Below are 72089 nucleotides of genomic sequence, written 5' to 3'. Positions count from 1 at the left end.
CAAGATGTACGGCACTCTGGCTGTCATTGTATAACCTGCCCAACTCCTGATTCTTACCTAATTCATCTAGAAAATTTTGTAACCAAATCATTTCTTTAGTAGCCTCTGTAGTAGCAACATACTCTGCTTCTATTGTTGAAAGTGCAACAACACTTTGGATTTTTGAAACCCAACTGACAGTTGTTCCACCTACAGTAAATACATACCCTATTGTGCTGCTCCTGTTATCTCTATCACCTGTCATATCTGCATCAACATATCCCTGTAGAGCAATGTTTGAACCACAAAGCATAGTTCTTGATTTGTGGTACCTCTCAAATACCTGAGAATCCACTTCACTACTATCCAATGTTCTTTTCCTGGATTGTTCATGTACCTTCTTACAGCTCCCACTGCATGTGCAATATTAGGCCTTGTGCAAACCATTGCATACATTAAGCTTCCAAGTGCTGATGCATATGGAACCTTAGACATATGAGCCATTTCTTCCTGAGTCTTGGGACATGCCTCCTTACTTTATTTGAAATGGCTAGCGAAAGGTATACTAACTGGTTTTGCATTCTGCATATTAAACCTTTTCAACACCTTTTCTATGTACTCACTTTGAGACAATGTTAATTTTCAATTCTGCCTATCTCTAGTTATTCTCATACCAAGGATTTGTTTTGCAACATCCAAATCCTTCATTGCAAATGAGTTTTCCAATTTTCTTTTGAGCACATTTATTTCCTAAATGTTAGAACCTGCAACAAGCATGTCATCTACATACAATAACAATATAATATAGCTGCCATCCTTTTTCCTTTTGAGATAAACACAGTGATCAGAGTGACATCTAGTATAACCTTGTTTAGACATAAACCTGTCAAATTTTAGATACCACTACCTTGGAGCCTGTTTTAAGCCATAGAAGCTCTTCTTCAACCTGCACACTAGTTTCTCCTTCCCTTTTACCTCATATCCTTGTGGTTGCTACATATATATCTCTTCCTCCAAATCCCCATGGAGAAAGGTTGTCTTTACATCTAACTGCTCAATATGAAAATCTTCAACTGCTACTATAATTAAAATAGTTCTGATTGAAGTCATTTTTACAATAGGAGAAAATATTTCATCAAAATTGATACCTTTCTTTTGTGAAAATCCCTTCACCACAAGTATAGCTTCGTACCTCTGTTTTCCTCCATCTTCTCCCTTCGGCCTGTAAACCCATTTATTCTGCAATGCTGTTTTACCTGCAGGAAACCTGACTAAGTCCCAAGTCTGGTTATGTGTTAAGGACTCCATCTATTCTTTCATGGCTTGCTCCTACTTCTTCCTAGTTTCTACCTGCACTGCTTCTTCATAACATTCTGGTTCACTAGAATCAGTCAACAATACATAATATAATGAAGGAGAGTATCGTTCAGGGGGTCTACTTATCCTAGTAGATCTTCTAACACCACTTTCAGGTGTTTGAAGTGCTTGTTGCTGTTGTGGTTGTTGTTCTGGCTATTGATCATTATGATTTTCAGGCACCATCACTTTTCCTGTCATATTGTCAAGCACTGTGTATTCTCTGTTTTCTTTTTCTTGTTTCTTTTCCTGCAACTGATTCTTATACAAGACCTTTTCATTGAATATTACATCTATGCTCCTAATGATTTTGTGATTTTCATAATCATATAAGTGATAACCAAAATCATTAACACCATATCCAATAAAGGTACATTTCTTTGATTTTGCCTCAAGCTTTGTTCTATTTTCTTTGTTAATGTGGACAAAGGCTTCACAACCAAAAGTCTTTAAAAATGAATAGTTTACCTTTTTACTTGTCCATGCCTCCTCTAGAATACCACCATCCAAGGAACTTGAAGGCCATCTATTTATTAGATAAATAGCAGTATCTACAGCATCTGCCCAAAATTGTAAAGGCAATCTTGCATGCAATCTCATGCACCTTGCACGCACGCTCCATGATTATCCTGTTATTCCTTTCTGACACACCATTTTCTTGTGGTGTTCCTGGAACTGTTTTCTCTCTATGAATTCCATTGTCCGAATAGTACCTATCAAACTCTTTGCTGCAATATTCACCTCCATTATCTGATTTGAGACACTTCAACTTTTCCCTATTTCATTTTCAACCAAAGTTTTCCATTTCTTGAAAGTATCAAATACATCAGATTTATTTCGAATACAATAAATCCAAGTTTTTCTATTTGCATCATCAATAAAAGTAACATAATAACGAGAGCCACCAAGAGATGATACCTAAGCAGGTCCCCATACATTTGTATGCACAAGCTCTAATTTTTTTCTCTTCTTTTCTTTCCCAACTCTAAGGAATCCGACTCTATTTTGTTTTCCATAAACACAATTCTCACATAATTTTAAATCAACATGCTTCAAAATTGGTAACAAATTTCTTGAGTGAAGAATCGCATCCCCTTCTCACTCATGTGCCCGAGCTTATGATGCCACAATGTTGTATCTTCTCCTGTAGAGGTTAAAGCATTAACAGAATTAGAAATACCATTGTATAAATACAATGTACCAACCTTTTCTCCTTTTGCTATTACCAAGGATCCTTTAGTGACCTTCTAGGTTTTATCTATGAAAGTAGTTACGCAACCTTCATCTCCCAACTGCCCTGTTGAAATCAAATTTTTCTTCAGATCTGGAACATGCCTTACCTTCTTCAATAGCCTCTAATTTCCATTTTGCTGTTTTATGAAAACTGTACCCATTCCAACGATTTTACAGGGTTTATCATCACCCAATCAAACTTGTCCAAAATCTCCTTGAACATAATCACGAAAATGTTTCTTATCAGGTGTGGCATGGAATGAAGCCCTTGAATCTATCACCTAGGCATAAATAATATTTTCTAATGAAAGAATCAAATCATCTTGCAACACATCACCTATTACATTCGCTTCATTATTAGTTTCTTGCTGCGTGTCTCCTTCTTTTCCTTTCTGAGACTTGCAGGCTTTCTTCAGGTGTCCTTTCTTCCCACATTTCCAGCACACTATCCCCGATCTGGACTTGGATCTACCTTTTCTTGACTTACTGCGATATCCTGGGCTCTTTCCTCTTTCCATTTTTCTTCCCCTAGTCTCCGCAGTCAAAGAATTACCTGAAGTCTCACCGGAGCTTTTCCGTCGCATTTCCTTACTAAGGATTGCACCGACTACATCATCAAATTTTAAAGTGCTAGATCCAGAGATAGAGTTACTAATGGCCATAACTAAACCATTCCAGCTTTCTGGCAATGAGCACAGAAATAACAGAGCCCTGACTTCATCATCAAAATTTACCCCTAGAGAACTTAACTGACTTGTAACTGTATTAAAATCATTTAAATGATCTACAACAGATCCACCTTCTGAAATCTTCATATTAAATAAATGCTTCATAATAAATACATTATTTGAGGCCAAGGGTTTTTCATATAGTTTGGCGAGTGCTGACATTAAACCTTGTGTTGTCGTTTCCTTTGAAATATTAAATGCTACCGATGCTGCTAGGCACAACTGTATTGTTCCAAGTGCCTTTCTATCTAGAATATCCCATTATGTGTCTGTCATACTCATTGGCTTCTTTGTCTTTCCACTCAATGGTAGGTACAGATCTCTCTGATACAGATAATCTTCTATTTGCATCTTCCACAGCTGGTAGTTTTGGCTATTGAATTTTTTGACCCTAAACCTACCATCTTCCGCCATTGCTCCCACTCAAACTAGGAACCCTTCTCTCCTGCGATTTTATTAGCCAAATAGACCTTTGGCTCTGATACCAGTTGTTAGAAAATTATATATTACAAAGCAATGCAACACATAAAATATTGTAAAAATATAAACATAGAAAATGCATAAAATAAGAGAGACATAGATATATGTGGTTCACCTAGTTTGGGCTACATCCATGAAGAAATAACAAATCCTTCTTTTATTATATTATCCAGCAAATTGAAGAGATACAACCTACAACAGATTCACTGTAACACCCTCTTCACTCTCAATCTCCTCTCGCTTTCTCACTCAGAATACAAATCTACATAGACGCAGTACAATTCCCTCATATATAGTGCGGGGTTGCCTTCTAGGGAAAAAAACCCTAAATTAAACATAACTTCTACTGTCAAATCATCCGCCTAATGAACGGCCCAGATTGAGTAGAAATTACTAGACTTTTACAAGGCAATTTTACATCTATCTTTGGCTTCGGGGGTGTTGCCCCCGAACCCCCGCCAAGGGACCGCTGGTCCTCGGACCCCCCAGCTGGGGGGGATTTACCCCCCCGAACCCCCACCGGGGGGACAAGTCCCCCCGGTGGAGGGGTGTATAGTATTCCTGGGGTATACATCCGACTGAAACCTTTGAATACAAAAGATAATCAAGCTCCACACCCAACACAATTTTGATTTCTGATGCATAAAAACAAGCAAAACTTAGTTTTTTTATGTTTAAAACATGCAATTTGTTAATGATTGATTTTACCTAACTTTCACAATCTTTTCTTCCAAATCCTTCCCAAGAATGAAGACAAATATATAAAATAAAGTGATTTATTAAGTAATGTAAGGGTACAAACATACCTTTTATGTGACCCAACATACTCCCCCACTTACCTTTTTTCATGTCCTCATGTAAGAAGATGATTAACATGAAATTGTGTTAAGGAGTAAGCAGGATAGGTCTCTTATGGATATAACCGAAAATCATTTTTCTTTTTAAGCATTGCAAATGCTCGACCTTCTTGGCATTCTACCGATCCATAGACAAAATGGTAGCCATTAGGCAGATACCAAATAATGAGGCTTCTATATCAGAAGCCTATCCATGTAGGGCCCAAACCAAACAAGCAGCAACTTTGAAATTTCTGTAACCAAATGACTCTCTGCTTTTAGTGATGTTGGAGGAAGCCATCCATCTCTCTTTTGTAGCAAGTACGCATTCTTCTTTAAGATCCTAGAAATATTCCACTCCTACTTTTATAGTGTCTTTATGGAGTGGACCTAGAGAGGCCACAACCTTTGGATGCTCCATTAACTGTTTATGTTGTACAAAAATGTGTGTGGGTTTTGTATGATCTCCCCAAACCCAAAGATCTAATTCATGCTCCCTTTTTTGGAAAATTTTATATACCTTAACCCACTTAATCTGATTATAGAAAAAAGAAATGAAGGCTTGAAATTGAACATTTTCGATGAAGGGGTTAGGGTTAACATCCCTTTCGTCCTCCAAGAAAAAGTTGTGTAAGTATAATTCATAGAGGAGACACCTCACCTTTTCATTCTACTCTTTGCAGCATTGAATAATGTCCAGGGTCAATTTACATTCGACTGGTTTCCCAACCCTGAGAGCCTTAACCTTTAATAGAAAATACCTCTCAAGAGAAAACAACACATAATTGGTAGCAGGTGACCTAGAAGACAAGGCATTTGAATAAATGAAGCAGACATTTTCAATTTGCTCCATAAATTTATGAAGCTGACTCTGTACTTATTTTACATTTTTTTGTCCAACTTTGAGACTATCATAAGCCTTATCCTATGTTGAAGTCATCTCATCAAACTTCTTCAATAAATCCTTATGAGTCTATAGGGGTACCACTTCTCTTTGATACTGTGCTAGAGTGTGTTGTAGTTCTGCTAGTTCCTTTTGCAACTTTTGAATGGTGACCTCCCTTACCAAAGGAGTATACAGGGTTGTGTCCTCAGTCTGGGCAGCCTTATCATAGGTTACCAATGAGTCAATCTAAACATTTGTTTCCATTCTATCGATTGTTTGAGAATTTTCTGGAAAATCTATTTTAACCGTAGCATCCATCAAGTTCGCAGAAAAATTTGTCTGAGTCTTCGTTGAACAAGTGAAAATGTCTTCAGTCTGGGTACCAACGATTTCTATATAATGCATTTTAGTTTGAGTTCCAATTGAATTTGTAGGGGTTTCTTCTGTTTTTGATCCAATAGGCTGAAGGAGGTTTTCACTTTGAGCACCAATAGTTTTTTATTCTACTTTGTTCCTACGAGTCTTCCTCGCTTATGTCAACCACCTTCTCAACTGTTTGATATTATTCTTCAATTTCCTATTCTATTTTCTCAATTGATTCATCCTCGCATTATCTTATTTCCTTTCCTTCTTAGTGAGGTGTTTGATTGGAGAAGAACAACCGTATTTGTTTCGAGCGAAAGAGGGGTTATATCATTACTAGCATCTTGTTCCAATAAAACAGTATCTCCTGATTGAGTTTCTGACTTAGGGCCTCTTTCTACCTGAGTTTCTAGTTTAGGAATTCTTTCTATAGAGGATATTTGTCCCCCTCATTCCTATGACTCTTCCATATCTCCAGAGGATGGTAAAATTTCTATATGACCATAATTATCGGCAGAGGCAGACTAGCTAGGGATGCGGTCCTGATCCTGTGAATGTCTAGATTGAGTTTCTTGTTTGAAGAGCATCCCCAAGTTTTCCAAAACTTGGGACACCTCTTCTTCATCACCTTGCGGAAAAAAATTCTATGGACTTTCGGGGGGTGTATGAGATGGTCCCGCTTCCTCTGTCAATTCTATAATATTTGGATGTACACTTATCCTTTTAGAATGTCTTCATTTTGTAGGCTCAGAGGCTAAAGCAGAGGTTTTCCTTTTTTTTCCCTCCCTGAGACTGTTGCCTCTAAAGTTTTCCGTACATTATCTGGTTCATCAACATTCTCTACAATTTCGTCAACAACTTCTCCTACCTGTGCATTTCTTCAGTTTTCTTCTAATGAAGGTACAACATGGTTTGCAAAATTATCTCAGGTTAATTGTTACTAGGTTGGTTCTTGAGTGAAAATTAACTTAATTATACCATGATGGCTAATTGTAGCCTACGGGTTCTTAGATTCCCTGACTCGGCTAGAAACATCATGTAGTAAAGATTCAAGAATTTAAAAAGAATGGAAAATTAACTACAATCTTTTGCCTAAGTATTGCTAAGAGCTTAAGGTATCTAGACCATACCACATCCTATCGACCATCACAAGTGATATATTTATGAACAATTGTTGCCAATTCTCACCATGGCTCCCTCAAATACACATGCTAAATGCCCTTTCCTTTGCATATTAGTTCTTCACCTGAATCTTTGAATACTTCAACAACTTCATGCAATTGTACATGCTTCTCACTCCACTTCACACCTTCTATAAAAAGTCCTGATACTTCAGCTATGACTACTTCATAGACTACTATGGCTCTTCCTTTTACGCTTGTGTTTCCATTTTGTAAGTTTTGCAAAAATTTCAGTGCAACATCACTGTGAAATCCCTGCAACCTGGCTAGGTACTATATCCATTCAGCGCATTTGAGAATTGCTTGAGCTTGTGCTGTTAATTGCAATATTGTGGGCTCGTTGCGAACGCCATTACCTCCTATGCTTGTTGTGCGCCTATAACGATTTCCCTATTCTACATGCAATAACCTTAATTCTATTGTTTTAGTGTTGAATAGAAATGAATACACTGCATGCAAGAGTCTCGATCAGAGATTTTTTTTATATAAATGTGATAATAATGATCAGACAATCGGAAAAAGATTTTTATAAATGAAGTACTAGTTAATCGGTCTAATCAGCAAGTCTTGGTGGATTTGGATAAGTATATCTTGTCAAATAGTTATAGCACATAACCTTCCCCCTCCAATAAGAAAAGGGCATCCTTGTCCTCAGAGTATGGGAAAATGAGAAGTATGCACGACAGGATTAATATGGCATGAAGTTGGTGATGGAGTCTAATTGGTGGACTAAAGTGAAGTAATTAATAGTCATACGAGTAGTTAGAGATGATCAAAAAAAATAATAAAGAATGTAAATATTTATTAGGAACATTAATTTTACCTTTCATGATTAATAAAGCGAAATATGTCATGGCACAAAATGAATAGTGATTGCTGGCATCAACTGATTGGATGGTGCTGAAGTGATTCATTGAATGGATTTTCGACAGTTATGCTAGTTTTTAGAAGTAAAAACACTCTTGGATGGTAGTTTCTCCTTCTTGATTAATTAAATAGGAAGTAGTAGCCTACTAAAGAATTGGAAATATAGAATACTACTCCAATACCGCAGGAAGAGCCACTCCTGCTAGCAGGCATCTATAGCCTCTACAGGGTTCCCACTTAAACCCAAAACATGAGCCAGTATCCTCAACTTATGACTTTTTGTTATTATTATTTACATATTTTTGCAAAGAGACCATTGTGCTAGCATGGTAACCAGATAACCACAATGCCATTCACCAGGGTAGAACAAAGTGAACAGGCCAGCTCTCGATGAGACCTCTTGTCCTTAGACGTATTTAATGTCTTAAAGTCCATTACCCTAGTCTAGTATCCTAAATGGGAATGTCACTTGTGTTAAGTCCTTATGATCATGGTAGGCTAGCTCATAATGAGACCTCCTATCCTCTTTGAGAACAATTTATCTTATTTCCACTTTTTCCATTATAAGTTGAGGGAAGCTCATTAACTCCATAGGAGTGAGGGATAGTGTAAGACATGAAAGAATGCCTACAAAAGATATGTTTTCATTCATTGTATTGTGCCAAAAGTAACTTTCCATTTGAAAGTGTAAAAGAGAGAAACAACAAGCCGTTGATATTGGTGATGAATCAAGTTAAAAATATATCCAAAGGCACGACATATAGCAAGTCATTCAATAGATAAACCATGTCAGATTTAAAATAAAGATGATCAACAAATGGTTAAAAGAAAAAATAATGTAATCAATATAAATGATTTTCTTTAAAAATATATTTCGATGCAAATCTCTAGCCAAATGGACGGCTATATAAGTGGAATAACAATTGTTCTACCCGAAAAGAACAAAAAATGTTCTATTGGGAATGGAATAGCAGGTGTACTATCGGAACAGAACAACACTTTCCTACTTTTGGAATGGCAATAGAAAAACAACCGTATGTATGGAAGTTGGTAAAAGGGAACAACAGTGGTTCTTTTGGAAAAGAACAACAGTTGTCCGAAAAATGAAACAACAGTTGTTCATCCAAAAGGAACAACAACTGTAAACAACACATATTTCTAGAAAAAAATCACTCATTCATACAACAATGTTTACTCTATTAAATCATTCAAGTAAAGAAAAGATGGAAAAATTAATAAACTATGTTCGCAAAAAATATATACATTGTTTACAATTGAAAATAAACAATTTTCATGAAAGTAAAGTTGTCGGGTCATCACCCCCTACAGCTAAAATTTTCATAGTGGTATCGTTGCATACCTATTGGAAAAATGACTCTTTCGTGAGAGGCTTGTTATAAAGCCACAACTAATTTCCGTTCACCCGGAAAGGAGAGCCAGACCCACCAATGGTAATCAGAGTTATGGTGCCATTATTTTGTACTTCATGAATCTCATACAGGACAAACAACCTTGTCTGCAATTTACTTGGAAATTCTTGAAACCTAGAATCATAGAGGAGCGTACAGTCTCCTTTCTGAGACGTTTTCTTCTTAATAAGGTTGTTGTGCCACTTAGCCCTTTGTTATTGAATAAACATTGTACATTGTAGAGAAAGTAGTCGTGTTTCATCCAATTCATTTAATTGCTAAAGTCATTTTGTTTGGGCCTCCGTCAGATCCACTCCCACTTCCTAGGCTATTCTAAGAGTCTCTATTTCAAATTCGATCAGAAAAATAGGTTCCTTACCAAACAAAAATTCGTATGGGGAATAACCAGTAGTGTTTCGCCAAGTTGTGCAATAGGCCCACAAGGCCTATGGAAGTTTAGTAGCCCAGTCCCACCGGTGTGTTGAAATTTTTTTAGTTAAGATCACCTCAAGGACCTTGTTGGTTCTTTCAACCTGCCCGTTCGCTTGCGGGTGATACAGAGAAGTGATTCTATGTGTTATATGATGGTTCTGTAGGGTGGTTGTAAGATTATGCCCTATAAACTGTGGCCCCCCATATGCTATCACTTCCTTGAGTAAACCATATCGCACAAATAACTCAAACAAAAAATTAATTATAGTTTCTTCTATAGCCCTTGGAAAAGCTATTGCTTCTACCCACTTTGTTACATAGTTTGTACCAACGAGTGTATAGGCTTTTTGGCTTGATGGTGGATTGAATGGGCCAACAAAATCCAATGTTCATTGTCCGAAAGCCTCCATTACCAACTGCAGCTACAATAGAATCTCATCGTCTTAGTCAAGATGGCCCATCCTCTGACAACTATCATAGGCTTGAACATATTTTTTTGCATCTCTGAAAATAGTGGGCCATTAATATCGCATCCGAAGTATTTTATGTCCAGTCTTGTGATCTGCAAAATTTCCGCCACAAGGCTCGTCATGGAAAGCTTTTAGGATGTTGTAGATCTCATCTTTGTGAATACATCGTCATATCTACATAGCAGACCCCATTTGAAAAAGATATCCACCAACCAAAGAAAATTGGGCACTGTGTTGGAAAATCAACTTCCTTTCTTTAGTGGATAGGTGCCATGGTAGTTTTCCTACTGCTAGATAGTTTTCCATGTTTGTGTACCAAGGTACCTTTACTGCCATGGCAAACAAATGTTCATCTAGAAACTAGTCATCCACTAGTGACCAGTCATTCATTTTAGGTACCCGAGATAGAAAATCCACAGTTGAATTTTCCTTCCCTAGTTGGTCCTTAATATTAATATCAAACTCTTGCAAAAGTAGCAACCAACAAGTCACCCACGCATTAGTAACAGGTTTATTGGCTAAATATCTAATAGAAGAATGATTAGTATACAGAAGGAATGAATAACCTATTATATGATGTCTAAACTTTTTTATGGCATAAACAATGACTAGAAACTCCTTTTCTATGACTATGTAATTGAGTTCATCAAAAGTGAGGTTTTTGTTGATATAATAAATAGCGTAGGGATTTTTGTCTTCCTCTTGAACGAGAACAACGCCTATTGATGTGTCTGTTACATTTGTGGAAGTGTGGAAAGGTAGCTCCCAATTTTGTCCTTGTAATACTGGTGCAGTTGAAATGAGCTTCTTTAGATCCTCATAGGCAGCATCGCATTTGTCAGACAAATTAAATTCAACATTACCGGTTAAGACATACAAAGGTGTGGCAATTTTTGAAAAAATTTCAGTAGACATGCAATAATACCCCACGTATCCAATGAAACTACGTACCTCAACCTGGGTGTTGGGTGTGGGTGGTGCAAGAATTACCTCTATTTTCACTGGATCTACCTATATTCCTGTCGTAGAGATGTAGTGTCCCAAAACCACACCTTTAGTCATCATCATATGACATTTTACATTGTTCAAGAATAACCTGGTGGTAATGCATCATTCAAGTACCTTTTCTAGATTTTGCAAACCCTACTCAAAATCATTCCCATAGGGGGTAAAGTCATCCATATAAATTTTGATCCCTTCGTTGATCAAATTAGAAAAAATTCTCAATATTGCCCTCTGAAATGTGGCTGGAGCATTGAATAAACCAAAGGGTAGAACTATGTATGCAAACATACCCCACGGGTAGGTAAACATGGTTTTGTCCTAATCTTCAAGGGCAATCTAGATCTGATTATAGCCACTGAAACCATCAAGGAAGGAAAAAAATTGTTTCCCTGCTAAGCTGTTGAGAACTTGATGAATGAATGGAGGAGGGAAATGGTCCTTCTAGGTGGCTTTATTCAACTCTCCATAGTCCACATAGATTCTCCATTTCCAATTTTTCTTGGGAATGGCTACCAATGAGGAGACCCACTGGCTATTCGAGATAGGATAAATAAAATTTGCATCCAACAACTTTTGCAGTTCCTCTTTCACAATATCCCTGAGATGGGGACTCAAACTTCTCTGGGGTTGCCGAATGGTGTGAGCATCCTTCTCGATGTCGATATGATGAGTACATAGCTAGGGATCTATACCTTTCATGTATGAGTATTCCTGTTATCGCTCCAAGAAACTCTCCTAGGTTGTAGCTCACAGATGCTTGGTAACATATAAATTCAACTATTTGTTGCAACGGATGAATGGAAGGAATGATGCTTGTTCAATCCAGATGACAACTTCTACTTTGTTTCACTCCAGACATACGTGAACACCCCTAAACTACAAGGCTTTAGACCACCAACTACTCACAGTTTAGATATTGGGTGAATATGGAGAATACTGACCACACCAGCAGATGCACAAGACCGTGTGATGACCGGCTGCAACCAGCAACGAAGCCTATAAATCTATTCTACTAATGCATAGACAGGATGAGAACTCTCTTGCATCAGATAGAAAGAAACCTGAGTAACTTATTCAGTGATGCATTCAACAATCTAACACAGAGATAGGATGACAGCTACCTAGTGCTAAACCTCAAAAGATCAAGAATACAGTATATCAAGCACAAGCTTAGAACAGAGGAAAATGGAAAGTGAGTAGTTAATAGCGAAATAAGCTTGTATTAGCTCAAAACGAAGATAAGACGCTGCAAGTGACAAAATATCTATAGTCTCCAGAAGTTGAACCTTATATCAAAATACCAACCACCAACCTTGATTACATCTTTCTTTGAGGTATTTATAGATTTTACATTACAGGGGCTCTCAGCCATTTAGGTATGGAGGGGTCATAATTGATCACCAACCACATTTAACTACCTGATGGAGTCTTTGAGTGTGTTTTCTTGCTTCAGTAGATGAATCTAATCTTTTCAGGTGCTGTGCTATCCTCTTAGGTGGTTGGAGTGCTCTTACTAGTGAAATTCCATAACTGATAAATGAAGCTACAGGGTCGTGCTCTATCCTTTTCACACTTGGCCATGCTATTTGTTAAATATGGTTGTTGGGGAGCAACTGCGACAGGTACTGGTAAGCTAGTCACCTTCCTCCTTCAGGAAAATGGAGTGGTCAAGGGACGTGGACTACATGGGTGAGTGGACGAGTTGGATGAGGGGGAAGGTTGGTCGTCAGATTGAAGAAATGGATGACAGAGATGGCTCGGTAGAGAATATCAGCCGAGGTGGGAGCAGGGTGAATGAGGGCCATTGGATCTTGGACGAACAAATCGAATGATGATCAAGCAATGAAGTTGCGTGGGAGTTTAATGGGCAAGCGGATAGGTTAGGCAGTAAACAGTGTTGATCGCACTGCCTTCGGGCATAATGTGGTAAAAGGACAAGACCGAGCAATTCCACTCAGTGGCTGACACGTAGCAGTGGATGAGAGAGAAAAATGGGCATCATCATGCACTAACGTTTGGGTGGGTTGCGGGTGCGATAAGCGTGAAGGCCGTCAGATCTCGGCGGAGATGATCTGATGGTGGGGATTTGATTGCGCAGGTTGCTTCATCGGGCATGACGGGAGTTGTTAGATCGGCAGGAGGAAATCAATAGTTCAAATTAAGAGAGGGATTTATGAGCGTGCGGGGTTATAAGGATGAGGTTCTATGATGGTTTTAGGCCTTTTCACTTGGGGCTTAAAGTAAAAGGGATTTATAGCAGGTTTAGAGGAAAAACAGAGGAAACAGAGGTGAAGGAGAATAAGCAGAGTGAAGGAAGGAAGGGAAAATGACTACTATGAGCTTCCTTTTAGGTTCAACCAAGCATACCAAGCTCGTATCTGACCTTGAAAAATCAGCATTGTATAGCAAAGCTAACACTGGCTCCTTCTGGGGATGAGATCCTCCCTGCAAGGTCTCAAGAACTGTAGACAACTGCCTTCCCTACAAAAACCAGATCAACAAAATTTCCTAGTGTTCCATTGGGCATGGAGTCCAATTAAGTCTACACTAAAACCTTATAAAACAACATATTTACAATATTAAGGCCTAAAGACCTTAAACAACATAAATTTTCAAAAATCGCCCATTAACTAGGCCATCAAAAACTATCTCTCCTTCCACACTTTGTAGCATGAAAGTATTGTTCCCCTAGATCTGAGTGACAATAAAAGGTCTGGTCCACAGAGCATCAAACTTCGCATGGTTGCCTTTCTTTTCTTTCAGTGCATCCCATTTAAGAACCAAGTTTCCAACTCGAAAACTGTCTATCTTTGCCTTTTTGTCAAAGGCTTCCTTGATTCTCTTTGGATGTGCTGTAGACCTCTTAACCAATTGATCTATGCTTTGATGAACTTCTGCCAAGTCACTGATCCTCCTAGCCATGTCATTTTCCTCATTCTGCTCTTACTGCAAGAATTTTGCCACAAGGAGGGTCAGCTGAATTGGGAATACAGCCTTAGTGCCATATACCATCTTGAATGGAGAATTCCCTGTCGATTTCTTGGTGGTTACCCTGTCAGCCCACAATGCATACTTCAACTTGGAATCCCAGTTCTTTTTATTTTCCTCTAGCATCTTTTTGATTATCCTTATCAGGCTCTTGTTGGATGATTCTGCTAGACCATTGCCTTGAGGGTAATATGAGGTGGAATGAACTAAATTAATTCCTATTGAGTCAGTCACACATGTTCACCAACTCTTTTGCCCTAAAGGATGCTGCATTTTCTATAATCAATTTGTGTGGACAGCTAAACCTAGTGAAAATATTCTCTGTCAAGAATTTCATGACCACATGGTGATCAACTTTCCTAGTAGGGATGGCCTCAATCCATTTAGTGAAGTAATCAGTTGCTACTAAGATCCACCTATGCTGGCCACTGGAATGTGGATTAATTTCCCCAATGAAATCTAAACCCCACTACTGAAAAGGGCCACTGGCATGTATTGGCTTCAAGGGTAAAGACTTCAATTTTTGTTTTCCTTCAAACCTCTAGCACCTGTCACAAGATTTTACGAATGAAAGGACATCAGAAAACAAGGTGGGCCAATAATACCCAGCTCTGAGGATCTTGTGGGCTGTTGTTTTCCAATAGTGATGTCCTCCACATATGCTGGAACGAAACTGATGCATGACCTCCACGTATTGCTCTTTGTCCAAACACCTTCAAAGGATTCCAAATGGATCCCTCCAATATAGCAAGCTTTCATGAATGCAATACTTGGCTGCCCTGAGCTTAATATTCCAAGCTTGGCTTGAACTTAGGTCTAGAGGAACTTCTAGCTTCAACAAAAATTGAGCTATCTCAAAATACCATTCATAAGAAGCTAGATTTTCTGCCAATGACTGGTTCTACCCTGGTTCAATTGTTTCTTCCCCTATCTATTTGTTATCTAAGCTTGTGCCTACACAATTCATGTCCAACATCCTACAATTTTCTTCACTCATAAGCCTGGCAAGGCCCTGAACTTTGACAAGCTTAGTAGGCTTCAATTCTATGTTGAATTCGATAAGTTTTTCTATCCATTTTGCCCTTCTTCCATCAACATCTGGCTACTTTAGGATGTCCTTTACTGAAGCAGAAGGAACATATGCAATTACCTTGGAGTTCAGAATTTATATTCTGAAAGCTTTCAGGGATTTGACAAGAGCAAAGGCCTGTTTTCTATGAGATCATACCTTAGATCAGCATCCCTCAATGTTTTGCTGAAGAATGCCACTAGATGTTCTGACCCCTCATCATCTTTTTGTAATAGAACTGTTGCAAGGGTGTCACCTAAGGCAAATGAGAAGATATGGAACTCCTTGCTATAATCTAGGATGATTAAAGTGGGAGCCTCCATAATGGCTCTTTTGATGGCTTCAAAAGATCTTCTTGCTGCATCAGTCCATTTTACCTCTGATTCCTTTCTTAGCATGGAGGTGATGTGTTTTACCAATTTTGCAAAATTAGGAATAAACCTCCTTACAAAATTTATTTTTCCCATAAAGGATTGGATGTCCTTTTTTGATCTTGGGATAGACAAGGTCTGTATTTCTTTAACTCTTTCTGGGTCAATTTTGACAACTGCAGCAGAAACAATGTGCCCTAGTAGCTTGCCCTCCTCTAAAGAAAATTGATATTTTTTGTGGTTGACTGATATTCCAAACTTCCTGCACTTGAGAAACACTTTCCTCAAGTGCTGCAAATGATCTTGATGGCTGTTGGAGTATACTGTTATATCATATAGGTAGACAAGGAAAAACTTATCCTTCTCTCCCACAAATGTTATATCCATAGCTCTCTGAAAGGTTGCTCCAGCATTCATCAGCCCAAAAGTCATATTGGAGTACATAAAAGTGCCCCAAGGAGTGGTGAATGTAGTCTTTTCTTGATCATCTGGATGTACAACAGCCTGGTTATACCATGAAAATCCGTCCAGGAAAGACATCACTTTGGCTCCTGAGACTTTCTGCAGCAAATGCTCCATCTTGGGCAGGGGATAGTTGTCTTTCTTAGAGCATTTGTTCAGGTTTCTGAAATCAACACACGACCTAATTTCTCCACTTTTCCTCCTCACCACTACCAAGTTGGCTACCCACTTTAAATATCTCAGAGGAACTATGATTTTGGCAGCCAACAACTTCTTGATCTCTTTTTCAATCCAAGGAAGGAGCAGGGGATTTATGGCTCTCAGCTTTTTCTTGAAAGGAATGGTGTCTTTTTCCAATGGGATTTTATGTTGGATGATCTTTTTGTCATAAGTTTTGAGGTCACTATATTCCCAGGAAAAGACATCAGCAAATTGCTTCATCATGGTGCAATATTCAGAACTTTTGGAAACAGACAACTGAGTGGACAGATTTATATATTTTGGATGATCTAGACTCCCTATGTTATGCCTATTGACTGTAGATTGATCTTCCTTTTGGGAAATCTTATAAGGCACGTTAATCTGGTCAAACAGCTTCTCTAAAGGCACTAGCCCCTTAGGTATATTATTTCTAGGCAACTAAACAATGTTGTCTCGGCTAATTTTGTTCTTTAGCTGGGGCTGGGGACTTCCCTCAAGGGTTTCATTCTCTTGATCTATTTGCATTTTAGAGAATTCATCAATGACTTGTAGAAACCTATTTACTTCATCATCATCCTCAAAGACTTTCCAGTGTTGGACATTATCAGGAAAGGATGGTCTATATTTTATCTGGACTTCATAAACCAACTTAGGGGGAATGGGAGGGATGAGCATACTAGCAGACACAGCAAGTGAATCAGCAAGCTGATTTTTGACTCTAGGGATATATGAGATACAAAAGTTATTAAAAGAATCTTTGAGTCTCCATACCTCATCTTTGTATGCTTTTAGCCTTATGTGCCTTTCTTGGAATTTATTGTTCACTTGCTGAATGATGAGATTAACATCCCTAAACACCTTTATGTCTCTGATCCCTCTGTCTTTGGCAGCATTTAAGCCTAATATCAGAGCCTCATACTCTGCTATATTGTTGGTGACCTGAAAATTCAGCTTGAAAGACAGATGTGTGCTTTCTTGTTTCAGAGACACTAGCACCACACTCGCTCCAGCAGTTTCCTTTGAACATGCTCCATCAAAGAACATATCCGAAGCTTGTGTTCCTTCCTCTTCGATGGCCTGGCATACTGTTTTCTTAATCTGCATCGAGGCCCTCTAGGATTTTTCAATTTGGAGAATACATGTTCCAAAATCAGTGTCCACCACGTAAATGGGATAATTAGAGGGATTGTTCTCATCATTGATGATATAGGCCAGCTGAGCTTCCCTTTATAGCCTTCTGCTTTCTCCTCAAAAACTAGGACAGTGGCATAAGATAAATCGTTTTGTAATGTCCCACCTAGCCTCTTAATCCACCCTCTGGACAGCAGCATGCCAAACGTAGGGGGAACATCTTCTACCACAATATCCATCATCGTGCTCTTCATGGATAGCTGAGTTAGGGTGATAGCCAAATATTTGATCAACCCCAGACATTTCACCTTCCTTGAATCAAAGGAGAATAAGTCATGATATGGTCTGGTAATGTCAAGGCCTAACTCTTCCATGATGGCTTTAGGCATCAGATTGTGACTGGCCCTTGTGTCCAGCAAACAATTGTGGAGGATTTTGTCATGAATGGTCAAGGAGTAATAAAATGATGGAGAATTATCATCAGCAAGTTCAGTCATTGGGCTAAGCACAATTGCAGGTTTATCATCTTGCAAATTCACAATCTCAGCTCAAGGGCATCTAGGATAGGCTTTCTAAAAACCTCACTCTTTACAAGTTCAATTAGAGGCATAGATATTTTAAGCTTCTCGACTTCTGATCCAAAACTGAAAGGGGAAGGGGACTTAACAAGGCCTCTTACCTCTTGAGCTGGTACTTTAACGGTGACTCGATCAAGTACAGGTCTCTTCTATTTGCTGATCTATTGTTCTGTGGGGACATCATCTCTTTGGGCAGGATTCTCTTTGACATTACTCATTCTTGACCTGAAATTATATCTTTGCTGGTCTTCAGTTAGTAGAACAACTTCTCTGTCCCACTCCTGACTGGTCTGGTCCAGGAGTAATGATTGTTCATAGGAAGCTAATGTCAAAAAGGTAGCACTGCCCTTATCTTCCATGCAGTGAATCTCATCCTCTTCGTCAAATTGGTCCTCTTCCATGACTGCGTTCTGGAAGGGAGGCTTAACCCTTTGTTCTTCACTGGCTTCTTTGCCCATCTGAATGATTTGTAATTGATCATTTGCTCTTCTGAATGGATTTGGATTTCTAGGGGCGAATGTATTTGGAAGCCTTGCTTTCCCATAATTCTGCTCAACCTTCAGTTCAGATATTTTAGCAGCCAATGACTCTATCATCTTAGTCATTTTATCCAATTTGGGTTCTAAAGATGAAGCAAAGGAAGAAGAAGCCTCACCTCTCTGCCTCCTTCTATCAGCATGACCCTTTAGCTTTTCTGCAGTCATGATATTGGATTCCACCTCTAGGGCTGCATCTTTCATTTCAGCTAGAGTGGCACATCTTCTTTCTCTTAAGAGTAGGCTGAAATTAGAGTCAAATGCATTATCATAGGTGAGTTTGGCAGAGGTGGGAGTAGGCTTCACTTCAGCTGGTATCTTGCTATACATACGATTGAATATTTTATTAAAATCAGACAATGATTCCCCATTTTCCCTCTTGAGGCTGCCAAAATTAGTATGGTAATATAGCAGGTCTTTCTTGTCTCCCCAATGCTTTAAAAACACATTATCTAAGTCTTCAATGTCTACTATAGACCTAGGGGACAACTCTCTTAACCACTTTCTAGCCTCTCCATCTAGACTTTGGACAAAAACTCTCATCCACACATCATCCTCACTAATATCCAGGTTATCATCATAACTATAAAAAGACTCAAGGTGTTCTTCAGCTGTTACTCCCTCTGTACCAGTGAGCTTAGGCATGAATTTCTAGTATTCTCCTATAGGCATGGTATTCAAAGGAACAGGCAGGACTAGGGGTCCATACCTATCAGCTATGATTCTTTCCACTTTGGTAGGTGCTTGCGGACCTGCCATGACTGGGGTAGATGGGAGAGTACTGGTTGTTTGGATGACAAAAGGCTGAGAAATGAATGATAGGGCAGAAGGAAAATGATGGACTGTAGGGGAGGTTTTCTTTGGACTGAGATCCAAAGGGGAACTTAATGGATAAGGAGTTTTATGAATCTCTAAGAATATTTTTTCACTAAAAGTGTTGGGCTCTATATGTTCAAAATGTACATGCTCAGTTACAAGCCTTTCTTGTAGAGATACATAAGATTGTTTAGGCTTACCTGATCCTGATGTTCCTTTTTGTGATGTTTTTCTCTGCTTGACAATCTTTTAAGGGTCAGGCACTAGGTCAGCTGGTGATTTATGAGGATTTCTGAGGATTTCTTCGAGTATGCCTCACAAACTAAGTCAGAACTATAATGTGGAGTCCCCAAAAGGTTGGTCCTCCAGTAGAGTCGCCAGATAGATGATTACAACCGAAAATGTGTCCAGACTTTGTCTATCATCAAAGATGGATCTATGTTGTTCTCCCAGGGAAGCTGAGCTTCAATCTCCTCTCCCCATCAATAGCGCCAATTATGTTATCACTCCAAGAAACTCTCCTAGGTTGTAGCTCGAAGATGCCTAGTAACATATAAATTCAACTATTTGTTGCAATGGATGTACGGAAGGAATGATGCTTGTTCAAGCTAGACAACCACTTCTACTTTGTTTCACTCCCGACATGCGTGAACACCCCCAGAATACAAGGCTTTAGACCACTAACTACTCATAGATTAGAGATTGGGTGAATATGGAGAATAATGACAACACCAGCAAATGCACAAGACCATGTGATGGCCGGCTGCAACCATTAAAGAAGCCTGTAAATCTATTCTGCTAATGCACAGACATGATGATAGCTCTCTTGCATCAGATAGAAAGAAGCCTGAGTAACTTATTCAGTGATGCATTCAACAATCTAACATAGAGATAGGATGATAGCTACCTAGTGCTAAACCTCAAAAGATGAAGAATACAGTATATCAAGCACAAGCTTAGAACAGAGGAAAATGGAAAGTGAGCAGTTAACAACAAAAGAAGCTTTTATTAGCTGAAAATGAAGATGAGACACTACAAGTGAAAAAATATCTACAGTCTCTAGAAGTTGAACCTTATATCAAAATACCAACCACCAACCCTGATTACATCTTTCTTTGGGGTATTTATAGATTTTACATTACAGGGGCTCTCAGCCATTTAGGTATGGAGGGGTCATAATTTATCACCAACAACATTTAACTGCCTGATGGAGTCTCTGAGTCTGTTTGCTTTCTTCAATCGATGAATTTGATCTTTTCAGGTGCTATGCTATCCTCTTAAGTGGTTGGAGTGCTTGTACTAGTGAAATTCCATAACTGATAAATGAAGCTACAGGGTCGTGCTCTGTCCTTTTCACCCTTGGCCATGCTGTTTGTTAAATATGGTTGTTGGGGAGCAACTGTGACAGGTATTGGTAAGCTGGACACCTTCCTCTTTCGGACAAACAGAGTGGTCAAGGGACGTGGATTGCATGGGTGAGAGGATGGGTTGTATGAGGGGGAAGGTTGGCCGTCGGATCAAAGAAATGGATGGCGGAGAATATCAGCCGAGGTGGGAGTGGGGTGAATGAGGGTCGTTGGATGTTGGACAAACAGATTGAATGGTGATTGGGTGATGAAGTTGTGTAGGAGTTTAACGGGCGGGTGGATAGGTTAGGCAGTAAACAGTATTGATCGCACAACCTTGAGGCATAAAGTGGTAAAAGGACAAGACCGAGTGATTCCACTCAGCAGTTGGCACGTAGCAACAGATGAGAGAGAAAAACCACTCTCATCATGCGTTAACTTTCAAGTGAGTTGTGGGTGCGATAAGTGCGAAGGCTGTGAGATCTCGCTGGAGATGATCTGACGGTGGGGATTTGATCACGCAGGTTGCTTCATCGGGCACGATGGGAGTTGTTGGATCAGCGGGAGGAAATCAATGGCTGAGATTAAGAGAGGGGTTTATGAGTGTGCAGGGTTATAAGGATGAGGTTCTATGGTGGTTTTATGCCTTTGTGCTTGGGGCTTAAAGTAAAAGGGGTTTATAGCGGGTTTAGAGGAAAACAAAGGAAATGAAGGTGAAGGAGAATAAGAGGAGTGAAGGAAGGAAGGGAGAATGACTACTATGAGCTTCCTTTTAGGCTCAATCGAGCAAACCAAGCTCGTCTCTGACCTTGAAAAATCAGCGTTGTATAGCAGAGCTAACAATTCCCAGGCAATTTTTTTTTTACATTTTCGAAGTACTTGAAAAATCCTTTGTTGTTGGTGGTTATCCAGGTTATCGTTAATTTTAAGTGTTTTAGCTTGTTTGATCTCAACCAACCTTCTATTATAAACAATGGTTGTGAGTATAGGCTGATCATATATATCCTTGGAGGGATCTCCCTATGTTAGGTCCCTATAATACTAGTGATTACCCCATTACTATTGTAGTTATATCCCTTATTAATATTGTTGTGCCCATATCGTCCCCATATTGTTATTATTGTGCCCCATAGAATCCCTCTGTTGTTATTTTTGTGCCTTTATATTATTATTGTTAGGTCGGTTGGGTTATATTGTGACTCCTTAGACTCCTATATATAGAAAGGAGGATTTGTCATTTGAATCATCAAAGAATCATTCATTTGTGTAATGTAATGGAGGTTGCCTCCTTGAAGAGGTTGAATTGTAAGGAGTTGATCTATCTTTTCTATCTTTTTGTGAGCTGGTTTCATAACATTTGGTATCAGAGCTTTGGATTCTAGGGTTTCGCTGCTCCAAATAGGTCATCATGGCATTTTCGCTATAACTTTTTTTCTGCGACATTTCAGAAGCAAAAAAAAAAAAATGATTTGAGACAAAATCACACTGAACCTTGGGTCCAAATTTCAGAGCTTTTCATGCTACGTTTGGGGAGATATGATCTGAGGAAGTTGGTCTTTTTGCAGACTCCTGAATTACATTCCAAACAGGTGACCTGGGGAAAATCATTATAGCTTTCTCTTCGAGCATCAGATTGAAGTTTCATAAGAAGGTATAGAAAGAGGACAGACTATAGTTTCTTGTATATATTTTTCAAAGTCAAAGGTTGAAATAAAGACACGTGGCATGTCATACAAGTTCACTCTACTGAACTAGTCTATAATCAGCTCACTGTGGGAGATTTTGCGTAACTTGCTTGGAGAATCCAATTTGGATCAGAATGGTGGCATTCGAAAGAGGACATAGAGGGCTACTGCAAGTTTCAATTTTAGAACTAGATGATCCGAAATTACAGAGATACATTAGAGACAATATCGAGCTCCTACAAAGTGAAAAACGGTGTGTAGATTTTTTTAAATTTTTTCTTAAGCTTGGTTTGAAAAGTTATTTTGAAGGAATTCAAAGGGCATAGTAGAGCATTATTATCGGTAACTGATGCCCCGAGGAAAGAAAAACAAAAAACTAGTAAGTGACCTGAAAGCTCTAGCATGACTCATGAAGAAGAGGAAGAAATGCTACATGATATATCAAAATTGCAAGACCAAGTGCAACAAATGTCACTGTCACAAAAGCTAATAGAAGCTAAGATAAATTGCGTGGAATCTAAGATAAAGTGTGTGGAAGCTAAGATGGATGATTTGAAGATAGATTTGAAGACAGATTTGAAGAGAGACATGGCAGATTTGAAGATAGATTTGACAAATTTTCTACAAGAAATACTTACAAATGGTGAAACGGTAGTAAAGGAAACTCATGATGCGAACACAAGAAATATTAATCATGATTTCATACACTCTAATGTTGGATTGAAGACCCACCATATTCCAAAAATAGATATGAGGAAGTTTGATGGCAAAGCTCTCGCAGCATGGATATTACAGATGGAGCAATTTTTCGATCTTAATAATGTGCAAAACACACAAAAGGTGCATATTGCAACTTTATATTCGGAACCAAATCAGTTTGTATGGTATCAATGGCTTTGCTCTCGTAACCAAATTATCACTTGGGAAATCTTTACGGACGAATTGACAACACATTATGAGGATACAAAAGGAAACACTTTTTTTAGACAATTGATAAGTCTCAAACAAAAGGGTGCAATAATGGAGCACATTGAAGAGTTCCAAAAATTGAACATAAGGGTAAAAAATATTCCAGAGGAGCTTAGGATTGATGTGTTCATAGGGACTTTAAAGGATAATATCCAACATGATGTTCACCTTTGGGAACCTGATTCATTAGAGAAGGCATTCAGGTTAGCAAGAAAGATGGAAATCAAAATTATGGCAACTAGGAAGCATACCACTCACAACTATAAAGATGGAAGTGTTGTTGCCCCTAGTCTTCCACAACCTATAAGGTTGACACCACAACAATTGGAAGGAAAAAGAGCAAAAGGGCTTTGTTACAATTGTGATAACAAATACACTAAAGGTCATAAGTGTGCTGAGAAGAAATTATTCTACATAGATTGTAAAGAGGAAGAAGAAAAGGAGCAAGAAAGGTCAAAAGAAGAGGATATACTCCACGAAGAAAGCCTAGATAAACAAGAAATGAATCTGACCATATCTTGTAATGCATTGATGGGAATTACCACTCCTCAAACCATCAAAATAGAAGGACAAATCAAGAAGAAAAAGGTAATAGTGTTGATTGATTCAGGAAGTACCCACAATTTTATTCATTGTAAGGTAGCAAAAGAAGTGAATTGCTTCCTATATCCAGCACCAGAGTGTCAAGTGATGGTTGCAAATGGTGGAACAATAAATTGCTCTGGAAAGTGCCATAATATCAAGCTATCCATGGGAGAATATGTATTGACTAGCCCAATGCTTTCCATTCCAATGGGAGGTGCTGATGTTGTACTAGGAGTCCAATGGCTACAATCCTTGGGTACAATAGCTTTTAATTTTCAAGAACTTTTCATGAAATTTTCTGCAGAAGGAAAGGAAGTTGAATTAAGGGGTATTTCAGGGAAACCGGGAAAGATAATCAGCTCTAATAGTATGACAAAGCTTCTAAAAAAGGAACAAAGAGGTGTAATTGCACAATTATGTTCGCTAGATGTTTCCACATCGAAATCATCTATTTCTCCAGATCTCCAAAACCTCTTGGACAATCATTCCAAAGTATTTGATACTCCCAAAGGTCTCCCACCTATTTGTGATCATGATCATGCTATTCATCTGATTCCAGGAAGTGTTCCTCCAAACATCAGGCTGTACAGATATCCCTATGCCCAAAAGAGTGAAATTGAATGTATGGTTGTGGAAATGCTAGAGGTTGGTATAATTCAACCTAGTCAAATTGCTTTCTCTACTCTGATAGTATTGGTGCACAAGAAGGATGGATCATGGCGCATGTGTCCGGATTATAGGGAGCTCAACAAGCTCACTAATAAAGATAAGTTTCCCATTCCTGTCATTGATGAATTACTGGATGAATTGCATGGATCAATTTACTTCACCAAGTTCGATCTTCGTTCATTATATCATCAAATCAGAATGAAGACTGAAAACATTTTGAAAACAGCATTTAGAACTCATGAGGGTCATTATGAATTTTGGTCATGCCTTTTGGCCTTACCAATGCACCTTCTACATTTCAAGGTTTGATGAATTCCATTTTCAAACCCTTCCTTAGAAAATTTGTGTTAGTATTTTTTGATGATATACTAATCTACAACAATTATTAGAAGGATCATGTTGAACATGTTGACAGGGTGCTACAACTATTGGAGGAGAAACAATTATATGAAAAATGATCCAAATGTTTCTTTGGAGTACAAGAGGTGGAATATCTGGGTCACATTGTATCTCATGAAGGAGTTAAGGTAGACTCTAGTAAAATTAAAGCTATTAAGGAATGGAAAATCCCCACATCCATAAAGCATCTGCTACGATTTCTCGAGTTGATAGGGTATTATCGCAAGTTTGTTAAGAATTATGGGAGAATAGCAGCACCTCTAACAACATTATTGAAGAAAGATGCATTTTCATGGACTCTAGAGGCAACAAAGGCCTTCAAACATCTTAAAGAGGCAATGTGCCAAGCACCGTTCTTAGCTACGCCGGACTTCACAGAAACCTTTATTGTGGAATGTGATGCTTTAGGAAATGGAATTGGTGTTGTTTTAATGCAAGATGAAAGACCCATTACTTTCGAAAGTCGTCCAATCAAGGGAAAGTTTTTACACAAAGCTATTTATGAGAAGGAAATGTTGGCAATACTAGATGCACTTAAGAAATGGTGACCCTACCTAATGGGAAGACACTTCAAGGTAAAAACAGATCATGATAGCCTTGAATACTTTTTAGAATAAAGATTATCCTCTGAAGAGCAACAAAAGTGGGTCACGGAGATGTTGGGTTATGACTTTGAAATCATCTACAAAAAAGGGAATCAAAATTTGGTGGCAGATGCACTCTTAAGAAAGGATAAGGATGTGGAAGCATTGTTGTGTGCCATTTCTATTATCTAACCAGATTGGATAAATGAAGCAAGCGAGGAATGGAAGAATGATGAAGAAGTGTGGGCACTTATTCAAAATTTACAAGAAGATTCCAATACATCTGATAGATTTAGCTGGCAAAATGATTCGTTATGGTACAAAGATCGCTTATACCTTTGTAAGAATTCCCAACTCAAAAAAATGATTCTTACGGAACTGCACACTTCTCCCTTAGGAGGGCACTCAGGATTTTTAAAAACTTACCACAGGGTTAAGAAGGATTTTTTTGGGATGGCCATAAATCGGATATTCAAAATTTTGTGGCAGAATGTTTGGTTTGCTAACAAAATAAAGTTGAAACAATTAAGACCCCGGGTCTATTACAACCTTTATCCATTCCAAGCCAACATTGGGAGGAGTTTCAATGGATTTTATCACAGGTTTACCCAAGTCTGAGGGAAAGTGTGTAATCATGGTGGTAGTTGATAGACTTACCAAGTATGCACACTTTTGTGCATTATCACATCGATTTAAAGCCAGTACAATTTCTACTGCATTTTGGAAAACAATTCAAAAGCTACATGGAAACCCAAAGATTATTGTAAGTGACAGAGATCCCATTTTCACTGGAAACTTTTTGACAAAATTATTTTCTTGTCTCGGTACTTAGTTAGCTCATAGCTCATCTTATCATCCTCAATCTGATGGGCAAAATGAGATAGTAAACAAATGTTTGGAAGGATATCTGCATTGCTTTGTATCTGATAAACAGACACAATGGGTCAAATGGTTGCCTCTGGTTGAATGGTGGTATAACACTTCCTTCCATACAACAATAAAAATGACCCCATTTATGGCACTTTATGGATATCAGAGACCATCCATCACATCATATTTAAGAGAAAATTCGAAGGTTCAAGCAGTGGAACATCACATCGAGCATCAACAACAAGTCCTCCAACTCTTAAAGGACAACCTCGTGTTGGCACAGAATAGAATGAAACAACAAGCAGATCAACATCACAGTGAAAGAAGTTTTGATGTAGGTGTTTGGGTATTCCTACAGCTACAACCATATAAACAGATGTCCCTCAAGCAAGCTAAGAGGGATAATAAATTATCACCAAAGTATTATGGTCTATACAAGGTGTTGCAAAAGATTGGTACTATGGAATACAAATTGGAGCTTCATGTAGCTTCTCGAGTGCACCTGGTTTTCCATGTTTCATGTTTAAAGAAGGTTATAGGTGACAAGCCCCCAGTTCAAACAATATTGCCAGAACTTGACGAGGAAGGAAAAATGCACAGAAGCAAGAACTCGACAACTACGAAATCAATCAATTTCAGAGTATCTCATCAAGTGGAAGACCTTATCCGCTAAAGATTCCACATGGGAGGATCAAAATTTTATACAGAAGCATCCAGAACTACTCAAGCGTTGAGGACAACACTTTTTTGAAGGAGAGGGGCATGTTAGGTCCCTATAATACTAGTGATTACCCCATTACTATTGTATTTATATCCCTTATTAATATTGTTGTGCCCATATTGTCCCCATATTGTTATTACTGTGCCCCATAGAATCCCTCTATTATTATTTTTGTGCCTTTATATTATTATTGTTAGGTCGACTGGGTTATATTGTGACTCCTTAGACTCATATATATAGAAATGAGGTTTTTTCATTTGAATCATCGAAGAATCATTCATTTGTGTAATGTAAAGGAGGTTGCCCCCTTGAAGAGGCTGAATTCTAAGGAGTTGATCTATCTTTTCTATTTTTTTATGAGCTAGTTTCATAACACCCTATTCCTCATTATCAAGAATGGATTTTAATACTTGATATGCCAGATTATTCATGAAAACTACCCTATTAATGAAATTGTTAATCACATCATCCTTTATCTGATTCTTAAATTCAAGAGCTTCTTCTAGTGTGAGAGGAAAGCAAATGTCTTCTTCCAAGTATCTAGGTGGGTGCAGCTAATTATTTACAATAGATAGACTTGGTTTAGCAGGAGGATACAAAACAATATTCTTCACAACACTTCCTTGTGTAATAGTCATGTTCCCTATAAGATATCCTATATAAGCATCTACCGTCGCTAACCAAGGTCGACCCAATATCAAAGGATATCCATCTAGCCTGCTCCTTGGGTCAATGACTAGGAAATAAATAGTATATTCCCATGAATCAACAGAAACCATTACATCCTATAAGGTCCCTTCAGGTGTGACTACTGACTTGTCAGTACCTTCTAATAAGGTTGAGGTGGGTTCCAATGTTGTAATGCCCAAAAACCTACAAGTCTTAATAGTCATAATATTAATGGTTACTCAAAGATCTACTAATGTGTTTGGAAAGGTGAAGTCTTGTATTTGAATGGTTACTATAGGATTCCCAAGGTCTTCGTATTTAATCTATTTTTGTTTACCCAGAAGCAAATCAGATAAAGTTCCTACCATGTTCACTGTTGGTGGATTTTTCAATTTCCTCCTAGGCTTCTTACCACATAACTCCTTAATTGTTTTTTCATAGATCAAGATGTCTTGTATGGCCTGGAGGAGCGGAATCTTTATACACAATTTTTTAATTCCCCTAATATACCAAAATCAGGATAGACAATAGGTTTAATTATTTCTATTCTTTCGGGGAATGGGGGAGAAGAAATTATAAAATTCTCTAAATTCTGCTTCTCAATTGTGTCTTCTCCCTGTTTTATTTCCATAGCAATCATAGTCGACGGATTTATTTCAGGTTGTTTTTCGTTTTCAATTTCTTTTTCTTCTATGGAAATAATTTGCCTTGACCTCAGTCGAAGCTCATTACATTCTACTGGTTCTGTATTATTATCCAAACTCTCAAGAATTTGTACATATTGGATTGGTCTATTGTTATTAGGATTCAGATTTGGTTGACTTGGTAGTTGGGAGCGTAATGAAGGATGAGGGTTCTGAAATGGACTAGGCAATGTGGGATGAGGTTTAGAACGTGCTCCCATGGGTAAATTTCTCATCCCCATAGGATGCTGCCATTTTTTAGGCCAATTTGGGTTATGTGAGGTGGAAGCAGCCCTCTATGAAGGGTAAGGATTACTAGATGAACTTTTCCAGAAAGGGACAGAGAATTGCGGATTTAGCCAGCTAGCTCCTGGGAAAGGTTGGTTTAGCTAGGGTGACATGGAGTACTGTTGGGATTTCCAGGTAGAGAAAGGTGGTTGACCTTGCCATGATGTTCTAGGATTTTTTTGTTGATGATATTCCATAGGAAAGATCAAGGATTTGTCTTGCGGAATACCTGAGGGTTGTGCTTGCCATTGTCGACGTTGTACCACTGAGTATGTCGACTTTGTTCCTTCTTCAACTTCCTTGAATACTTCTTTTAACCCCAGAAGCGATGGACACTGATTCATGGCATGGTACTTGGTGCATATAGAGCACGTCTAGATCATATCCAAAGGACATTCCCTTTAACTACGCTTCTTTCGGCATTGTGGGCAGATTATGGATACCGTCTATTCTGCCTCAATTTTTTTATGTCTGGCATGTAAGACATCTAAATATGTATTCAGAATGCCTAATATATCTATCTCAAAGTCTTCCAGGATGTTTCCAATCTCTATTCCCACCATGCCTCCACTAGGTAGTTTGCTTCCTCTAGTCATGGAGTCTCAGCTTCCTAACTCAGTGCGTGTGCTACCTCGCGAACATCTGATACACAATCGAACAATTTTGTCATAGTCTTATTGAAAAATGTCATGTTTCACCATCATATTTAAAGTTTCTATCCATTCTTCTTTCATCCCTTTTATTAAAATGGCTTTCAAGATTGCTTTTGGTAATGCGGAGGGAGGGGATCTCTACAAATTGTACTAAAACCGTTCGACGTATACCTCTAGAGTTTCATTATCCTTCACAGACATTTTAAATATTTCATATTTTAATTCCATAGTCCTATAGTAGTCCTGATATTTAGTGAGAAAAGAAGTTTTCATGTCATCCCAGGAGTTAATGGTGCATCCACCTAAACCCATAAACCATCACAAAGCTACTCCTTTTAGGGTAGAGGGGAACAAATACAATTTTTGAGGGTTTGTGGTGTAATCATAACCGCTGCACAGGATTCCAAACTCCAATAAGAAAGCATATAGATCCTTTGAGGTCATCACATGAAAGGCTGGGATATTTTGCAAGGGAATAGGTTTCATTGGGGTGTTGGCTACTGGGTTGATGATGGGATATTCCAATGTCAAGGTCTAACCTTGAGGTGGTCGATTCACCATTTGGTCGAAGATGTGCCAATATTCTTTAGGGATTTCCTGGTCAGGGGGTTTTATCTGAGTGAGTGGAGCACTTAAGACCCGATATGGCTTTGTTACACTGCTCAGATCTGGAATCATAGGAGGTCCTAATTCAAATAGTTGTGGATTTTTATTAGTAGCTCCATGGGTCTCTCCCTCTCCTTCTCTTAAATTAATGATTTTTCCTCTTGTGACGGACCAAAGTATTGGTGATTTGGACTTTGGAAAATTAGCTTGGACCCTTCAGCCTTGCTATGGATCTCGATGTAAGCTATAGCTGGTGACTCTACTACTTGAGGGATCGAAGTAAAGCCCTTTCCAGATACTATTTCGAGTCCTACTGGTGCCTAAGATTTAGCTTTCTAAATGATTTTGTCTATGATGTTTGGTCATCCAAGGGTCGTTGATCCCTAGGCTTTCGTGGTTTTTGGTAGTGTTTTCTGATCTATTGGTATGTTTTTCCCCTATTCATTCATTCCTATACAATGTTTGTGTATCTTTTGAGAGCGGGAACTAGCAGCAAGCTTTCTGCTTGCTATGTACACATGTTCTTACCTCCCATTTTCAATTCCCAATTCCCTTCAAAGACAGAAATTAACTATTATCTTTGACAACCTCCCCGACAATGGCACAAAAATGTTGGTGCACTAAGATGACTATTTAAATCATCCTTAATTCCTATGTTACATGATCAACTTGGGATTCGTCTATTTATTTCAAGGATGTCATCACTATATGTGCAATAGAGGTCAGAGGTTGTTACATAACTAAATGAGTCTAATACTTAATCAAGTCATTGTAAGAATGTATTAATAAATCCTTAATTCTCAAACTTCAATCATAGACAAATCAAACCATAAATCTAGATCCAATTGTAACTATTTTGCAAAGGAAATGAATTTCAAGCATATGCACTAAAAGAAACCATATCTAATGGGCTATTGTCTAATCTAGCAAATGGAAAGGAATACTACAGCAATAAACAACAGGTAACTACTTCAATCTTGAACATGAATAAGAAAGAGCATCAACTAATTGTAAGACTCGGCTTAATCTATGCAACTCATTAAAATAAAAGTATTAAATTGTTGGCTTGATGGGCCCTGATCCAGGTTCAACGTTAAGCAGCCAAGTAAATCCCTACACTACTAGCCCTTTCGGCATCAATCTACAAAGTGCGGACTAAAGTCTCACTCAAAGCAGTATGGGGGGATGTAGCAACCACATTTTCATGCCCTAAGATGGTTTTGATGTCGGTTATATGCCCTAACCCTTCTTTTGTTCAAATCGATAAGCCCTTTAGGGATTATCAAAGTATTTCACTTATTCATCCCTGAAGCCTCCACAAAATTCTCCAATCATCCTTCGTAGACCCTAAATAGATAGATCAGGCACTTACACACCTTTGTAATTACTCTTACTTCTGTATTTACTCAGATTCTCTTAGTTTCTTACTGTCTTAATAGGTAATTATAATTATCATGCATAAGAAAATATTCATACTTGCATTCATATAACAAAGAGAAAAATATAGATTCATGCATCAGAGTAGTATTAAAACATAAACCTAGCATTCAACATAACATAATCACATGCAATTAACAAAAGTAAAATACACAGGTAATTCTAGAATACTTCTCTCTACTGATAATCTAGATTTCCAGTACATACTCTGACTACCTTACGCACAAAGCTGTAGGGGTCCATGCACTCAGCTATAGACTTCTACCCTAGGCCTCTACGCACTTAGCTACATAGCATCTTCCTATGCTAAAACTCTTTGCTCTTAGCTCTCACAGACCCATCAAATTTCTCAAAACTCTACCAAAAACTTATGAACTGCCTTAGACTCTTCTAAGACTCCCTTTCTATACAATCCCATGGTCTGTGGACCAAGGGCACATCTCATCAAGCTGACACAAACTATCTAAACTAAGGGTGGAAAACCTTTTTGACTGTTTACATTTTCATGCTCCGCAAAAAACAAAATGTAGAGACTTTACATTCTTTACACAAAAATTGGTCCTTTAGCCCCAAAACTTGGGGTTTTAACCCCAAAATTGACCCCAGGGGACCCATTGCCAACAGGCCCCCAACACAAATTTGGTGACTCGCCCCTGAGTCACTCTGCTGGTGCAGAGATCTTGTTGTGAACACCTCCCAGCTCCACTTGTACCATTGCGACTTTGGCAGTACACCGTGTTGCCACTTGCTTCACCTACTCGACTAGTTGCTCCATCGCTGGCTCTGCACTGTCTACCTATATTTTCTGTTGTGTCACCTCCAGAGTGGCCAATTTCCCTTCAATAGATGCAGTGAGTACATAGGCCTCTTCTAACCAAGGCCCCAATCTGTGCTTGAGTATTATCTCCCTGCACTAAGCTACATCCACCTGTAATTTATAGGTATTTTCGAATTCAAATCTGACTATTCCCCACACAATTCATTCATAAATGCTAGATTAGCAGCAGATTTTCAAATATCTTGCCCTTAAATTATGACTTAAATGCCACCCCCCACTCCATTTAGCCATTTTCCCACTGTCAAGTCATTTACAGTGACCATAACAGTCACTTTTCGGCTTCTTTGCGTGGTCCCTTCTTCGATAGCGTAGCTCCATGCCTATTTCTGCTAACACTGTGACATTTCTTCATTTCGCGCAGTTGCCCAACCATGCAGCTTCACAACCCGGGTAGTGTATTTTATAGTCCCATGCCTCCTTTTAGCTGCCTGGAGCGCTAAGGCTGTGCTTCCATCATGTAGTCATCTAGCTAGATCATCGATGTATGGCTTCAATCAGCTACCACTCACCCTTCCTAGGAATGGCTCTCCATTCAACTTTACCAACTGAACTGCTCCACCATCGGTAATCTCCCTGATGACATAGCGCCCTACCCAATGCATCCAGAATTTTCCTGGAAATTTATCAAACTTGTTGTCATATAATAGAACTAAATCATTTAACTTAAAGGTGTGCAGTTTGATGTGCCAATTGTGCCATGCCTTTTCATGCTCCTTTTAAACTTGTTGATGGAATCCAGCTAGAAATCTATCCTCTTCAAGATCTGTTAGTTGTTTGAGTCTCTCCTCTAGGGCTCCGCGATCCGCCATTCTTGTGAATGCCTTTATGCAGAGACTAGGTACAATGTATTCCGTCGACATCGCAAATTCTACACCATAAACCAGTTTGAACGGTGTTTGTCCAGTCAACTTCTTGGAAGTCATTCTATAAGCCCATAGAACCTTGGGCATGTGCACATCCCAGTTGTTTCTTTGAGCATTGCAAAGATTTTTTAGCACACTCTTCAATATTTTATTAAATGCTTCCACTATCCCATTAGCCTGCAGATGATATGGAGTTCTCTTCTGATGGTAAACTTGGAATTCCTTCGTCATCGCGCTGATCATCTCATTAAGAAAATGCGTACTGCAATTGCTCATTACATTTTTTGGATAGCCAAACCTTGTCAGCAAATACTCAAAGATGAATTTTGTTGTTTTTTCACTTGTACAATCCTTCAGAGGCTTCACCTCCACCCATTTGGTTAACTAATCAATTGCGGTGATGATGTACTATGCACCTGTCTTCTTCCCGAGAGGCTGAATTGGTCCCACAAATTCAATCACCCACTTCTCCAAGGGTTGTAACGATATCTGTAGATTCAGTGGCAGCGCATCCCTGCGTGAGGGTCTGCTAATACTTTGGGGCATGCATTGCATGCCCTACAATACACTTTTGAATCCTTATGCAAGGTCGGCTGCCACAACCTAGCCTGTAGAATCTTTTGTGTTGTTTCTTTTCCAACATAATGACCTCCCGCGGCTCCGCCATGAGCCTTAGTGAGGATGTTGTTTCATTCAAACTCTATCACATAGCATTGCAATATTTCTAATGATCCCATTTTGTACAAGTGCCCTGCAATGACAGAAACGTCTATTGTGCGTACCACCAGTTCTTTCTTATGTTGACTTGTATATCCTTCCAGAGTTGTTCTTGTCATGAGGAAGTGTATAATATCTTCAAAGTGGCTATCCATGACACACACTGCAAAGAGTTGTGTGTCAGATAATCCTTCCTCCAGATTAGTAGGCTCTTCTCCAGTTTCAATGCACGACAGATGATCTGGTCCTACACTCTATCGTCCTGGTTTCCATATTCTTGGGCAAACAACAGCCACCTGCATATCTTCCCCCCCAACATAGGCCTGTTGACCAGGTATTTCAATGTAGAATGGTCTGTGTACATCTTAAAATTTCCGCCCAACAGATAATGCCTAAACTTCTGGAACGCGTACGCCATAGCTAATCCTTCGCGCTCTCCCATGGAATATTTTTTATCAGCTTTGGATAGGTTCCTACTTGCGAATGCTATAGGATGATCCAAGTCCCCTTCACCGGCCTATGCCAGTACTTCTCCCAGCGCAATACATGACACATCCACCTACACATGAAATTCCTTCTTCTAATCCGAGAAGAGTAGGATCAGTGCGGTGACCATTTTCTCCTTTAGCACATCCAAAATCTTCTGGCATTCTTTATTCCAACAAAATGTAACATCCTTCTCTAACATTTTTTCCATCGGCATGATGATCTGGGCATAGCTCTTGATGAATTTCCTATAGTATCTCGTATGCCCCAACGTTGCGCACAACTGTTTCACACTCCTTGGTGCTTCTAAATTGATTATGATCACGATCTTCGTAGCATCTACCATCAAGCCTTGTTTGCATACCACATGACCCAACAAGATCCCAAAAGAGACACAAAACAACCATTTCTTTAGATTGAGCGCGATCTGGTACCTCCAGCATGTATCTAGTATTAAGCGCAGACTTGCCACATGGCACTTTACCAAGCCAAACACTGTCCAATCGTCAAAGTATACCTCCAGAAATTCGTGAATGAAATCCTTGAACGCTGTGATGACTATGCGCGAAAAGATCATAGGCGCATTCTTCAACCCAAAAGGAAACACCATATGCTAGAATCATCCCCATTCAGTCGCGAAGGTCATCTTACTTCTATCCTCTAGAGTGATCTTAATCTAATGGTACTCAGAGAACCCATCATTGAATGAATATGCTTCTTAGCCGCCAACATTATCCAGGACCTCATCGGTGAATGGAGTTGGGAAGGGATCATGCATGCAGGCATCATTCAACTTCCTAATATCTACGCATATCCTTATTTCTTCCTTCTACTTCTTTTCTTAAACTACTATCGGGCTCACCCAATCAGATTCTTCCACTGGTTCAATGATACCTGCCGCGAGCATCTTATCTAACTTTAAGCAGACCCTTTCTTTATTCTTCGGATTAAGGTGGTAAGGTCTTTGCTTCACAGGTTTCGCATCTGGTTTTAGGGTGATATACATGACACTTAGATCTCCTATTATCTTTTTCAGAACTTTGTGGGGAACGAATCTTGATATTTGTGGAGTAATTCAACGACCTTATCTACCATCGCGTCATCCTAGTAGCCCCCAATATTTGTAAACTTCGGCTCTACCTCCATGCTAATGTTCACCTGTCTAGTTTTGAGTAGCTTGGTTATGCCGAGGTTCTGTAGTTGTGGTCCTTCAACTTGGCGATGGCCTTCAGTGTCTGGAATATTAATCTTCCTCGGGTCTTCATCTTCTTCTTTCATTGTTACATTGTAGCACTCAAGCAAGTGGCTCAGTTGGGTAGTCCAATAAGGTTGAATCAAATCTAGAGGATCCTGCGGTATCATGAAAATTGTTGCCTTAACCTCCTGCAATGCTTCATTGATACTTTCAAACCCATTCTCAAAGCTAAATGTCATAAAAATTCCTTGGCACAAAACATCCCATTCTTTAGTGCCATGGTGGAGTTCTGTCTCCAAGTACCAATTCATCGGCATAACATCCAAGGTATGACAAAACAGATGTACCCACTCTAGTTGAGGCTTCGCTCCATATTTTTCAATCAATTTGGCCAAATGGTCAAATCAATCATTTCTCCCATCATATTTTTCTGTTAGTCGTACTTGTGGGTGACCCAATCACACTCTCATCTTTTTTTTGTATACACACCAATCATCAAAACTGTCCTTGTGAGTGCCCCACCATCTCGCAGATGTAGTGCGGAGTGCCTAGTCTAGGGTCTGGAAGTGATGTTTCTCTGGCACTTCTCTCTCAAATGCATCCAAAAAGTGATCAACATCAGTTAAACCATCATAGTAAGGTAGATTTCTTACCTCTAATGATACATAACACAATGACTTGGTCATCATATTACAACACAGTGTAGATACTTCATGTAGTCGATTTTGCCAGTGCTCCAGTTCTTCATCTGAATCTGATGTGCAGGAACTTTCGCGGTCCCATGCAATACATCCATCTACTGTCGGATTCACCCAATCCTGATCTCGCACCATTATGTTGTAAATTTGGTCCAAATCGTTATCACTTTCATAATCGTGGACTAGTTCAATATAGCGCGGTCCTTTTGCAGGGTCTAGTGGCACCACTACGTGGAGTGATTGTTTGTCAAATATCATCTTCCGAGTCTTCATATTGATTACCCCTTCATGTCAGTGGCTCAATCAATCCCAAGGAGCGCAGGGTAGGGATTTCTGTCATTTGCAATCTCTATCACTTCAAAATTTGGTAGTGCACTTGTGCCTTCGATATGAGCAGTTACCCCCTACAACCCTCCCCATTGGGATGATTTTATGTTGATTTCCCATCCTTAACTGAATCAGAGACCACTGTAGCACAGGTCTCCCCATTCTCTCCTATGTCTGTTTCGGAAAAATGTTTGCATTCGACCCAAAATCTACAATAACCTGATCCATCTCATATTCTCCTATCTACGTGGTGAGTCTCATCTCATGTCCAGTTCTTGCCTTATGCTTACCAAGCTTTCTAACTACGCATGGTCTGTCAGTGCCCTTTTCCTTGCTAGTGCACCTATTGATTAGCTCCTGTAGTCCCTTCACAGCCTTACTATCACGTTGTAGTTTCATGACTCCCTGAGGTAGAGGACTTACTGAAACTTTTCTTTGCTTCCATAAATGTTTCTTTTGCGCATTCTAGAACAAACTTGGTCTCCCTTTCTGGTGCTTTGCGAACCCACTCACCTTCTTGAGGCCGCTTCCACTTATCCTCGCCAGTTCCTGCTCCACTTTGTAGCACAATATGTACCTTAGGGTCTTCCTTGCAAGGCTCATCCCTCATCATCTGCAGGTCCTGACTCGGTTGCTGAGGTTGTGCTCCCTTCTCGTGTATCTTAGCCAACAATATAGGACAATCCTTCATTACATGGTCAAACTGAGTATGATAACGACATGAAAGTCACATCGGATTTGGGCAATCTCGTGCGTAATGTCATGGTCCTCCACAATTGTAACAAATAGCCTGCCCTCGACCTCTACCAAGTCCTCCACCTCGGCCCCATCCACACCCCTGATACTAGCGTCACACTCCTCCAGTGCCTTGGTCTGAAGGTCGTGTTTTCTACCCACACCCTGTATGCAGGTGTCCTATCCATCATTAATTTGTAACTCCAAAAATTGTGCTCATCATGACCCACTGATTGATAGAAGTTGTAGAATAGTTGTTGCGATTCCTGTACGAATTTTTGTAGCAAATGGAAATTGTCTATCATATGTTTCCTAGCTACCTCACAGATAGCACACCATAGCACAGGTCCTGTACTTGGCCCTACTGCAACTTCCAGCCTTAAAGGCATTGGTATCCCTGCTGCAACATAATTTTTGAAAACTGGACAGTGATATTTGTCATGCCCCTAGCTTTTTCACTTTAGGCACCACACTTCTTCGCGTGCCTCTGGCCGAGCTGTTTTGTCTTTTTTCAGACTCTGCATTTCGAGGCAAAGGTTCTACAACTATGCTTGAATCTGTTGAACTCCTAGATTAGCATCTTGCATTGGTGTCTTGTCTAATCTCATCCTGATTTCCAAAGCTTCTGCTTAGGTCCCAATCTTCTGTTGTGATAGTGCAATCCTTAGATGAGGTAAGAGCGAGGCCACAAACCATTCATGATGCTACTTGTTTGTCAGATTCATGTTAGCCTTGTGGATTGTACACTTTAATCTCTGATCTAAATCCTAGGGTGTCTCACCAGGCTTCATCATTATCTCTTTGAATCCCACAATTGATTGCGCTTCAGACTTAGGTCTACTGAACTCCTTATTCTAGGTAATTTGGATATCTGCCAACACAAACATCGGGTTATCCGTGTAGTACTTAATGTACCAAGTTAGTTCGCGATCCTAAAAAGAACTAACCAATGTCACTTTTCTCATTTGATAATCCGTGATACCTTGAGCTTCCCATACAGCCTTTGCGACAAACTAGAATTGGTTTGGATCTTCATTTCCCATGCCCTTGAACACAAGTAGCTTTATGGAGTTCACCATATTGAATGGTGGCGAAGGTGGCGGTGGTGTGAGTGAGGGTGTAAGCAGTGGAGGTGAAGATGGAGGTGGTGTGGATGGATGAGGTATTCACATGAACCCTTGGTTTATCAACTAAATAATGCTCTGCGGAGAAGCTCGTGCTTCTCCCTCGTTGTCACTCAGAGGAGGCTCAATCAGCGAGTTATATTCAGGGCCTTTTCTTTGTCCATCCCTGAAATTCCTTCCACTTTGTGTAGCCCTAAACATCAAGGTAACTGCATAACCCACTTTTCAGATAATAACATCTTAATCCAAGTATTTAATGATTTTAAATACTTACCTTACAACCTTTTGAAGAAGCGGCGATATGCTTCACTGTAACTGACTGAAGTATCGACCGTGAACTTTGTCACAAATCCACCTATGATATGATCGAGCCAATGATCGATAGCATGCATAATCTTATCTTCAGAGGCTTCCAATCTGTGCACTAACTCCAAGTTCCAGACAATCGGACTATCAAGCCTCCACCTTCCTTGGTTGTCTGCCAACTTTGCGATCAACTCATACAATTCAACTGGGAAGGAACATAAGAATATTTCATGTATATCTTTGTACAAATATCTTTCCAACCACTGTTCTTTCGTCAATCGCAAATTCCTATTTTCCTGTGCCATGAATTCGTGGATATTTCTATCCAACTAGTCTTTGATCTCTTTCTTAGTTGGATTCCAATGATGCGACATCACACATCTCATTATGCAGATCCCAGTATTGGTAGTGGAACCATTTTTTGGCTTGTTGGGCCCTGACTCAGGTTCAACGTTAAGCAGGCAAGCAAATCCCTACACTATTTGGCCCTTCCAGCATCGATCTACAAAACGCGGACTGAAGTCTCACTCGAAGCAGTATGGGGGGATGCAAGAACCAAGTTTCTGCACCCTGAGATGGTTGTGATGTCAGTTATATGCCATACCCCTTCCTTCGCGCACACCGATAAGCACTTTAGGGCTTATCAAATTATTTCTCTTATTCGTCCTTGAAGCCTCCGCGAAAGTCTCTAATCATCCTTCGCGGACCCTAAATAGATAGATCAGTCACTTACACACCTCCGTAATTACTCTTACTTCTGTATTTACTCAGATTCTCTTAGTTTTGTATTGTCTTAACAGGTAATTATAATTATCATGTGTAAACAGATATTCTTACTTGCATTCATATAACAAAGAGAAACATATATATTCGCGCATCAGACTAGTATTAAAACATAAACCCAATATTCAACATAACATAATCGCATGCAACTAACAGAAGTAAAATACACAGATAATTCTAGAATACTTCTCTTTATTAATAATACATATTTCTAGTACAGACTCTAACTACCTTGTGCACACAACTGCACGGGTTTGTGCATAGCTTCAGATTTCTACCCTAGGCCTCTATGCACTCAACTACAGAGCCTCTTCCTACACTAAGACTCTTCGCTCTTAGCTCTCATCGACCCATCAACTTACTTAGAACTCTACCAAAAACTTATGAACTACCCTATACTCTTCTAAGACTCCCTTTTTATACAATCCCATAGTACGCAGACCAAGGATAGATCTCATCAAGTCGGCACAAACTATCTAGACTAAGGGCAGAAACCCTTTTTGACTGTTTACATCTTCATGCTTCACGACCACAAAATGCGGAGACTTTACATTCTTTACACAAAAGTTGGGCTTTTAGCCCCAACACTTGGGTTTTTAACCCTAAAATTGACCCCAAGGGACCCGTTCCCAACATAAAGCAATAGTATTAAAGATATATTTCAAATGCAAATATAAGGAATATCTTGATTCTATAAAAGAACAGTAATAAAGAGTTGCAGAAAATAAGGAAATAATTATGACACAAAGGAGTAGTGAATCTTCTAGTGACCAGGCCCAAAGCCTCCAGAAGTTACTACTAATAAAGCTTGGAATGTGATTAAGAGAGAATCTTTATATTTCTCAATAATTGAAATAATAAAAGCACAAAATTATTGTAATGTCAAAATATGTTATGTTCAATACAAAGATACAATAATGGGTAAGAGTCAATTCATCCCCAATCCTTTTCACCCATCGACATCATATAGTCTAATGGAAAACTAATGGATGAAAGCGAATCCTGAGGATCGAGAGATCCTTGCAATTTCATGGCTAAATGATGGGATTTATGTTTGCCGAATTAGCATTTTATTTCATATCTTTTGCTAGCTTGCACAGCCAAGGAATGATCTTCTCCTGGTTTACTGCTATCATTCTATCAATTGAACATCAATCATCCAATTCTAATTTGTTGTGCATAAAAACAAGCAAAAGTTAGTATTTTCATGCTAAAAACATGGAATCTGTTAATGATTGATTTTACCTAACTTTCACAATTTTTTCTTCCAAGTCCTTTCCAAGAATGAAGACAAATATATAAAAGAAAGTGATTTATTAAGTAATGTAAGGGTGCGAACATACATTTTCTGTGACCCACAAGGACGAGGCATTGTAGCTAGAAGCAAAGGACAATGCCAACAACGAGTGAGAGTTCCATGACGAACAAAGCAAGCATAGGGGTAAATCGTCACCCCTTAAAAGCAACCTAAACATGACCAAATTTTCCCCCCAAAATTCCACACTCCGGGCCTAAATTCAAGGGAGCCTTGAAATTCACTACATGCTAAAGGCATAAAATTTGGAAAACCCTACTTGCAAGACACTATTTGAAGACTTGAAAGACTCAAACAACCCTCCAAATCATGCCCAAAGATAAATACCAATAACAACTTAGACACAATGGCTCCAATTGTAAAGGTACAAAGGATGTTCCCAATTGAGTATACAAATTCCCAATTCACAAGAACAAAAGTCGGCAAGGGCTTATAGGAGATAAAACTATGAAACACCAAAAATATATATTGCACCCCCAAAAAGAAAGAGAAAATTGTTGTCCTAGAACCACACAAAATAATGACTAGGATACAAACAATCACAAACCAGTATTGGATAGGGGTACAAAATACCTGCAAAGCTACTATCCTCGAGGGTTGAATTTTTATCGACAACTAGCAATTCGAAGACAGGCCCATGCATTGTGACATGCAGAAATAGAACGAGAGACATTGCCCCAAACCTCTCATCAGCATAAAGAAAACCACAGATAAGGATGCCTCTTTACCACCAGAGCCAAACACTCCAACAGGCACACCAAAGAAGATAAAAGAGACTCCCAAGCTTATAAATGCACTCCATCGAAATACCAGAAGGAGCAGGGTGAGGATTTTAGCTCTCCACCAGTGCGTTGCACAACATACCTTTGTCACCCTAACACTTCACCCATGCATATATAATGAAAGGATATGAGGTTCCAAACCCAAGCTCATTTACCTATTTTGTGTCACGCCACGAGAAAACATTGACAAGTGTGAGACCATCACTCCATTCAAAAAACATTCCATCCATGGAGCACACCCCCATTGAGGAACATGTAATAAAATCCTTAATTGTTAATATATATTCTCTTAACTCTAGATAATTTAAAATTGTTAATAGAGTTTTACAATACCATGGGCTAATATTATGCCTTATTAATACCACATGTCCTAAAAATTGTAATTCATTTCATATGAAACTTGTTCATATGGTATTTTTTTTAATTAATGAATTTAAGTAAAAGGACATAAATGGCATAACTACTTTGGAGATAAGTATTAACCTTTGTTCTATGAGTACCACTAAGAATATTCTACAATATTTTATAGAAATTAAATCTCGAATATTTAATTAATAATTATTCATAATTAAATTAGAACACTAATATTTAGGTCGAAGATCATTTTAACCAGTGTACAAAAACTTAACTCTGGATGCAGACAACGCTAGGGTTCGATCGTTAATCACTGAACAACTTTCTCAGTGCGTTCAGCGCCCCTACCTCACTGCTCCTTCTGAGCGCTTCAAAAAGGCATCTCCCTTGGGAGGGGCGGGCTCATCCCACCCTCCACCCTCCAGTACTTCCTATGACAAAGCAGGCTGTGCAAACTCTCTGAACAATACAGGAGTCCCCCCACGGACCGATCAAGACCCTGGACCGAATATAGATGCCGCTGCGAACTTTGCTGCAGGATCTGTGGCTATCAATGGAAAAGGAACAGATCAAAAAGTTGCAACATCATAGCCAAAGGCGCCTTCTATGACCTGCATCCCAAAGATTGCAGAACAAATCAAAGTAGATCTCCCTAGTCAAAGAATCAACAACCAAATCCAATTCATGAAGGATCATGTGCTCATAGGCAAATTTCTCGGATTCTGGCGAACTAAAAAGGCCTTGCATGGATGGATAGCTTCCAAATGGAAGCCCAAAGGGCAAGTCATGCTATAGCTTGCCCCCAAGGGCTTCTTTATTGCCACATTCAACTGTTTGGAGGACAAATCGCATATTTTCAAGGGAGGACCATACTTTTTCAACTCTTCAGGCCTGTACCTTTGAGAATGGAGAGAGAAGTTTGACCCAGACAAAGAAGACTTTAGTTGGGCTCCAGTATGGATACACATGTACTCTCTTCCTCTGGAATATTGGAACGAGGAGACCTTAAAAGACATCAGTGACAGCCTAGGGGTATTCATAAAAGCTGCTAAGGAAACCAAAACTCGAAGATATAGCTCCTATGCGAAGATCTGTGTTCTCATGCATCTAACCAAAGAACTCTCCGACTTGGTAAGTCTATTTCATGATGATTTTGAATGGATCCAAATGATAGACTATGAGCACATCCCTTTTCGTTGTAGAAAATGCCATGAACATGGCCATCTTTTCAAGGATTGTCCTTTGAATCTGCAGGCCACTGCCCTAGGCAATGAGCCCAACAAAGATAAAGAAGGTTTCACAAAGGTTCCTAATCGCCGGCAACATGCCAAGAAAAACCCTGCACCCCCAGCCAGCTCCGGCAAGCCCAACACCCAGAACAGATTTGCTATTCTAACCTCTCGAAATACCTTGGAGGATCACCCAGAACCACCTTTGGTAGATCCCTCTCCTTCCTCTCCCCCCTAGGTCCCAAAACACCCATCTACAATCCCAGCCCCCACTCATACCAGCTTACCCGCCTCAACCTCAACTGAGAAAGCAGAAGTCGAAAACGCCGTGCAAGCCTTAGCCATGGAATTAGATGTTGCTCTTGCTCTTAGTATTCATCAAAAGATATTCGAGGAAGATCAAAACACTCCATCACATATGGATGAGGAAACAGAAAGCATGAATCTGGAAGGTCTAGACATTCTCACGTTGGAAACTGCATGCAAATAGAAAGATTTTAATAAAATACCCATCCAGGAGATTGAAAAGTTGGAAGGTGTTCTAACCAAACCGCAGCACAAAAAAAGTTTGGGAATTCAGGCTAGAAGTCCTTGGGACAGCAAGAAAATCTTGAAAGAGATGAAAAAATGAGGGGGCAAAACAGATCTGCAAAGGACCATAATCATCAGAGACATGCTGGTGGAATTTAATAGATTCCCTAAGCTGACAAAGTTCTTCAAAACCCTGCCCAATAGTTCTCCATGAAGCTAATTTCATGGAATGTGAGAGGACTGAATAGCCCCTCAAAACACAACATGTTAAAAAATTTGATTCAGAAAGAAAAGCCTTCAATCGTTTTTCTTCAAGAAACCAAAAGTAACAGCACTACTCTGGAAAGGATTCTAAATAAGGTTTGGATAGGTTGCCGCTCAGTTTCAGTAGACGCTTCAGGTGCCTCAGGGGGATTGGCGATCCTGTGGAACCCGCAGCTACTTTCCCTTCACGACTTTCATGCCTCACACTTCTTCATCCAGTCCACATTTCATCTCATTGGAACGAATATCCATGGCCATCTTTCTAATGTTTATTTTCCACAAGATGCACAAAAAGAACTGAATCTAGTGGATACACTCACATCGCTCAATTCCAATAGACAGTTTCCCCTATGGCTTGGCGGAGGTGACTTCAATATCATAACAGCTTTAAAGGAAAAAACAGGGGGCAGATCAAAGCTAGAAGGGGATAGTATAAGCTTCAAGGAATTTATACACAACAATCAGTTAATGGATTTCCAAACTTCAAATGGTATGTACACCTGGACTAACAAAAGGAGGGGATCGCAGCATATAGCCTCCAGGTTGGACCGCTTCCTCATATCAGATAATGCCATACATTTAGGAGGGGACTTTCATGCCTCCATTATGCCTCATGCGGGCTCGGATCAGTGGCCAATAATGCTACAGTGGTCTCGTCCAGGCATAAAGAGAAATAGACCCTTTCGCATTGAAGCCTTCTGGTTCTCTCATCCCAACTTCAAAGCAGTTGTGAAGGAGGCCTGGAACTCCTTCATTCCCCTTGAAGGAGCCAAGATGTTCCAATTCCAACAAAAATTAAAATACCTCAACCAGATTCTCAAATCATGGAATAGGACGCAATTTGGAAATATCCTCGAACATCGGAAAAAACTGGAGCAGCAGATGGAATCACTACAACAGAGAATCATTTTAGAGGGTCGAACGGAAGAATATGAACAACAGGAGCAGACCCTCTTAACAGAGATAGAAGCACGAAGGAAGCAAGAAGAAATTCTCTGGCGACAAAAGTCTAGAATCAGATGGCTTAAGGAAGGGGAGAAAAATACAAAAATTTTCCACAGATCCACGCTTCAAAGGAGAATGCATAACAATATTGCCTTTATCAATAACCCACAAGGGGACATACTAGAAGTGCATGAAGAAGTGGAATGGGAATTCACAAAACACTTTCAGGATATTCTTCGGGAGCCACCAGGAAGCAGGGATCAAGCCATTCAAGCACTGACACAACACATTCTGAAAATCATCATGGAGAACCAAAATAATATGCTGCTCCAGCCCATCACCTTGCAGGAAGTGGAGGAAGGGATGGCCCAGTTCAAAGATGGTAAAGCGTCGGGTCCTGATGGCTTCACGACCAACTTATTTCATGAGTTTTGGGAGCTCATTAAAATTGAGGTATGGGAGATAGTGGAGGAATCAAGATCCATGCAGTGGATCCTTCCTTCTCTAAATTCGAATTTCATAGCGCTAATACCCAAAATAGAGGAACCAAACACGCCAGACAAATACAGGCCCATAGCACTGTGTAATGTTATTTACAAACTCATCTCCAAAGTCTTGGTGAACAGGCTCAAACCACTTCTTCCCCTCCTCATCTCGCCAGAACAAACCGGATATGTGGAAGGGCCAGATAATGGATGGTATCATTCACTCAAACGAAGTGATCAACTCTCTCAAGATTCTAAAAAAGCCATGTATGATTCTCAAGCTTGATCTTTCCAAAGCTTTTGATAAACTCAATTGGAATTATATACATCAAATGTTATTGGCATTTGGCTTCAACGTAACTTGGACCCGATGGATTATGAGTCTCATCTCTTCTCCCAGCTTCTTGATCATGCTAACTGGCTCACCCTCTGAGCCCTTTCGTCCTTCAAGAGGCATCAGACAGGGTGATCCTCTTTCCCCTTTCCTCTTTGTTCTCATGGCAGAAGGTCTTAGCCATCTTCTTCATCATGTCATTTCCTCTCACTCCCTTAAAGGCATCTCTCTTCATGGTCTTCCCCATACTTCCCATCAACATTTTGTTGACGACACCGTGCTCTTTGGCCACCCATCTGTTCAAGAAGCCTCCGCATTCAAAGCCTTACTCAATCTCTTCTCGGAAGCCTCGGGAACATCCATCAACGCTGCTAAATCCCAGCTTTTCTTCTTTAACACCCCTTCAGTGACTCAGAGGAACATTGCCAGGATACTGGGTTATCCCATAGCAGTACTCCCTTCGAATTATCTGGGAGCCCCTCTGTTGGACACAGCCATTAAGAACACATCATGGAGAACCCTCCTCGACAAACTTGAACTAAGGCTACCATCCTGGACCTTCCGCATGCTTAATATTGCTGGTAGGCTCATCCTTCTCAAATCTGTTCTCCAAACTATGCCTCTCTATCCTTTTTCCATTTTAGCTGCATCAAAATGGGTCTTGAAAAATATTCGCAATCTACAAAGAAACTTCCTCTGGGGTTCCTATGGTCTCAACAGGAAATGGGATCTTGTCAAATGGAAGGAGGTATGTCAACCAAAATCAGTTGGTGGGCTCGGTTTGTGGGATCCCCTCCACAACAATAACATAATGGGAGCCCGAATTTGTTGGAATTGGATCACCAAACCAAATACACCTTGGGCATGCCTATGGCAAGCAAAATATGTGCCAGGTAGTTAGTTGGAAGAGCTCATAAGAATTAGCACTTCTACTCCAGGCTCGTTGGTATGGAATGCTGCAAAGCATCATAGTGCTTTTATCCAAGCGCATAGTTTCTGGGAGATCCATTCAGGCACTACTGCTAGATTTTGGGAGGACTCATGGCAACAACTCCCAAAAATAGCCTCACTCTTCAATAAACCTAAATGGCAAGCTTCAATGTAGCAAGCTAACCAAATCTATGTTCATCAGTACTCGCATCAGCAATCCCCTGATGATTTCCAACTCTGGAGACAAGCGAGCACTTGGCAGGCAGATTGGCAAGGGGAGACCCATGAAGAGATAGATCAGGAGCTAACATTCCGGAAAATCAAGCACTCAGATCAAAAGGACAAACTGCACTGGGGTCACACACCAAAAGGAATTTTCACAACCAAGTAAGCACACCAGATTCTCTATCAACCAATGCAGGCAGCAAAGGATCAACTTTGGGATCAACTATGGCAACCAAGCATATGGCCCAAGGTTTCCACTTTTCTTTGGCTTCTGAGCAAGCAACGCATACACACATGGGACAATCTTCAAAAGAGAGGTATTATAGGTCCATCCAGATGCCCAAACTGTAATCTTCATTCCGAAACCATCTCGCATCTACTGGATACATGTCCTTTAGCAGTTAAATTATAGGAAAAAACTGAGCAATGCAATAGAAGATGAGGCAGACAGGTGGGCAGCATCACGGAAACCATCAGAAACTGGTCCAAACATCCTTTTCAAAGCCTTCTTTTAAATTCCCTCTGGAGCCTTCTCCTAGGCTTTGTCTACTGGATCCTATGGAAGGAGAGGAACAATAGAATATTCAATAACCTCAGCAAGTCTCCAGATGCTCTTTGGATGCTTCTCAAACATAATCTGCAAGAAACTCTTTCTCTAAAACAATGGAAAGAATCAGACTTGCCAGAATCTCGTTAGGAACGCCTAATCCTAAAAGAATGGAATTTGAACCTCACATTTTCATCTCAAAATAAGAATAAATCCCCCAACAGTATTGATTCTCCCCACACATGGTCCCCTCCGGCAACTCACTCCTTCAAATTGAATTTCGATGGGGCTGCCAAAGGCAATCCCGGGCCGGCACGTTATGGCAGTGTCTTCAGGAATGAAGTAGGTACAGTCTTGCACATATATCATGGTTCAATCAGCAAAGACACTAACAACGCAGCAGAACTGGAGGGTCTATGGAAAGGCACATGCATAGCAGTACAAGAAATTTTTTTCCCTCCAAAGGGAGAAGGGGATTTGCAAATTTTAATAGCAGCCGCCACAAGGATTCAAGCAGGCTCCCCAGTAGCAAAGATAGCCTCAAGTTGGAGGCTTCTCAGTAGACTAGAACAGATTAAAGAAAGGCTAAGGACAACCAGCAGCATCACTTTCAAGCATATCAGGCGCACCGCCAACAGGGTAGCAGATAGACTGGCCAATCAGGGGGTCAATCAGCCACACCTACTCTTCTCAGGTCCTCTATGTGATACAAATGATGAACACGTCAGAAAAGAGTGCATTTCTCTGGTGCAAAAGGATCTCCTTCTCCCGGATGCAGGTGATCTTTCCAGCACCTAATACGAGGATGGTCTTGTGGGGGGGCGCATGGACGCTCACCGCAGCTAGAAGGAGCTGCAGGACACAGCATTTAATGATTCACACATTAAACATCATTATAGCATTAATAACCGGATTGTATTGTAATAATCGATCTGCAATGAAGCGCGGCATAATCTGCATTATCGCTCTTCTCATCAACATTTTCGGGCAAAGCAAGGGTGAAGGTTCAGGAGCCAGAGATAGTTCAGAACACTGTCTGGCTCTGGTGCGGAAAGTTAACAAGATCTCAGGCCTTCACGCTCCTTTCCACCGGCTACGACTTCTCCCAGGTAGCAATTGTGTTGTATCCTCGATAACTATTTGTTTCGCTTCCATAGTTAATATCAAAATGCCCAGAGAGCGCCCCAGAATGGGAAGCAGGAGAGGCAGCTCTCGGGGCCAGATCCTTCACCAGGCGTCATCCACAACTTCGAACCCCTCGTCTGAGGCCTCAGACTATACTTTATACTGCTATCTGGCGACCAGGAGAGGGCGTGGCAGAGGAAGGGGGCAGATAATGACAGAGGTGAGCTCTCAGCACACCAGAACGCACACAGCTCGCTTCCGCCTCCCCTGTAGACTGGGTAATTCCTCCTTCATTGTTTCGGTCACTGTTGAACTGAATGAGCAAGCTGGGGGTTCGGAGACAGTAGGCTTAGGAATTCCTCAACAACAGAGGATAGAACATCGGACAGCTCCCATGATGAATGTGACTGAACAAAGACAGGATAATAAGGGCTGTGCAATTCAGAATATGCCCACTCAAGCTGGCCCAAGTGCTCCTGCAGCAGAAGATCGAGCTAGAGCAGAGGGACATTCCGTGGAGTATGAAGAACCAGAGCATTTTGGCTGTCGCATCATTGAGGAACAACCTCCAACTCAGCATGAGGACTGAACAGGCTTGCGTGTCCCTGGTTTTGTTCATTGGTCGAATGCGGTGGTTCATACCTCTCAGGTTTGAGTGTTTTTGGTCCTGTTTATTTGTCAACAGAGGATTTGTCTATCCTAAGCATGTAGTGTCTGGTAACAAGTCTTTACAACTCTTCTTGAGGGCCGGTTTCCCCTGCGTGGGCGGCATTCCATGTCGGTTAGTTAATATTTTGACTAAGGTGGCTTTCAAGTCAGAATGGGGTCACTGTCAGGATTCAGAGTCTTTAGTTTTGGACTCAGTGATTCTAAGTCCTACAGCTAGTTTTTGCAAGTCCTGAGATAGTTAGTCCACTGTGCACTGTCAGTATGCTGTTACATGGGCTGGAACTTTTGAGACCCTCATCTCGTTATACGAATATTTTGTATTAATATAAAAGTAGACTAATTTAGAAAAAAAATTATTTATATTCCCGAATAAATACATTTATAAATAAGCTTTAGAATTAATTATAAATAATAATTATAATAAATAATTAAATAATATATTAATAAATAATTTTGATGTTTAAAACTCCCCCAAACATAATATATATATATATGAGAGTACACCACGATTTCCATCAATTTTATTATTTATTTAAGTAATAAATATATTTATAAAAATAAAAATTAGAAAAATCATAGTATAATATTTTTTTCTTAGTTATTACCTACTTTACAAATATTTTATTCATTTAAGTATTGAACCTCTCTTTAATTTCTTTTTAATAGTGTAATGAAATTCTCAACATCGCATTTCATATATATATATAATTATAATATAATATAATATAATGAAAACTAATTGGGTGATAAAAAACACCTATATGTATAGGTAACAAGAAGTTACTATCCCACAATTCTACTTGGCATCCAATAATTATCTTTGATTCATGGTAAAATCTAATTGTGAAAAAATATTTTGCCATTTTTCAATAATTATGTGTATTGATTAAAAAATACATTTTGAATAAAGAAAATTAAATTGAAATAAAATAATTTAAACATTTAAACTTTTATAAAAGTTTTAAGTATTTTTTTTTTAATAAAATGGTTGAAATTTTTGGAAATTTAAATTACAGTGATCAGATTATAATATTTTAAGTACTTTATAGAAGTTTTTAACCTTGCTAAATTGATTTCTAGTTTCAAAATCTCAGTTAGCCAACTTCTAAATTAAAATTCTGCAACACTTCTGCATCAAAATTTTGCAAAATAAAAAACATATAAATAATGTAACAAAATCCTTAACATTTTAATTAAATAAAATTGCAACGTTAAAGTGAGTGAAAAAATAAATGGAGTGAGAATAAGATAATTTAGAAAAGTTAAAATAACATTTTATAGTAAACTTATCAATAAAACAGTAAACCTTTTATAGTAAACTTCATCACTGAACTATTATAATTACATGCGTAGGTTATTTTTGTCTGGGGACTGCGAGATTTTGAACCAAATGTAATCTGATAAGCTTACATTAACGAGTGAAATTCTAATTTAGATATGCGCAATCAGATTTCCCTGTCTTCGTTCGTCCTCGTCTCCGCCATGTAGCGATGAACATAAACGTCTACTCCAATCTAGGATTCTTCTTGAGCTGACGATTTAGCTTCATCAACTTAATCTAAAAACTTGCTACTAAGTCAATCTAGGATTCTTCTTGAGCTGACGATTTAGCTTCATCAACTTAATCTAAAAACTTGCTACTAAGTCAGAGCCTAACTTATCATGGAATTTTTGTACAGAGTGATATAAGGCTCATGGCACTCTGCTGTGGAGCATGGAAATACAAATATATATCTTGTAGAATATGAAATGAATTATTTCAAGCCAATTATATAAAAAAATAAAACAATTAAGAAACACAGTTACTTTGTGACCTAAAAAATGCTGCAAATCTCATATATTAATTCAGCTATTAACTACATTCTTATATAGTAAAACTATTACTAAAATCTACTAAACTATTACTAAAATCTACTATGAAACAAATCTAGTGACATCACAGCTAATTTCCAGCACGCAGCTAACAATTTGCTGCGTTATTTTTGCACAGAACACTAAATAGAAGTTTACATAACTAATTAAGCATTATTCCCAACACTCCCCCTTAATGATTAATGAGGGTTTACTACTGACATCACAGCTAATTTCCAGCACGCAGTTAACAATTTGCTGCCTTATTTTTGCACATAACACTAAATAGAAGTTTACATAACTAATTAAGCATTATTCCCAACACTCCCCCTTAATGATTAATGAGGGTTTACTACTGACATCACAGCTAATTTCCAGCACGCAGCTAACAATTTGCTGCCTTATTTTTGCACAGAACGCTAAATAGAAGTTTACATAACTAATTAAGCATTATTCCCAACACTCCCCCTTAATGATTAATGAGGGTTTACTATCTTATCTCGTAGTGCTAAAAACTGATCTTTTGCAACTGCTTTGGTGAAGATATCTGCTAGTTGATGCTGAGTATTTATATGCTTCAATTCAATATCCTTCTTCTGCACCAAATCTCTCATGAAGTGATATTTCAGGTCAAAATGGTTTGTCCTGTTGTGATGAACTGGATTCTTTGCTAACTTGATGGCACTTACATTATCACAATAAATCACTGTAGGCTGAACTTGTTTTTCTCCAGTTTCTTCCAACATTTTTCTGAGCCAAAGGGCTTGTGTACGTGATGAGGTAACTACAACATACTCCGCTTCTGTGGATGAGAGGGCAACAATGCTTTGTTTTTTTGAGCTCCATGTAATCAAACCAGAACCAAAAGAGAAACAATTTCCTGATGTGGACTTACGGTCATCAAGACTACCTCCCCAATCTGAATCATTAAATCCAACAAAATTGAACTTTTCAGAAGAGTAGTAATGAATACCAAAATTTAGAGTGCCTTTCACATACCTTAAAATCCTCTTGGCTGCTTTCATATGTATTTCAGATGGATTTGTCATATACCTTGAAACAAGTGAAACTGAATATGTAATATCAGGCCTTTTGTGGGTTAGAAATATCAAGCTCCCCACAATACTTCTATAAGTTTTCTAATCAACTAAATCAGCACCATCATCTCTACATAACACCTCTCCATGAGCACTTGGAGTAGGGGATGGATGACAATCAAGCATATCAAATTTATTTAGCATATCTTGTGCATACCTTGTCTGACAAATGAAAATCTCATCCTTACTTTGATAAACCTCCATTCCTAGAAAATATTTCATGATGCCTAGATCTTTCATCTCAAATTCATTCATAATAGAAGCTTTGAATTTATCATTCATCTTAGAACTACTACCCATATACAATAGATCATCAACATACAAACTTATGATTAAAATATCAATACCTTCTTGTTTGTAGTAAAGGGTAGGATCATTCTTACTTCTCTGGAAGCCATTTTCCTGAAAGTATCCATCAATCCTTGCATACCACGCTCTTGGTGCTTGCTTAAGGCCATACAAAGCCTTCTTCAACTTGTAGACATTATTCTCCTTTTCTTCCACTTCAAAACCTTGTGGCTGCTCCACATATACTTCCTCTTCTAAGTACCCATTCAAGAAGGCACTTTTCACATCCATATGGTGTATGCTCCACTTTTTATGAGCTGCTAATGAAATCAACATTCTAATGGTCTCATGTCTTGCTACTGGTGCAAATGTCTCTTCATTATCAATTCCATACTTCTGTGTGAATCCTTTAGCAACTAATCTTGCTTTATGTCTTTCAACACCCATCACTGTTAAATTTAGTCTTATAGACCCATTTGGTGCCAATCTTTTTCTTATCATGTGGAAGCTCTGTCAACTTCCAAGTGTCATTCCTTTGAATGGAATCCATCTCTTCTTGCATGGCTTGCATCCAAACTTCATTAGTACATGCATCTTCAAAACATGATGGTTCAAATTCAGCCTTGGCTAATAAAGCAAAATTGACTATCTCACCTATTGGGCTTTCTTCATGTGCTTGATTTGCACTCCTCTCATAAATATCACTCAATCTTCTTACCTTCCTTGTAGAACTTGGAGAAGAAGTTGGACTTGAACTTGATGTTGAAGAAATTGATGAAGGGCTGCTTGGTGGAGTTAAGCCACTAGTTACAGAAACATTAGTTGGCTGCTCATGATCATTATCAACAATTATATCATAATTCAAAACAGATTTTTTCTTCTCAACATGGCCTTTTTGATGACCATAAAATTCCCCTTCATCAAAAATTACATCTCTTGAGACAATAAGCTTGTTAGTTAGAGGATTATACAATTTATAAGCCTTGCTTGTCTCACTATACCCAATAAAAATACATAACTCACTCTTTGCATCTAACTTTTTTCTATTCTGATTAGATACATGCACATAAGCCAAACAACCAAAAACTTTGAAATGATTAACATTAGGCCTTTTTCCATACCAAGCTTCATAAGGAGTCATATTTTCTAGTGCACTGGTGGGGCTACGGTTGAGGATGTATACTGCTGTAGCAACTACATCTCCCCAATAAGTGTTGCTCAATCCCTTAGTTTGTAGCATGCATCTTGCCATTTCAACCACAGTACGATTCTTTCTTTCAGCTATCACAATAACTCTGGAAAGCTTTTGAGCAGAATTCTCCCCCACGGTCAGTCCGCAAACATTTGATCTTGCACCCTCTCTCATTTTCTACAAGGGCTTTGAACTTCTTGAATGTATCGAAGGCTTCACTTTTGGCCTTCAAAAAATATACCCAACAATTTCGTGAGTAATCATCAATAAAAGTGATGAAATATGATGACTTACCCAAACTCTTAGTCTGCATAGGACCACATATGTCTGAATGAACAAGCTGAAGTGGGTAATGAGCCCTCCATGCACTTCCTTTTGGAAACCTTTCCCTTGCATGCTTTCCTTTAGCACACCCTTCACAAACCTCCTTATGCTCTTCTACCTTGGGAAAACTAGAAACTAATGCATGTGAGGTTAGAAACTTCAAACTGTGAAAATTTAAATGCCCATACCTAAGATGCCATAACCAACTTGAATCCTCATAAGCCATATTAGCAAGATTGCTGTTATGTTCATCAAAACTCAAGGGAAACATCATATTTCTTGTCATAGGCACAACAATGATCACCCTATTTCCCTTATTCTTATCATAGATAGTACATGTCTTATTTTCAAAGACTACTTTATAATTTTTCTCACAGAGCTACCCAACGCTCAACAAATTATGCTTCAATTGTGGAGTATAATAAATGTTATGAATACTCTTTGTACCTTCTTTTGTTTGGACCTCCATAACTCCTTTGGCAGCAACCTCCAATGATTTATCATCACCAAGCTGGATCTTGGATTTGAAACTTCCATCCTTTGCTGAAAACAACTTCTCATTCCCTGTCATATGGTTAGAGCATCTAGAATCTAGGTACCAAACATCTTTAGTAGTATTTTCACCTTTGGCATAAGATAAAAATAAGTGATTTGGAAGATACTCACCATTTTCTTGAGCATAATTAGCATTTGTACCTTCTTTCAATCTGCATTCTCTTTCAAAGTGACCATACATGTTACAATGGTAACATTTAACATTTCTCTTATCAAATCTACCTCCACCTCTTCCTCTGAAACTACCTCTTCCACTTGAGCCACCTCTTCCTCTACCTCTTGAATAATTTTGGCTTTGCCATTTACTTTGACCTTGGCTTTTAGTACTGCTATTACTTGCATCTTCATTCTTTGTAATTTGTAATTTAGAGGAAAAAGCTTTCTCTACAGCTTCAAAACTTTCCTTCAATCTTTCTTCATGAGACATCAAAGATCCAACCAATTCATCAAACTGTAGTTTTGTCAAATCCTTACTTTCTTCCATGATTATTGCAACATGATTCCATCTATGTGTTAAAGATCTCAATACTTTTTTAATTAAAACTTCATTACTTACAGCTTCTCCAAGTGTAGCCATTTTATTGACCACATCTTTGACTCTCACACAATAGTCACTAATACTTTCAGCTTCTTGCATCTTCGAATTCTCGAACTCTCGCCTCAATGTCTGAAGCTTGACCACCTTAACTTGATCACTACCTTGGTAAGCTTCTTGTAGAGTCTCCCAGGCAGCTTTGGCAGTTTTTGCTACTGATATTCTTGGAAATAAGCTCCTATCAAGAGCTATCTGAATGTGAAACAAAGCTTGAACATTTTTCTTCCTTGCTTCCTTTCTTGCTGTTCTTTCATTAGCTGTAAGAGCATTGATTCAACAATCTCCCACAAATCTTTTCCAATAAAAAAGGTTAGCATCTTAATGCACCAATAATCATAATCGTTGCCATCAAATTCTGGAACTAGCATCTCGTTAGAATTGGACATGATTAACTTTGGCGAAATTCCAACAATACAACTTTAACCCAAAATAATTTTACGTGCTCTGATACCACTTGTAGAATATGAAATGAATTATTTTAAGCCAATTGAGAACCAAACAGTGCTATGAAGAAAAATACATATATATAAAAAATAAAACAATTAAGAAACACAGTTACTGTGTGAGCTAAAAAATGCTGAAAATCTCATATATTAATTCAGCTATTAACTACATTCTTATATAGTAAAACTATTACTAAAATTTACTCAACTATTACTAAAATTTACTCTGAAACAAATCTACTGACATCACAGCTAATTTCCAGCACGCAGCTAACAATTTGCTGCCTTATTTTTGCACACAACACTAAATAGAAGTTTACATAAATAATTAAGCATTATTCCCAACATATCTATATATAAATTATATAAAAATTTAATATGAGTCTAAAGTGATCAAATTTCTTAATCTATACACTTACTTTAAAATACAAATAAAATAAAAAAAAGGGTGTGTAATTTCTTAATCTATACACTTAGTTTAAAATACAAAAAAGGGTGTGTAATTTTTTAATGGTTTAAACTGTATTTTTGATACAACTAATTAAAAATACAACTAAGTAAACGTCAAATTTGATGGAGTCGTTGACCTCTGGGCTGGACCAACCCTTGAGGGGTATTATTGTATTGAGAATTCTTAATAATCTGTCTGAATGTGTAGAGGCCGGGGAAATCTTTGTAGCTGCAGCGAAGGTAGAAGAGTTTCTTCAATTCGTAATATTTCTTTTGAAAATTAAAGTCTTGTACTGCAGTTCAAACTGAAAACAGCTTCATGCCATTGATTAATTTATTTCTTGTAATAATTTTGCAAGTTATGGGGTTTGCGATGAATAAAGAAGGTGACCATCAAGAAGCAGCCATAGGGATTCTTGCCGATATCTTCAAGTTAATAACGAGATCGGATTTCGATAGCGTGCTCGAAGAATCGAGCGGTGTAATAACTGTTTAGCTGATTACAAAACTTTTAGAGGTTTTCTGTCAGAGTCGATCAAACGAGATTGACATGACATTGAGCACCGGCCTTCTAAGAGTAGTTATACAGAAGGACAAAGATGCAAAGAAGCATGAGCAAGGAAGCTAAAGTAAATTTAGGGATGAAATTGAAGGGACCGAGCATGCTGACAGAGATCTTTTCTTTCCTCTAACCAAACGTTGTCGGTTAAGGTATTCATAAATTCAATCTCATTAAATATTTCAAGATTTGCGATCGAATCGTCTTGTGTTGTTGCAGCACATCTCTTGGCCTTATAGGTAATGAAAATATGTACTGTTTACCTCAATAAAAGATATTTTAGCTTTCAATAATTTGGTAAGACTAAACCGTGGGTAAGACCTTTGGCCAAGTTAAAAATAAATCGATGTAGATCACTAATTGCATGGTGTATATTCGAGCTGAATCTACGTAGATCATAATAGTTTGAAGGAAGATGCTTCTTTGAGAGTACTTTGCTTTATTGCAATATACATCGAATTCTCATTTGTGTCAGATTATTTTTTATTAGCTAAAGATATCAGAACAGTTTATCCCATCTTCAATTCTGATACAGTTAATCATACTTGAAACCCTAAAACGTCGGAAGATAATTGGACTACATGCTTAAAGCTGATGGCCCTTTAACAATCCTTTGTTTGTATACACCCACACACACAATCACCGTCTTAACTTTCTGGCATAAGGTCAAACCTTAACGCAATATTTAAAATCATATCGTAACCTAATAATTGGATGTTGTAGCACTGTGCAATGTAATATGTGTATTTGAATGGCAAGCATCATGGATCCAGCCGCTCTCCTCGACAGTATATGTGATTAAATATAGTGGAATCAATACATCACCATTGAATATTTATTTACTATTACACTAATTAAACACTACACTGAACGATACATGTTTTTCTGGCCATTGATTTCATAGGATAGGATAGACCCACCTGACCGCGCTAGCTCTCTGTGTATATATAAAACTATAGATTATCCTTATAGTACCAACACAAACATAATACATGCAACAGTAGAAAATTGGCGAAATTACTGATTTTCAAGCCATTAAATTAATTTATATATTAAATTAAGTTAACAGTATATAAATTAAGTTAGTAGTAATTGTCTTAATTTCAGCATTCCTAACAATGTTCAAGCAATGTGCAGATACAGTGCAACTTGTAATTTTTCCGTGTACGGAAAAGAATAATATCCATACATATATATAGCTCACTAACTTCTGAATCGGACATTAAAGATTACACAAAGAACTAAACGATAATAGTAAAAAAATGCAGGGAACAGATACAAGATCTATAGATCTGAAAAATTGAAACATAGACTAGCACGACAATTCGCGTAAAAACAACTGAATTTAATGTAAAAGGAAATGCTACATTATTAATTGGTGGTTGGGGTTTAATGTTCTAGACACATGAGACATGATTGTGTTGTATGTTTGATGACCGAACTATGATGTATGTGATTTAACATATTTATACATTTTTAAGATTTCGCACCCCATGATTATGTTGTATATTTGATGACCCAACTAAGATATATATGGTTTGAACTATTTACCGCACTTCTTCTCCGGTTTCTCACACCTTTAAGATTAACGCAGTTCCTATTTCCTACCCTATAGCATTATAAATGCTATGTCCTTACACCTTCCTGACAGCCCAGGTTGACCTCATCGCATATCGCATCTGGCTTCGGGACTCTGCTGTCTGCCGTGTTCCTCGATACATTATCTGCTCAAATCCGGGCAATTCAAAATCTAACCATTGAACAAATTCACTGTACAGAAGGTGATCCCCTGCACCGCTTAGAAACAGGTATTTCAATCGACCTCTGTCTTGGGCGTAAGGCCAAATTGTGCTTTGAAAAGTTTGAAGTCTCCCCAGGCCAAACTATAGCGTTTGTTGAGTTTGGTGGAAATAACTTCCACCGTCTACCAGTATAAAGTTTCAACCAGTGCTTTGTATATGTAATAATATATTTACTGAGGATACAGTTCTTCTATTTTATAAAATTTCTCAATATTTTCACAGCTAAACGCTTTCAAGAGTAGATCTAACTGGGTACCTTAGTAACGAATTTAGCAGTCGAAACTTGACCGCTTCTCGGATTTAAGAAACCTCAACTATGAAGTGAAATATTTTTAAATAAATTATAATCTGCTTGCCCTTTTTCTGTAATTGCAATATCATTTTTAGAAAACATTCGCCAATCAATATAAAAATCACAACAATGGAAAGAAAATATTAGAAAACCTTTATCAAAATGTAGAGAGCAAAAAATGATTAGAATCGCAGTACATTTTAAACCAGAAGAAAAGGAAAAAAATGTTGAAATGCCAATCACCAAGGTGTGATTGATCTGCCATTTATTTAGGTTATTCAGTCTCAACCTTAATTATGAAATACTCGTTCTCAGGGAACGGAGAATATAGTTATTCGTGTCCGAATAACTATCGTTTTCCAGATGAATATTATATAAGTGGAATGTTTGTTTCTACGTTCATATGGAGAAAGCGCAATCGGTGACCGCATAAGTCAAAAAAGACGCACATGAACTATTGTTCTGCAAATATTTTATGCAAAGCAACAAATATCATTCCTTTGAAACATGGAATGGTTCGTTTTTTAAATTTTAGTGTATGATTGATATTAAAGTGCTTAATCATATGGCACCGATTAGCCTTTATAAAATGTTTATAAATGGGAGTATGAGAAATCTAATTCCATGGAGCTTCGCGAGGAAGTAGAGGAGATTTGGCCAGCGGCAGAAAGGATCATAGTGGGTAGTTTTTGCCCTAAATTATCAAGTACAAGAGCAAATAAGTAAATGTAAATGGGAAATATGGTAGCGATTTATGATATTGAAGTCCATGACTTATGTCTGGCCAGGCGTTAGTCGATATTTAAAATAGCTTTATCAAAAAGAAAGGCTATATAATTTTACCATATCTCTTCACTATTGTAAGATTTCTGCCATGTCCTGACTTCAAACCTTACTGATAGTAGAATTTCCAGTAATTTCAATACTTCAAATTCAAAATTATAAAATTACATCCAAGACCCTGAGATTTATATCATAACACTGTAAATCATAAAAGTAAGTACACTGAAGGCCTTGAGATTTAAATCAGTTTGTAGAATCACTTTGTAGTGTGGTATTATTGAACCAAGCTTGTTTCCATCTCATGAGCTTATGTCTACTGTATATTAAGGTATCCAGCAGGTATATTGGATGCGGAGAATTCCATTTAACACAAGGATAGCAGTCAATTAGAGAGGGCAACACTTTCTTCTAAAAAATATTTATTGGACTGTAAAGAAGGTTTATTTGTGTTGACTTTTTATCATCTACAGAAAAAGTTGAGTTGCAACAAATAGATATGTTTTCTGTCCATTAACATATTATATGTAACTTTTTAAATATATCAAGGATTTAAGAACATTTTATTCTATTCCAGTTTTTAAAATTTTAGTGTTTAAAATGGATTTTAGTGTTTATTCTATTATTATGTTGTCTCTTTAGATTATGGTATATGGAGAGCATCACTGTCTTGGAAAAAATATGTCCTGTAAATAAATGGCATCCTATTTTGCCTTTGTTGAAGTGTCCATAGAGCCCTCTCCCATGGAGTGTGCGGGAGCAGTGCGGGAGCAGTATGTGCATCTCCCTGAGCTTAGTGCCATGTGGAAATTCAAGGAATGGCCTGGTTGTCTAGAGAGGGGTTGGTAAAGGCTGCGTTACAGTCATTGGAGATTACTTTTTGGTTTGTTTCGTCTGTCCTCTGTGACACAAGGACTTATATTGACAAAGAGGAATGGAAGAGAAGGCTTGAATCCTTAATTAGTTCCCATATTGAGTTGATTTCAATGATTTGTGAAAATGACAAGCAAGTTCCCACTCTTCAGTTGCGAGTAAGTAGTGGTGTTCTTGCTAGGAAAGTTTCCCATGAGGTATGGCAGAGACCTGGTGCTTTACCTGTGGTTAGTAGAACAAGTGAAGAGAGCTTACTTCCTCGTTTGGGGACATGGAAAAGCGCTGAAGCTATGGTTTCTATAATATGGCTTGCCATTGAAGGCCATATGCATAGGAATCCCTTCACTTTAGGTCAAGGGGAACCAAATATGTCAGGTAAGCCTATTCTTGAATATGATAGAATCTGCAAGCCGAGATATTTGCACTCTTTAAAACAACATAAACAATTCCATAATCCAGAAGATGCCAAACTTTGCAATGTCCTCCAGATCTTTGAGGCCTCAGTATTTGTAGGCCAAGAATTGTTGCACAGAATATATCAAAGAATAGACTTTGGGGATTTCGTAGGAGCATCCACTGTTGGATGGTTGAAAGGATGTGGAACATGTTCACAGGAATTGTGAATTTGCTTCTAGTGATGGACCGAGATGATTTCCTTTGCCTTAAACCCCAGTTGGCAATTAGCACCACTGGTACCCTTCCAGGCCCATATTGCCTTCGACAGACCTTACAAATGCATGCAAGGAACTAAGGCATCTAGTGCCCAAAGTCATGGGTGTTGAGGCTGATCCAAAGGGTGGACCAAGGCTCCAGGAGGCACTTATGCATTTTTTTCATTCACATGGACTTCGCTCACATAACACTTCAGGTGCTTATCATGTTGCAACAATACATGTTCTCTTGGCCTTCCACGCAATAGAAGCCCCGGTGAAAAGGTTTTTCTTCTCATATCAGCACCTGGTAGAAACATCCATGGGTAGCATTGAAATGAAGGGTCCATCATATCTAGGTGCTTGTGATGCCCTGCGTCATATATATTTTGAACCACCTTATTTCCCTAGTGTGGATGGTGCAAAGACATTTTTGGGTTACTATTGGCACTAAAAGTCTACAACTATGGTGAATGGTACAATGGAAGATCTATAGACAAAATAGTACCTTCAGTTTTTGAAAGTATTACCCCAAATTCATACATACACTTCTTACATTGACAGTTTTGAATACATAGAATTATATTGGATATAGGATTAGACTCATTTTTGTTCCTCTCCAACTTGGACACTATACTAAGGATTCATAGTGTGCAATTCCTCCTTCGTTAATACTGTAAAAGATTGTCCAAAATTAAAATGGTAATTATCAAAATTATTAAATTTTAAGAGTTGTTTCTTTTTTTAATTTTTTAATTCTTTATCTAAATTCTATGATGAGTTTAATGATATTTATATAATTAATTATAAATTTTAACATGAAATGTAGTTTATTGCTGTTATTTTTTTTTTGTTTTTTTAAGATTTTTTAATTCAGTGTGTGAAATTAAGATAATTATAATTTTAAGTTGTTAGGTTTATTTAATGGAATGCATCATAATTTTTTGATGCATTAATTTGTTTTATATTTAATGAGATTTTTTGTTTTTTAAGATTTTTTAATTCAGCCTGTGAAATTGAGATAATTATAATTTTAAATTATTGAATTTATTTAAAGGAATATATCATAAAAATTTTAATGTATTAAATCTATATCATATTTAAATATATAATTTAAATGATGGAACATTACAATTTCATTAAGGGTCATACTAAATAATTATCTCTTTAAACATGGCCTCAGAAAATATAATTCTTTTATTTGAATATTTTCTCCTTCAAAATTAATATGAGTGAACCAACTATCCAAGGGTCTTATTGGATCTTGTTATGATTTATTGATTTAACGATGTATAAGATATATCATTATACTATTTATGAGTCATCTTATATGGTGGCTTTATCTAATTTTCTCTTACTGACGAAGATAGTTATCTATATATATATATATATATATATATATATATATATATATATATATATATATATATATATATATATATAGAGAGAGAGAGAGAGAGAGAGAGAGAGAGAGATATCAATTTTTTTGGATATATTGACATCATACTGTTACATTTTTTTCCTTTTTTCCCTACATTTGACATTTCTCTGCTACGTGTTTGTGTCATAATAAATTTGAGTGAGCAGTAAGGGGTGAATGAGACTATTCTAAAGGTTGTCTCTTGCTCATCATGTCTGCAGCGCTTTTGATGGTGGGTTTCTACTTTGACAGTGATTTTCTTCCTTTGCAGATTGTTCTTCAGAAACCATTTTGATGCTTCTTTTCTATAAAAGTGGACATACTTTGTAAGTCAAAACACCAAAACCATAATGAAATTTGTTCCTTCATACTTTGGTATAATTGTAATAAAATCCATTATGGCCTCTTCCCAACACTTACTTGGTATGGTCAATGGTTCTAGTAGACTTGGTCTCTTTATTATTCCTCTTTTGTATTCAAGCTACATTCCTACCATAAATATCCACTCATTTCCAAAGTTTTGAGAAAAAATATTACATAATGCATTTTGGATTGACTAATAACATATAATTAGTATAATTTTTTATCTCTACATTTATTTTACAAAGTACTCTGATACTTCTTTATACTCTACTTTAATTTTCTTGCACATGGCCTTGTGTTATTGCTTAGGATGTCATTTAATTTTACTGAATTTATGATAAAGGTATAAATTTTGCCTTTAGTTCTTCAATTCTAATTTGTTTTAGTGAGATTGTAAATTTTAGTCAAATTATTTATAGTATAGTATCATTTATAAAATACGTTGTTATTTAATCATATAAGTTTAAATTTAGAACATTGATAATGCATATTGCTTATAATCATTCTCACTCTTAATATCTATAATTTGGCTTAACACTTATCATTTTCTTGCAGATTGACACACGGTTCACTCACTTGTGCAGAGCCTAACCCCACGGTTTACAGAGAAAAAAAAAATCATTGTAATTTTTCTTTCGTGGGTGACTCGCAACCTTTAGTGAATTGCCTTCACCTCTGCAATTTTTTTCCATATAGTTTAGATTGTTTTAATAATCAGTATTAGTAGGGCAATTACTTAGCGTTTACTTTAAAGTTTTTACATTTCACACATAGCTTAATTAAGGGGAAAAGTAAGTGGCCATAATCAACACATTTTTTCAATTTGTTTTGCTATTTTACCCAAGTCACATAGCTTAATTAGCAAAGGAGTAAGTGGCCCATAATTCACTCATATTTTTTACTAACCAAAGCATTTTTACTTCATTAGCATTGGGACTAGGAACTGGTGTTATTAAAGAAAGGGAGTAGCCCCTGCTTCCCTTGCGTCTTTTAGATGATCCTGGTCTTGCATCTGAAATCTTTCTCAAAGCACCCAGTTTTTCATCTCCCTTTTTAGGCTCACATAGTGTAATAGGAAGGAAGTAAGTGGCCCATCAACCACACATTATTTTATTTGCAGGTAAGGAACAAACATAATTTAGTGTAAGTAGACGAATTTGAAAAGGATCATTGAATATCCACATGACTACAAACTTTGTATGTTCACTCTATCACTTACAAACACATTTCACTACACACACTAAGCTACTCTAAACTTTGAACAAAGGGAATCAAGTGTAAAAACCTTTTGTACTTAGTTTATTTAAGCTTAATTTTTCACACCATAAGTGAAGGAAGACACGTAAAAGCAATCATAACTTGAACAAACTCAATTTCCCCACATGGGCCACAAAATAATTTATAGTTTAGGTTAGGACTATTGGGGGTAGGCATCCAATAAGCCGCCATGGTCATGCTACATTTTGAAACATAGAAGTTGTCTTTTAGGGTGCTTGAAATCCTTCAATCAGTCCACGGAAAAGACAACCCAGGCAACACAGGGACCCGATTCAGAGGGGGTTTGGCTTAGGCTCAGTACATGTGGTCCTATATGGGGCTACCCAACCTGTATAGTGCTCGGTACTGATAACCGATTACCAAGAAGCTAAAGACTCGACTGCCTCCGCGAGACGAAGGTATCCTATTGGCCAAATTTTAGGGCATCTTTCCCTGAAGGTGGAGGTGTGGGAAGCACTAAAGCCTCATTCAATACCTTGGTTGATTCTTTTCGTTGCTGGAAGCGTCACCAGTTCTTTCGGGACGTAGCCCCAGTACTCGTCATTTTTTGGCTGCTGGAAGCGTCACTGGTTCTTTCGGGACGTAGCCCTAGTACCCGTCATTTTTTGGCTGCTGGAAGCGTCACGAGTTCTTTCAGGACGTAGCCCCAGTACCCGTCACAAAATATATCTCCGCAAGGCCCAGTTACTTATAGAGTGGAAAGGACGAATAGGTCTTCATAAGACATTTTATCATATGCAAAACAAACTAAAATATTTTCCTTGTTTGATTGATCACATAGCTTAACTTAAAGGGAAAGTAACACTTTATTTTTCATTTTGCTTTATGTATGTAATTTCTTTTTATACACATTCCTCTCCTCACCACAAAAGTGACACATATTCCATTTTAAGAATACATAAATACTTTACTTTTTCATATTAAAAATAACAAGACAATGCTACACAAAACATTCCAATTCTTGTTTCACCTGAATATACATTAAAGTAAATTCTACAAATAAAAATTAAAATGAAACATTTTTTTAACTGATTTAAAATGAATTATTGGATAATTTGTTATTTATTTTGATATTTTTTGGGTAGAAAAATTGGAGGAATTATCTTTTGTGACATATTTTAAGATATGTCTTAATTTTGAGATTTAGAATTTAAAGCCCTCTAAAGTTATTTTGGGATATGAAATGAGTGAAAACTTTGTGAGCATAGCTCTCTGCCTCTTGATGTCATTTTACACACCAACTCTAGCTTTCAAACAATGTGAAAATCACCTTAATCAAATCTCATATGCAGAAGCTATGCTTCCCACAAGTTCAACTAACTTGTTCACATGGTTGTACCAAGTGGATGCTGCATCAACACCATTACTTAGATATGTGGAGTTAGTCACGTGCGGACATTCAAGAAGATCCTAAAAGGTCCAAAACCTTAACACTAATAGTGGCTTGAAAAATGTGAAAACCCTAAACCTTAAATAGTTTCCAAGCTATGTTAAACACTACGTCACTAGGAAGAGAAGGGGTTCCATCTTTTTAGGATTGTATTAAAACATAGTTGAGCACAACATCTAGGAGTGGGATTTGAGATCAAAACAAAGGAGAAAGATAATTTGCAACAACCACATAGACAACAATGTCATAGGCAATTCGATAGTCAATACCCCTTTCTTTGTATTTGTATTTCCATAATTAAATAAAAAAGAGTAGAGTATAAGCCTCACCTTCTAATTAGGTTTTCTCTTTTATGATACCCCCTAAGTTATATCTTGTATTAAATTATATGATTTTTATATTCATTTACATTTTTTTCTTTTATGGGTTTCAATATTTATATGTATTTAACATGAAGTGTTGAGACATGTTAAAACCCTAATCTGAAATCATTATCAAGCTATGTTAAAAACCAGGTCACTAGAAAGAGGGGGTTCCATCTTTTTAGTATTGTATTGTCTTGTGGTAGAGTAGAGCATCTAAGAGTTAGATTTAAGAGCATAACATAAGAACCATTTAGAATACAATGTCAAAAAAAACTCTGTAATAAATACTCGTTTTTTTCATATGTAAAGTTTCATAATTAAATAAAAGATAATAGAATATAAGTATGATTTTTAATTATATTTCTCTGATATCATATTTTCTAAATTACATCTTTTATTAAATCATATAACTAATATTTCCATTTACTTATTTTTTTTTAATTATTTTCAAATATTTGAATAATAAAATAATAAACAAAATTAAAACTCAACAAATAAATTAAATAATAAAAATTCAAAAATGACAATGTAGGCTATAATAAATTACTTTGGGTGAATATCTACAATAATTTATATATTGTTTCACAATAACTTTAACTGAATATATGACGAAAATCGGCACTCTGCAACTAGGGTTCTGGAATGCCTCTGCAATGGCGCAACCTCGTCTTATCACTGCCTCTTCTCAACGTCTTTACACCACTCCGTGATAGCAGCCTGCTACTATTCTCTGCACCACAATGGCTTCCCCCAAGGGGGGGTTCCAATGCCTACCCCCTTTTCTGAAAGCGATACTCAAGAGATGAATACGAATGAGCCTCCGGGGCTTGAACTGGATAAAATGGACAACAGGGACCCTCGAATGCAGGAAATGACAAAAGATTCCTCTGAGCAACCTGATAGAAAAAATGAAGAGCAAGAAGGAAATTCCAAGCAACAAGATAAGCCAAAGTTTACCTCATTGACATGTAGACCCGAAGCTATTGAAAGACCCAAAATAGAACTTCCCAGCCACAGAATCAATGGTCAGATCCAATACATGAAGGACCATGCGCTCATTGGAAAATTCATTGGATTCTGGCCAACGGAAAAAGCCTTGCAAGGATGGATCTCAACCAAATGGAAACCCAAAGGATAGGTTACCTTGCAGCTAGGCCCAAAAGGGTTTTTCACGGCGATTTTTAACTGCATCGAAGTTCGAAATAGGGCAATGGATGAAGGTCCCTACTTCTTCAACTCTGCTGGTCTGTATTTAAGAGCATGGAGAGAGAGATTCAACCCCGACAAGGAGGATCTCAGCTGGGGGCCAGTATGGATCAGGCTGTATTCACTCCCAACGGAATACTGGGATGAAGAATCTCTCAGAGACATAGGGAAGGGGCTAGGAGAGTTCGTCAAAATTGCTGAAGAAACGAAGATGAGTAGATACACCTCCTACACATGCATCTGTGTCTTCATTCACCTGGACCAAGCCCTTCCAGAATCAGTAAGTCTCTTCCATGATGACTATGAATGGATTCAACCCTTAGATTTTGAACATGTTCCCTTTCATTGTCGCAAGTGCCATGCCCTTGGGCATCTGTTTAGGGACTGCCCTCTCAATGCGAAACCCCAAGACTCTGATCCCTCAGGCAAGGCGGACCATGAAGGCTTCACTAAGGTTGCAAGCTATAAAAAATTGCACAAAAAACCTTCCTCTGGGAAAAAACCCCAGCAGGATGCTCCCTCCATCCCTTCCACGAGCAACAGCTTCGAGGTCCTTGCAAAAACTTTGGAAGACCCACCCTTGAACTCTGCGCCATTCCCTCTGCCAATCATCCCATTCCCCCTTGATCCCTCCTTCAGCCTCCTCTCCCAATCCCATGTCTCCAAAATTCCTTTGTGGGACTCCCAAAGTTTCTCCAAAAAACCCTAATTGGAAGTCCAATGAAATGGATGTTGACGGTCCCCATAGCCAAACCATGCACTTAGCTCTCATCACAGAGGAAAGCAGTCAAGTGCAACACATGGATGAAGAACCGAAAAGCATAGATTTGTGCGGTCTAGACATTTTTGAGCTAGAACAAGTATGTAGACAGAAGGAATATGATAAGATCCAGGCGCATCAGCTCAGTACTCTAGAAGTTATAATATCCAGAGCCTATCAGCAACAGCAACTGGGAATATAGCTGGGAAGTCAATGGGATGACTTCCTCCTTCCGAAAGACTCCAAAAAATGCGGAAGAAAGAGAGATCTCCAATGAACTATTGCCATAGGGAAAATCCTAGTTGACTCAGGCATATACGCTAAATTGACAAAGTATTACAAGCCCACCACTAACAGTGAATCATGAAGCTCACTTCATGGAACATAAGAGGGCTCAATAGCCCCGGGAAACTCAGAATGATTAAAAATATGATAAAGCAGGAATAGCCCTAGATATTCTTTCTGCAGGAAAAAAAATGCAACAGCAACACTCTAGGAAACATCCTTTCAAATGCTTTGCCAGGTTGTCACTCGGTTGCAGTGGATGTGTCAGGTGCATCTGGAGGCTTGGTAATTGCTTGGAATACGCAAGCAATAACGCTTTCAAACTTCCATGCCTCCCATCACATTATATAGGCAACGTTCCATATAATTGGCACCAACATTCATGGTCATATCACAAATGTTTATTTTCCACAGGAAGCAGCCAACAAAATCACTCTTCTAGACACCATAGAAGCACTTAACTTCAATAGAGATCATCCTATATGGATCATTGGAGGAGACTTCAATATGATCACCAAGTTAGATGAAAATAAGGGAGGTCGAGCCAGGATGGAATAGGAAAATGACCACTTCAAAGATTTTATCCACAACAATATGCTAATAGATATGAAAACCTCCAATGGAATGCACACATGGAGCAATCGCTGGGCGGGGCGGCAACAAATTGCTTCAAAACTTGATAGATTCCTCATCTCGGACAATGCATTGCATCTAGGCGGCGACCTCCCAGCATCTATACTTCCATACTCTAGATCTGACCATTGGCCTATCTCTCTACAATGGCAACAGCCAGGAGACTCGACCAGACATCCATTCAGATTTGAAACTTTTTGGCTCTCGCATCCCACCTTTAACGACTTCATCAGATCCAATTGGAACAACTTCCCTGCGCCAGAAGGATCAAAAATGTTCCTTTTCGTGCTAATGGCGGAAGGGCTGGGTCGTCATATCAAGCAAGCCCTGCTATCCCAGCATCTCAAAGGAAGTTCCGCTCACAATTCTCCAGCCACTACTGACCAACAATTCGTTGATGACAACATGCTTTTCGGGTACCCTTCTGTCGAGGAAGCCTCCATATTTAAATCCATCCTGAAGGACTTCTCTGAAGGACTTAAAAAACGAGGGGTATTATTAGACTCGAGAAGCCTCAACTTATGCTTTTACACTTAAAAGTTACCTTTCTCAATGACTAATTATCATCTTTAACCACATACCTTGAGATTTGGTAAAGGACTCTCTATAATCTACTTAATTAAAAAAGAGGGGTGTTATTAGGCTAAATAAGCCTCTAACTTATGCTTCTAATAAAGCAAAGATGTGGGGTGCATCAGCTTATGTTAAGTTGGTTCATTGTTTAATATTAAGTATGTAATCTAGGGTGAGAAATGATATTATGGGGACGACTAACTTAAATTCCTTTTTTTTTTGAAGCAAGATTCGTACCTTCTATTCATTAGAAACAAATTATATATAATACAACTACCCAAAGAGACCTGAGGGACATAGAGTCAACTATCCACTCAAGGCTTGGGTACCAAGCCAAAAGCTTAACATCCGGGCCATGGGCCAACAAGTTTAACTGCAAGACCTTCAAAATACAAACAAAAGCCTAAACCAGCCAATCTATTTTCAAAGATCTGACGGATGAGATGCAAATCAGAGCCAAAAAAGGCATATTCTTGGATTCCAAAAACGGACCTGATGAAATAATAGAAACCATACTAAACGGATTTCGAGTCTGAATGGTGGAATAAACTTCGTGCATGTGAATCTCCCGAAATCCACCAATTCCAACCTCAAGGCTCAACATGCACAGAAGATAACAGTGAATCCAGACCCAAATTCAAAATAACCCAAAATTGCAACCCGTCCCCGGTAGCCCGCGAGATCTTCCGCAATTCAGTCCCCGGCAGAGTCCATTTCATACGAACAATATTGACCGTTGATCCACACAGAGAGATCCAATGGTAGAGCATAATATCACACCGAACAAGCTAACTAGACGTTAGTGTGCGATGGAGGGTAGTTTTCCAAACCCTCTCTCTGCCACGTGTAGGATGTTGGATGGGATTGCTACAAAATCGCTAAAACCATTTCCCACTTAAGAGCGGTGCGAACATCCAAAAACTGCCAAGGAAGCAGTTTTACTCTACAAGGCCCAAAAATGTAAAGATTCCGGTTGCTGGTAAAACAAGGATTCCTTCCATGCCTGCTCAACTTTCTTGCCTGAACCTGGATCCCAGAAAAGAAGAGAGGCTCTCCATTAATTAAGGAACTATGGTATCCACTGCACTCATGCTAATGAACAGTGATGTTCATCTCACTAACTTCAGGTATTTTAGCGGCCAGCCTATGATTTCCATAGAAACAACTATTGTATTTTATTGAGTTCTTCTTGTAGTTCATGATCCTCTAGGTCGATCTCATTTTGGGTCATTTCCTGATCCATCTCCAGTTCTGCATCACTCATTATGGCTTCCTTCTGATAATCGATGTCCTGTGTGTTTTCCTGGTTTTCTTCAGATTCCTTGTCCGCAGGACTTCCTTCCATTGCTTGATCTTCTTTTGAGATCTCTTCATCTTCCTCAAGCACTTGGAATTTGTTTGGACTGATTTGTTGACCTTCATCTTGATGTTTTTTTGGTCCTCTTTTGCTGCCGTTTCCAAGATTCACCACTTTCTGAAAGCTGTATGTTTCCTTCATTGTGTTATTTTTGCTCTTGCTTACTAATTTACTGAGCGGACAATCTCTAAAAAGGTGTCCATGTTCATGACATCTGCCACATCTGAACGGAATGTGATCATAATCTACTGTTTGCACCCATTCTTCATCAAAAACTTCCAAGATCACCTCATCCGGTAGAGCTCTTGATAAATGCATTTCCCCACATATTCTAGCAAAGGAAGTATATTTTTCTTTTCTTGTGGCTTCAAAAGCTTTAACAAAACGACCTAATTTATTGGCGATAGCAACTAACGATTCATTTTTCCAGTAATCAAGAGGTAGAGAATAGAGCCTTACCCAGACCGGTACTGAAGTAAAAGTTTCACGTTCTGGAACAAAATTCATCATCCATGGCCGCATGTAGAGTCTCGTTGCTACATAGAAGTAAGGTCCTCCTTAAAAAACTCTTTGATCAATATATATGCAAATCAATGCCACCCTTTATTCTTCAAGGATGATGGTTATAGGCTTTGGCTTTTTAGCTAGAGGAACTAGATTGCAAAATGAGGTGTGGTTTGGTGAGTCTTGTCTTTTTGAGCTAGTTGATCCTATTCTTTCCTAGTCGAGTCCCTATCCTATTCTATAACATTACTAAGTCACCACCACCGTGTATTTTTTTCTCAAAGAAGATTTAATAGAGGGGATTTCCTCTTGTCTTAATTCACAAAATGTTTTAGTGGTTTTACTCTTGATATTGGGGGGTTTGTGGGGGAGAGGTTTTATGTCTCTTCCTTTCATCCCTATTTGAAGGGACCCATTAGCACACCATCTTATGTGTCAGTGTTAGGTAGTTCCCTTTGACCCATTCCAGCTCAGCAACTCATCACAAGTCGCCCCTCGATAATAACATTGTGGCCCCACCTCCAGAAAGAATTCATATGTCATACATGGTTAGTCTAAACTTGTCAGAGATATTTAAGCTTATTAATGACCCAATTTCTTATGATCTTACTTATCGTACAATGTCATCTAAGATCCCCTGAATATTACTTAATCCCAAAGTGGTTTACGTGAAAAGTATAAAATATTTACTTAAAAATGAGACTTCCATGCTTAGTACGCTATGCACTGATCAAGACCATAATATTTACTCAAACTAAATTATTTTCAATGTAATTTGTACAGGTATTTTAAGAATGAATAAGTGGGGGAAGATTAACGAGTTGGAAGTTGAAGACCCGGAAGATATGATACAATT

This window comes from Pinus tabuliformis, chromosome 3_1, assembly GCF_031772625.1.
Source record: "Pinus tabuliformis cultivar Carrire ecotype Pingquan chromosome 3_1, CPIR1, whole genome shotgun sequence".
Taxonomy (NCBI): domain Eukaryota; kingdom Viridiplantae; phylum Streptophyta; class Pinopsida; order Pinales; family Pinaceae; genus Pinus; species Pinus tabuliformis.
This window is presented reverse-complemented; position numbering follows the sequence as displayed.